Below are 58755 nucleotides of genomic sequence, written 5' to 3'. Positions count from 1 at the left end.
TGGCGTGCTCATCCGCAGATGATGTGTTGTTACGTTTTTCTTTCCTCTTGTCCCAATTTTCAAACCAAATACAAAAACATATTTATTGTACTGGGCAAAGAATGGGTTAAAAATCCTACTTTGCTAGGGTTAAATCAGTTTAACCTTAATAACAGCTCAGAGTATTCATATTTTATCAGCATATACATATTTTATTGAGGCTCTAATTATGCTGAATGATGGCTTGGATGGAGATTTAATCAGGTCTTCCTTCAGCTTGTGTTCATAATGACCCAGTTCACTTGACATGGAGCCAAAGGTAGAAATGCTTGTTTAAATATATGCCAGTGTCAGGAGGAACGCCCTTCATCAATTTCAGCCTGGCAAACAAGTCATAAAAAGACAGAAGTACGAATTGTTCTCTGTTTAACCATAGCTGGAAAAAAAAACCGACTGTGACTGAAAAGAGATAATTGGCTTCTGAGGTGAAGAATATCAACCTGTCCTGGTTGGATTTTATTTTTTATCTTATTGTTTCTGTACCATGTAATCACAAATGAGAAGCATTCATGTTGCTTTTGTTGAATTTATTAGTGCTGATGATTTACGAGAGCATAAAAATAAAAGAATGCAAAATATATTGATTTTTTTACCGACTCTCTAAACAGTACAATTACTGAATGCAAGCAAAAATTTATTTAATTTGCACATTTAATAAACTTAAAATCCTAAAAAATAATAATAATTTGAAGAGAAAGTTAAATAAAAAAAATTCTTCTTAATAATTGCATAAATGTAAAAATAAAGTTTATAGCTGGTGGCATCAGTGCCACACAGCTAAAAGTTTGGGGTCTGTGCAGAGTTTGCATGTCCCCCCATGAGCGTGCATGTGTGTTTCCAGTGTACTTTTGTCTAAAACCATTAATGTCAATTGGAGCCTTGATTAAAAAGTCATTGTGTGACTGGTTTTGTCTGTTTGCCTCAGTGATCAATATTCCATCTGTCCAGGGTGTCTCACATGTTCTGCCCTGAGTCATCTCATTTCACCATATAACTAACTATAACTAAAATCATAAAGGATACGGATGTCTATATCAACTCAAAATAAAATTATTGACTTGTTTATTGCACTATGTGTCAAAGAAATTCTGCGATTTGGAAACATAGATCTTTTTGTGCACAACTCTGTGTGCAACCTTGTTGAACTGAACTCGCATAGCAAAATAAATAAATAAATAAATAAAATTGTTAGGCAGAAGATTTGTGTTGCAAAGCTCTTTACCCCTGTGCAAAATGCTAATCTGAATGATGGACGTGTGCAGTCACAACGTGGCATGATGTGCTGTTTAAACTGCCTGAGCTGTAAAGTGATTAGTCAGAGTTAAACATTACATAACCCAAAGCACCCGCATGATAAATGAGAGGTTTCATCCCAGTGTACGTGCGTGTGTGCGCGTGCGTGCGTGTGTGTACTAGCCCTCTATATGGAGATGATGGTGTCTTAAAATAGTTTGATAAAGTGACACCCTAGGTAACCATGGTTACCAGGAAGAGATGTTGACCCCTGCAATAAAAGTGGGAGTTATCTGGGTTATAGTGGTGGTAATGTGCAAAAGATATTGTTCTATCAATATGCCATGTGTGTTCTTTTTTTTTTTTTCCACTTTATTGTATTATACCGTATGTCCCAGTGTTTGCATAGGACAAAGTTTAATTTTGTTTCATGAGTGAATTTTATTAAATTAAAATACATTGGTGCTGGTGAAGGCTTAATATGCAGACTTGTATTCCAAGATGCACTGGTAAATAAATGTAAAAAGCAGGAAGTTGGAGTATTTTATTGCATCCTGACATTAAATATTAGATATGTCTAACTGCCTTAAGTGAAAAAAAAAAAAAACTTCAAAGCAGAGGAAATACAGCACACGTGAAAACAAGAAACAATCGGCTGGACAGAATCAATATTTCTCAGCGCGTTTGGAAATAGCAACACCCACTCTAACCAAGCAACACCTTAGAGGAACAACAGAAGATGATAAAAATTACACAACAACAACCTATTTTCAAAAGATTTTTTTCATATTATTTCTACTCTTTATCCAGAGCACGGAGCTCTGTATTGCAGGGATTTCCAACCACCAAGAATATCCTAACAGCTTTATTTCATGGTATTTTATTTTCAAATTATGTTTAATCAGATCATTAAATATTTTCTGTTAAAACAATGTTCAATATTTTTGGCTTGTAAACCACCAACATGGATTATGGTGAAACAAACAAGATGTAAATGTGAAGTAGGAATTACAACACATTTTATATATGCTGCTTTAAGGTTTGAAAGTAATTGGGCAAACCAACATATCTTTATTCAGTCGTCATATTGAAATATTAATCTTCTATAGTAGCTCTAACCATTAAGAGCTTCAAGACCAGCTGCAGACTGCAGATGAAGACAGTGGAGAAAAACATTAATGACTTCTTCTCTTCCTTCGATCAAAGGCCTGGGGTTCAGACACAGAGCCAATAACATCACCAGGGATGACACACATCGCCAACAGGGACTGTTTTATCTGCTGGCATCTGGTATAAGAAGTACATTAGCCCGAGGACCAGATTCAGACTCAACAACCGCTTCATCCCCGACAATAAGACAACTGAACCCAACGTCAATTTAAAACATCGCCCCATCAGACACACTGCCTTCCACGTGACATATACACAACATCTGAGAACAGCTTTTTATTTTTATTTTAAACACATCCCACACTCGCTTTCACGTCTTTTTTTCCCCCCTTTTGTTTATTCATTTGTAAGCCTATAACTTCAATCAAAGAAATAGAACTGATTCATAGTGAATCTGCACTATGTTACCTTGGATACTCAAATCCAAGTTCTTTCCTACCGACATGATGACTCTGCTCTTGAAGTACATTAACCCATCCACAGTTGATATAGAACGATTGTTATGGAACTGGATTAAGGCCAATCTTGATGGAGAAAATGGGCAAATCAAGAATAAAGTCGACGTGTTGACATTAGAGTTGAAAGGTTTACTAATAAAGTCAAATCTTTCTCTTTAACTCATAAACACGCCGTTGTAATCTCTTTAAAGACTTTGAAGAGATATTGCCAAAAAGTTGATCTGTTCAGAAGGAAAAAACAGTCAAGTTCCTATCTGTGGCTTTTGAGGAGCGACGGAAACAGATTATGGCCAGTTTTGATGGAGACTGTTGTCGTATATAGTGAATTGGCCCTAGTTAGCTTCCATAAATTTGACTTTATAAGCAAACCTTCAACTTTTATAACAATATTGTAATTTGAGTTTATTTTTCAAAATTTAGACTTCAATCTTATCTTTTCAACTTTATTGTCGACATTTTGATTTTATTCTTGATTTGCCCAAAATTATTTTCTCAATCAAAATTGGCGCTAATCCACTTCCTTAGATTGTAATGTGTCACTGTCTAAATATTTGTAAACCTAGTGAAGGTAGTGACTGGCAGAGCACTTTATTTAGTCATCCTGGTTAGTAGGTGGCAGTAGATTGCAGAAATAGGTGATTGTGTGGCATTTCTTTTAGAATGTATCTTTGCGATGGAATACTTTTCATTTCATTAAGTGGATTGTGGCTCACAAACTGTTAAAACATAAGCACTGATCAAATCCCACATTAACTTCTTAATAGTCTCCCAGAGAACACGTGTGAATTCTTGCCAGGAAATATAATAAGTCGTCCAGTAGGAAATACAAATTAGAGAGAGTTTTTGGTTTAAAAATTAAGTCATTGTAAGTAAAGATAGTTTTAATTTCTACTGTTCAGTGTTCACAGCATTGCAGCCCCTTTCTTAAGTTTATTTGTTGAACCCCCTTATGTATTACATGCTTTTTGTTTTCCTACTTCGCAGTGTTGACGCATATTGGAAATGTTTTATCACGTGTATATGCCAGTAGTCACTGCTTCTTTGTGGTGTGTTAACAATTCAAATGTTTCTAGGCAGTTAAAACTAAGTCGTTTAAATATCATCTATTGGACAGATGAAACATGAGCCCATCACTGCTTGTGTTTTTTTGCTGGTCACTCCATCTTTTTTATAAAAAAAAAAAAACCCTCTAGAGACAGTCATTCTTCCATCCTACCATCTTTATTTGAAGGAAAAGTCTCCTGTGCTAATGGTCAGTGTCTGGAGGAAATCCACTGGGAAAATCACATCAAACCACATTACTCTGAACATCTGGCCGCTCCCCATGGACAGACAGCTCGCAGATGGCTGAGAATTGAGAGTGATGTGTTTAAGTACCTTCAAGTCGACCCAAATCAATTTGGAAGCATGTTTTCAGAACACAATTTTTTTGTTTACCTTTAGCACAAAGAAAATATCAAACAGTATAATTTTTCTTACAGCCACACCGCGGACTTTGTGACCTAAAGAGTTGACACATATCAGTTATTTTAAATGATTCCTCAGGCCAATATACAGTACTTGACAGCATCAATGCTCCAAGCGGGGCTGCCCTCTTGAAAAACCGCTGGTCACTTCTTTTCCTTCTTCTCCAGCCGTATGTTTAGAGCACTTATCATAGACAACTCAATTTTTACGGTTTAAATTATCAACTCATGGAGTTACTAAAGGATGAGTTCACTCAGAATGTAGGTTTATTCAAGAAGTTAACCGCTTTCATTTTCCCTGGATAAATTGAGGAAGTGTAGTACAGCCCTCCGCTGCAGCCATCTGCACAGTAGCGGGAGGGAACAGGAAGGGGCTGCTGCCTCGGCTCTACAGACAGGAAGGACAGGAGCGATGTCGCTTGAAGTCGCTTAAAATGTTCACATTTTTCAACTTTGAGTGACGAGGTAGACCTAGTCGCTCAAATCACGCACGTCACGTCACTTGAGGGGGGATAATTTGAGGTTGTGTCGTTTACATTGATTTGAATGTAATCTAATCGCTTCAGTCACTTCTGTCGCGTTCGATGTGAACGCACCCTGAGTCAGGCATTTCGCGCAAGTGACAGATTCTTACTTACATAAAACTAACTTTCCTTTTCTTGAAGAGTGAGTCGATCATCTCTCTTCAACCAACAGCTCAACTCCTGTCTGCATACACAATCAAAAGACAAGGGAGGCCAGCCTGACTGACTGATTGATGATTTTTGCGACAGTGCTGCGGCGCTTGTGGCCACTAGGAGAGGTTTGACGTGAAAGTTACAGGTTTAGGGCCCCTAGTGGCCAAAAGTTACACGGTTTTGCTTTGAGTTTCTGACATGAAAAAGCAGCTTTCAAAACCCTGTTATTATTTTTTTTTTTGCAACGATGAGACCTTCAAAGACAATACCAGGGTGACGTAAGCTAAGAATAATAGGAGCATCTCTATTTTTGACCTTTGAAAGATGCATTGCCACTTACCAGAAAGTGATACCAATGGGCTTGTGTCATTGTGATAAAGCGTGCACATATGTCATAGCATACAGCCACCATTAAAGGCAGACTGGGCCATTTATTTTAAAACCTGTTCTTATGTCTGCTGTCAGTGAAAGTAATGACTGGCAGTTCACCAGTAATGTTCAAACATTAGTGTGTTGGTCTTTAATGGCAAGACGTTTGGACATGGACAGAATCTGTTGCACATCTATATTATCTGCTATTCATTTTGGTTGCCCCTACTGGGTGTCTGAGAGGGTTTTAATAATACATATATTTAAATGTAATTATTTTTTTAATGGATGAAAGAGCAATTTGAACAGAATAACAATCTTGTGAATTATAATCACAATTGTAACCAATCACATTGTGTTCTTCTGTGTCATCAACATTTCTTCTAAATATTTACTTTGATTTACTATTTTGGCCCAAGGATCATGATTTGGATGTCACCACATCAATATATTCTGTTACTTTCAGTGGGAATATATTTAAGTTTGTTTGTTTTATAGGTTTGACTTGTTTTACCTTTTAATTTAACTTAATTTAACTATATCTTCATATAAATTTGGGATTTCTTAATTAAATTTAACGGACTTCAAAATTATTATTATTATTCAACAGTTTTCTTGACGCACTTGACAAAGTCGTCATGATTTCAAAATCGTAACATGATGTAAAAATAATAATATATATATTTTTTAGCTCAAAGTAGTATTTATTTGCCATTTCAACTGTTATATGGATAGTCAAATTCCTGATGAATGATTTATAATACAACATTTCCACCCCCTAGAATTTATTTAACCTACAATATCAAATAATTTCAAATAACAAATATGGCGGCCATTTTAAAAATGGCCGCCATATTTGTCACAGGTCGAATCTGAGGTGGCCCCATATCTAAAAATAACTACTTAGGCATAGAGGTTAAACAGACTAGTTGACTTTAGTGTTGTCTCGCGACTCTGTCCACGTGACGTCGACTAGCAGTACCTGACTTTTGCCCAAGATGACGCCGCAACACAGCAAGGGGTCCTTTACCCTTCACAACATTAAGCGTTTCTCACTCCTTCCTTGTTTGTGCTCAAACTGCAGCTGGTAGGCAGATACTACGGCTAATATACATGCTAACGTTATCTGTGGTGGTAACATGTCTGTGTATTAAGCAGATCTGGAAAACATCAGCAGCGCAGGACAGAGGCACCGTTTGCGGGGAAAGACCACTGTTGTGCCAAAATCTGTGACCCGAAAAAATCTGTGACCGGAGGTGGCAACAGTTCCAACCCCTGCGGCTTCTCGGCGGACATTTACTCCCCCTTAAACACGTTTGTAATTCTTCTCCAGTCACCATTTACTTCACCCAATGCAGCGTCATGTTTAAGGGGGAGTAAATAGCAACAAAAAGTTGACATACCACTCTTCTCCTCTACTGCCAAGAAGCCGCAACGGTCACAGATTTTTTTGAGTCACAAATTTTGGCACAACACCAGCTTCGGTGAAGGAAGTCAAAGCTACCGTAAAATGTCCCATGTCCCAGGGGCTGTCAAAAATCTGTGACCCAAAAAAACCTCTGCGGCTTCTCAACGGTAAAGAAGAAGAGTGCTACTTCAACTGAGTAAACCTCTTTGTTGCTATTAAGGAGCTATTAAAGGAGACATATCATGCTTTTAAATCCTTCTTTTTTTACATATAAATCACACAGTTGTGATCTATATAAAGCGGAACTGCAATGCTTGGGTCTGAATTCCTCCTTATTTATAGCTCCACAGGCCCCTTTTCTGATGTGCTTCTAAGAGCAACTCGTTTTGGTGCGGTCTCTTTATATGCAAATGAGACACTTCATACCCGGCCCCCTCTCCAGGTTGCAGAGGTGACACTCGGTTAAACTCCACCCTGTTTGGCCATTTTTGTAGTTTGATAGAAGAGATACGATTATGTAGCGGCGCAGAAAATGTTTATTCACACGTTATTTACAAAATGTCATCAACGGAATACTTGTCCATCCAGCCTTACATGTTCGAGCCAGAGTCTGACCTGGTGGAGCGAGATGAAAATGAAGATGATGAACCTGCAGAACCCTAACAAGTGAGCTAACACAAGCACCGAGCTAACGCTAGCGCCAAGCTAACGTCACGAAATGCATTTTAATACAGTCTTTTCAGAGACAAAAACGGCAAAATGAAATGACTAATGAAAACTTTAGACTTAAATTAAATCACGTAGGCCATATCATCAAGGATCTAAAACAAGCACACAGCGCTAACATATGAAGACGGTGCAACTGCTAATGCTAACAAAACAATGACAGGGACGTCTTATCACACTTTTTAGCGTTATTTACAGCTTACTGAAGTGCTCTGTTCGTCATCTCCAAAGACAGAAGGAATTGAACCCTCAATCAGACAAAGTCTTTCGGCAAATCCTTCTTTATACTGGCGAAGCAGTCATCCTTGAAGTGCTCCCACAGATGTGGGTACATTTCTGTGAAAAATAAAACTCAACCAGGCACTTTGAAAAGGTTCTGATGCTGGGAGACGGTGTAATGAAGCGTGTGGGTTACTACATCCAACAACCGAACATTTTGACTTATCCTCTCGTAACTTCGGCATCCTTGAGCTTGGACTACAAAATAAAAGCGAGAAATAAAAATGGTGGTTTGCTCGAAGTGTTGGGCCTGGAGTCGAGGTCCTAATTTGGCAGTTCCGCTGCAAATACTGTGACGTTATTGTTCAAAAAACGTAATAGAGAATCTAAAAATCGAAACAAATTGAAAAATATGACCAAAACAGAATATAAAGATATCTACGGAGCACCTGAAGAGACTAATTTGAACTTTTCTGTACTTCTAAACACTCTAAATATACAACAAAATGCATTTAAGGGCTAAAAAAGTGGATTTAGCATGATATGTCCCCTTTAACACTCCCTTAAACATGACGCTCCGGTGGGTGAAGTAAATACAGACTGGAGAACAATTACAAACGTGTTGAAGGGGGAGTAAATGTACGCCGAGAAGCCGCAGGGGTTGGAACTGTCGCCACCTGAGGTCACAGATTTTTTCGGGTCACAGATTTTGGCACAACACCAATACTCGGCTGCCACTCAGCTTTTGGTGACGTCATCAACCAGTCGACGTCGACTCAACTAGTATGCACATATAGTCGACCTTTAAAATTATAAAGTTGTTCAACCCCTAGGCATAGTCTACCTGGGGGCCAAATTTCACGTTTGTTTGCCCAAACACACAATTTTCCAAATATTTCACCTATCTGCAGTACTGTTGTTAAAGCAAGCATTCTGAGTGATTTTTGGGGTTAGAAATGTAGGCTACCTGCTGTTCAAACCTGGCTGGGTTCATTTGGAACTGCTCAGCTTTTCTAAGCACTTTCCACAGGGGGAAACTTGTCCTCTCCTCCTCACTGCTGCAGCCGTGCTTCACTTCACATCACTTCACTTGTCTTGATGTTAGTGACGAGCTGTTCAGGTAAGTTCTGCAGACTGTCATGGGCATTCTAATCACAGCGGGAGAAAAAAGCTGCATTCTTACACTCTCAACTCTCGTCTCCTCATCTTTTGTTACCGCCTGCCTTCTCTTTTTTTCAGGCTTATTCTAAAATCTGGTTTTGCAGTCTTTGTCTTGTTTAATGGCATACAGCCATTAGTTTTTATTATTATTGCACATTCAAGACAAAAAAAAAAAATACTTCAAGAATATGATTATTTTGGGAAGAGGGAAAAAGACCCCCCCCCCCAAAAAAAAAATGCAATTTCAGTTTCAACTCAATAGGTAAACATAAAACATCGTGCAACCTATCTTTAGCTGTCATCAGCTGTAACAGGGAAATCCAGAAGTATGAAGCAACTTTTCAGCCAATCAGAGATCATTTTACAGAGTGCTCCATGAGCTGTTTCGGGGTGTTACTATTCGCCGCACGACTAAAGTCGATGCGCGTTCACGTCCTCCGTACTAAAGTGCAATGGCCGACATTACAGAATGGTTACATAGCAAAGCAAGAGGAAAAAGGAAGACTAATGTGGTGAACCAACAGTCCAAACTAGGCTCAAACATAACCACGAACCTCTGTGACGCAGCGCAGTCAGCCCCACATACTGGTTTTAGAGGGAAAGCAAAAACAGACAGGATAAATCATGTGTAAACCTAAGAGAAGCATATCCAAGGTGAAGAATATGCACAATTAATATGCAGTCTGGATGCACGAGTGGAGTGGGTCTGACCGGCAGCAGGGATCACTGCCTAATACTTGAAAAATACTTGAAAAATATAATATTCTAAATTTTGAACATTTTAGAAAATTTAAACTGGCTTGTTCGATTAATAAGATTCCGCATGGACTCTCTCCACCATCCTTGAATTAATTCATTAAGTTCAAATCTAGTACAAGTAGTAGAGTGACTATAGCCTCCACCAGAGGCAACTGTGTTGTACCTTATAGACGCACAGCGTTTAGTCAACAACAGGTGCTATCAGTGAAAGGGACCAAGGTTTGCAACAGCATCCCAGCGGACATCAGAGACTGTACCACACTCATAGTATTTAAAACAAAACTTAAAGGTTGGCTTAAGGGGAACCAGACATGTGACCACTATCCTTGTGTTTTATGTCTCAAGTCTAATTGTGTGGATGATCCGTGTGATATTTTTTTTGTCTTTATTGTTGTACATTGGTCTTTGTATTTTCTTGATCTGCCAAGGACTACAGATGGAAAGTAGCCATTGGCTAATTCTGGCATATTTACATTGTTCCTTTGAATGAATGAATAAATAAATAAGTAAATATGCTCATAATATCTACAAGCAGTCCAAAAGGAACACCAAGGTTTCAACCAGATGCTGGACACAGATGTTACCGTCGTGCCTCACACATCAGTCCTATCTGTCGCAGAAGAAACCACTGAGGGTGAGCAGATGGTTTGGATATTTTTTCCTAGATGGTCTACCAGAATGACAGCAAGCCAGTTTGAAACCTAAAATAACATTTCTATTTGAACCAACTGCTCTCTAATCCCACCCAAAGTCAACGTTGTGTTCATCGGTTTCAGCGCAATTATAACTGAAGCTGCTTCTCTTCTCTACAAACCCATTGCTCTCGTCCAAAGAACACCTTGAGGAGCAATAACCGGGAGGGAAAATCAATCGTAAATCATTTTGACAGCTGCACTGGTGAAACGTGTATGAACATAAATCTCACATTACTCCACCGACATGTAACCCAATGCTGGATTCTGTTTCCTTTTTCTCCTGGTGCACATTAAAAAAATAAAAAATCTGTAATAAGCCGCAGGGACACAACACACACACACACACACATACAAACAGAATATCCTAAACAAATGCTGTGTTTTTTCTGCAATTGTGTTTTTCTGTCACGTGCCAAAAATACATCCCAGTGCCAAACCATTGTTTGGCATCCCAGTGGAAAAAATAATAATATGCCACTCTACTGAATACCTGCAGGATATGAGTTTCTCTACCCTTGCATTGTTTTGAGTGTGTGTGAGAGAGTGAGAGAGACTTTTATTGTGTGGAAGACAGAGTGAGAAAGGTAAGCTGGCATTACCTTGTGGGTACTTGCACAGTCAACAATGTAGTCCAGCCCACACATTCATTGCTAAGGATCAGCGTTCCACTTCCCCCTCTCCTCTCCTCTCCTCTCCTCTCCTCTCCATCACGCCTTTTAGGAACTGATCACTATGCTTGGTAGAAAAGAAAAAGCTTTAGAAAAGCTGAAAAAGGGACACAGCAGAATGATTTTGCTTCTCTTTACAGCTCCTCTCACGTTTCCCCTCCTCCACTGTCATCAAGGTTAATTAAAAATCTCACAAGAGCCTCATTTTTTTTTTTTTTTTAGCCTGCTTCAGAGTATTCCTCTCTCTGTTCTTCCACCAGGGTCCTTTGGCTATCATTAGAACTTAATGAACTCTGTTTGAAAACCAGGGGATTCAGAAGACTTGAGTCTGACCATAAGTGTTGCTGCTACCCTGCAGGTAAGCTTTTTTTGGTGGTTTAAATGAGCCACTGGCATGTTGTGTTTAATGTTCTTGTTCCTGATGTCCTGCTCCTGCTATCATCAGAGGGATGTAATGGGTTGTTCCACATTTCCCCCTAATTCGTTTTGCAGTGTGTTCATTAGACTTAGCTGATTTTGTAAACTTCTGAGTGCTGCACAATGGCCTAATTTTCTGCAAGTACTCAGATGATTTATGACCCAGACATCATTCTGTGTGTCTGTTGTAATTAAGGTGAGTTTTCAAGTGTTGATTTGTGCAAGCACTGCAATAGGAGAGTGGAAGCACGCTCTATCTCACGTGTCAAACTTAAAGCTGCAGTTTGTAAATTTTTTTGCCATCATTTGGTCAAAAATTCATAATCATTTTTGAGTATATTGTAATCCTCTTCTCCTGGCATGTAAATGAGCTTTAAAAATCCAGGAACATGACACTGCACTTCAGCCAATCAGAGATATTTTTTACCAACAGGGCAATCCATGAGCTGTTTTGGGTGTTATTATTGGCTGCTTGAGCTGCTTGTCAAAAGTCTATGCGCGTTCACGATCTGAGAGTACAGAAAGTGCAATAGCAGATTTTCCAGCAGAAGTCTCTAACGTGGCTTTTGACACAGCGGTTACACAGCAAAGCAAGAGGAAAAACGCACAGAGGTGAGCGGGAGAAACAGACTGACTCAGTATGTGGGGGACTGCGTGCAATCTGCTTTCAGTCCATGCGCAGTCTGCCCCACATACCGAGTCAGAGAGAGAAAGTGATAACAGATGGGATAAATCGCTTGTAAACCAAAGAGAAACATTATCCATTTCAAAGAACTCAATTTTCTTGAAATTATTTCACATCATTTCCACAAAATCAATGAAATTTTAAAGAGAAAATCCTGCAGGGATCTGTCACTTGTTGCTTGCTTATTGTGCGCCTTACATATTTTATGTATGATTTATAAATTGTGTAAAGTACAAACTTGGGGACATTAATGTTGAAATTGCTAATTTCCTCACCTGAAATCTGCAGCCGTTTGACACCCCTGCTCTATCTGCTTAAAAAAAAAACTTCTATCTAACCTTAATTTATAATAACCAATTACACTTTAAGTTCTGTCTTTGGCTTGTGCATGGGTTTTACTCTTCACATTTATCTTTGTAATGACAAATCAGCACATGCAGCAGAAGCATGCATTTCTTCCTGTCACATTCACTTGCCCAGCCACGATATTGGAAATGATTCAACATTAGTGTGCCTTACTCCCCAGCAGCTGGGTGTCACATTTAAATGGAAGTAAATTAGCTGTCATTGAAGTTTAGCTCAGAAGCTCCTGCTTTGCCTCAGAAGCTTCTCCTGTTACACCCAGTGTGCAAAACCCAACACAAGACAACACAGTTCAATCAGTCCTGAAAAAACAAACACATTCAAATGGCTTCTTTTTAGCAAAGTGTTACATTTGTAGAATTAGCACTTAGCAATTGGCTAATATGTTCTGTGGCTTCATCACTTGAAGGATGAAGGAGATTAGCACAGAAACAGAACATCAACAGCATGACAAGCCTCTCAAAATATAATCAATATAAGGTTCAATGACATGACACCTAAATATTCTGTCCAACTGCATTTCTTTGAGTTTAAAAAAAAAAATTAATTAAAATATGAGTAAATCAGTTTATATGAGCTCACTTTTGATTGATGGATTTTTTTTCTTCCTTTCTTTTTTAAATATGACTTACTAAATTACTTCTGTAGTTTATTCTGCTATTCAAAGTGTCAAATTATCATGTGACTGTGTGGCTATGACGGGTGTTTTGAAAAAACCTTTAAAATTAAACTAAATTCATTAAAATGTATTTTTTTTGCCCTATTTTAGTTATATTATAGTCCAGTATAATATTTCAAAGCATTTCTATATTTATTTTAATCATATATTTCATGCAAAACTTGCCCGATGATGCCCATTTTATAAAATATCATGCGGTGAAATCCTTAAATGTATAAACACGTTATATTTGATACAAAATAAGCAAATAGAGAAACACCTTGAAAGCTTTGAAAATCTAAGGCTGATCGTCACGAGACACCGATGACCCCTGGTGGCAATACAAAAGAGGTGCACGAGAATATTTCATATAAAATATACATAATTTATTGGAACAATACTGAGAGGAGAACCTTTGACACCACTGAAATGGCACTGTGTGTTATTACGAACACTATTAGGACAGCTCGATTCTCTCGCGTTCACAGTAGGACATGGCCACAGCGGATCACACAACAAAAGAGAGGGAAAAATATCACAAGGTTAAAAAAAACAAATTAGTACAAAGAAAACACAGGTATAGATGAAAAGATAAATAACCCAGTGAAAGCACTACTATACTGCACAGAATGCTCAGGTTTGTCCTTCTTTAGGCGAGATACAGTGTAGTGCTTTGAACAATAAATATTAGCAGGAGCAATAATAACACATTGTGGAGCTTTGTAATGAAAGCAACTACTGGAGGAAAATATCAGCCTCCAATTCAGCTTATGCAACTAACAGTAACAACAGAAACACATTTACTCACTCATCAGATATGGTTTAAAATCAGCTGCAGAGGATTTTCTTATGAAACATCTTTTGTATCTAAACTCATTAGTGGACGGTAAAGTAATTAAAAGAAACTTTAATCCAGTGGTTCTCAACCTTTTCAGCCAACGACCCCCAAAATAAAGGTGCCAGAAATCGGGAACCCCCAATGAACATTCAAGAACAGTCATGTGGAGACAGGGCCATCTATAAGGGGGAATAAAGGGGAGAGCTTTTTGGGGCAAATGCATAAAGTCAGCAAAATTATGGCCCATTGTTCTATGAATCTGTGATAACCACATTTATTTATCCTTATTATTTGCGCCATAGTATATAGTCATCATAAAGATGTAAATCCTTGTTTCAATCAGAAATAAAATGGGTTAAAAGTGACTGAAAAAATGGAGAAAGGTAATGAAATCAAATTTTAAAAACCAGAGAAATTGCAAATGTGGCCAAAAACAAAGAAGAAAAAGTGGTAAAAAGGGTTCAAAGTGTCAATATTGGCTTAAAATGGCAGAAATTGAGGTAGAGGGGTTAGGGTAATGTAATTTAAAAAGTAGGAACAATAAAATTAAACTGGCAAATAATGAGCATGACCGTAAATGTGGTTAAATTGGCAAAAAATGTGCAGAAAAGGCTTTGACATTTGTTGGAGAAGTGGTAGAAATGGAAATAATGTAGCAAAAATGCATTAAAAGAAAAAAATATGGCAAGAAAAAGTGATGAAAATAGCTTCAAATGTGGCAAGTTTGGTGTAGTTACAGTAAAAGGGTAAAAAATAAGCAAAAACGGGCTCAAATTGTTAAAAAAATATTCCTTGCTTCTTGAAGGCATCCGGCGACCCACTCCCATTGTCTCGCGATCCCAAAGTTGAGAACCCCTGCTTTAATCTACTGCACTCCAGTGTCCCATCAGTGTCCTACATACTTTTACCTTCAGCTGTTCATTCAACGTCTACACCTTCTTGTCTTACTTAGGATTTCCATTGAAGCGAGCTGAATTGTTTTTGGACTGACTTGGACAAAGCCTTTGTCTCCTAAGGGAGAACATAACATGTAAAACCTGTACATACCTTTCATTGAAACAAGAAAAGAAAAATCAAATAAAAAATGAATATTAAATTAATTCAAAGTGGTGGAGCCGTGTCTTCCTCCTTAGCTAAGATATTAATACCTGCTTTACAATCCAGCTTCAGTGCACTTACTTATCCAACGTTCATTCACCTTCTTCATCCCACTTTGGGAACCTCTGTGTCCCTCCATGAAATACTTCAAGGTTTTGTGACCAACTAAGATATTTTTCTTTACAAGCTGCCTCTGGTGTGTGAGTGACTCTATGAAGAGGAGTCCTCCTCTACAGGGTGGAGCGCGTGCCTCCTCAGCAGCGTCTTCAGCACCTCCACCTCACGCTCGGCTTCTTTCAGTTTTCTCGACAGTGTCTCGTTGGCTTTCCTCAGCCTCAGGTTGTCCTGTGGAGGAGATGGTGGTTAATAACAGGCTGCAGGTTGATGTGTTTGGGAATCCATTCACTGCTTCAGCCTTCACGGTACTCACGGACTCTGTTGACTCATAGCTGGGTTCACTGTTCAACTCTGACTCTTTAGATCTCTGAAGGATTGACGTTCTGTTCTCCCACTTGGCACAGGGTCGCTGTTTTCTCTGTGGCAGTGGGCTGGGACACGAAGGGAGGGAGGGAGTTACTGGGACTAAGAGAGAAGGCTGAAGTCGACCAGCTTCCACACTGATGGAGGACAGCTGGGGTCCATCAGTCTGGGTCCCACACTGAACTCTGCCTGGTCTCGACCGTGAGGCGACTGGAGAGTCATGGGTCCAGTCTTTGCACTCACCCAAAGGGTGAGGGAACGGGCATTCTTCGGAACCTAAAAAAAACAATGATTTGGGTGAATTTTTTTCCGTCCTTCAAATGTGTAACTCAGCGCTTTGAGATTACTTTGTTGTAATTTGCGCTATATAAATATAAAGTTGAATTGAATTGAAGACAAGGTGACACTTTCATAAAAACGTTTATCCACATTTGTCAAATGCACGAGCTACGGTACTTTCATCCAAGAGAACACAGCCTTTGCCACGTGCCAAATACATCTTTGCCAGATATTTGCAGTTATCTGGATCAGTGATCCTGATCATTCTACTATGATCAATCACCGTTTAAAGGCTTGGAATAAATGTCTATTGTCAGTATTAATGATACAATTGGTCCAAATGTATGGACACAATCATTTTTTGGGAAGAATTGCAATGAAATACATAATCTGGATCTGATCCAGATGAAACTCCGTGGGGTAATTGAGGAACCAACCTGGCCAAAGATCAGTCAATTGCACTCTAAGATATGAATTTTTAAAATGTCACCAATGATGTGAGATATGGATTTTTTTTTTTTTTTTTTCTGAAACTGATCCAGAATCAGTATATTGATCCAGATCCCCACCAAAATATAATGGAATCTTTCATGACATAAGATCTATCTTTGGTTAAACTTTTGTCAAAATCAGTTAAGTAGTTTTGACGTAATCCTGCTAACAAACCAAAAAACTAATGCCTGTGAAAATATGACCTCTTTGGTAGAGCTAATAAAGGCAAAGTGGCTTCAGACACAGTAATGAAACAAATGTGATAAAACACACACACACACACACACACACACACACACACACACAGTCCTTACTCTCCGAAATCATATATCAGAAAAGCATGATTGATTTGATTGACTGGATCTATTGATCATGATGGAATAGGCAGCAGTGCATCAAGACCACAACATTGTAAACATGTGACTATATAGCAGTGCAATACAAAGTGTGTGGCTCGCCCCCTGGTGGAAATTGGAGATATGAGCGGTGGGGCGTGACAAAAAGGAAGACGTCTAAAAGTGTAAAAACAGCGAAACAGTAAACAAACTTTTAATATCTGACTTAAAAAATTATTCTCTTTTTATTCTCTTTTTAGCACAGATTGCAATGTTTCGATGCATCTGATCAGTTTAAATTAGTTTTTGATTTATGATGAAATATGATGTTACTTGTTCCCTGGTCTTTCATGAAATTTAAAAACATGTTATTTGTCAGGATTATTTGGGGGGCAATGGGCGCAGGTGGGGCTTTAAAATCCACCTTCGATCAAAGTAGGAAAAACCCCAAAAAGTTTGTGAACTCATGCTTTATAGTGACGTATATTTCTAAGCAGAGTTCTAAGCAGCACTACTGCCCATGTTTAGACACAGAAACAAACACAAAGTCAATACAAAGAGTCAATTGGAAATCACAAACAAATGCATCACAATAACAGTGAGGAGAACATGCAAACTTTACACAAAATGACAAGAGTGAGAACCCAGAGCTCTCTATCTAAGAATTAGCATTAGTAAACTCTGTAAAATACTGAAGCTGAATGCTGTCACAGTGGATTATTATGGGAGTGACTTATGTTGTAAAATAAGGAGGATCAGAATGAAATAGTATAATTCACTCTAGAACAGTGTTGTTCAACCTTGGGGTCGTGATCCCATGTGGGGTCACCTGAAATTTAAATGGGGTCACCTGGAATGTGCTAAAAATAAATACTGAATTGGTAAATTATTTCTTTCAAAATGTAAACACAACACGATTTTATGAAAACTATATTCTCTACTTTTACTTTCTCAAATATGAATCTAGTTGAAATAAAATGCAGTATGAAAAAAACAAGAAAAGAGAAAAAGTAAAAAAAAAAAGAAGAAAAAAAAAACAGTATACAAATATCTGAGCTTGTGTATCTTGTCACTTTGTGCACGAATCCTGGCTGCTCTGTATTTCTTACACAGTGTCACAAACATGATCAAAATCTAACTCTAGAAAGAAAAGAATACCACTACCCTAGAAGCAAAATGTATAGCATGAATACAGGAAATGACTGAAACCTCAGCAAACTGAAGCATCTTGCTTCTAGAATAAATAGAATACTTTCTGCCAGCAGAGGGCAGACATATCAAGTGTAACCATTGGGACGCAGTAATGACATGTAATGCTGTAATGAGTAGAAATGTTTCAAAAATTGTGAACAAACCCCTACTCACCCTCTGACATTGCCATGGCAACAGGCGTGGAGCTTGGCGTCGGGCTGTCCACGCTGTTGGTCATTTTGCTGTTCTTTTTGCACTCAAATGCCACCTGGTCTTTGCACAGCTTATGACAGTTCATCCCGCAATCTGCACAAAAAAAAAAAAAAAAAAATAGACACCACATGAGTGTAGGGACCAAGTGACTTCTTACCACTTTTCTTTGAACACTCGTTCTGCACATGCAACTCTCAGATCTTTGCAAGCTTACAGTCAAAGTAAAAACCAATGGTTGGTTGAGAGAGGAGGAAGACGGCAGCTTTAGGTTTGCTGCAGGTTTTACTTGCAAAATGCAACCGACAAAAGGCACACTTGTTTTTAACCCTACATTATATTTGCTAGATAACTAATGTCCGAGTCAAATGCAACAAATGGAAAGTGTATTAATTACCCCTGCATCTGTAGCCTTGCTTGATCACACCCCACAACTGTGTGGAAAAAAAAACCACAAATAAAAAAGCACATTATGCAACAAGCGGAGGTAAAAATGTCTTTAGGTTAAGTTGAGTTTCATAAAAGGAAAAGGAAGTGTTTAATTGACTTACAAATCCTGAGCAATTGTCACAAAAGGTGGGTTTCATGTATGTGGTCTCCTGGAAGTTGTGGACGAAGCCAAGGCCAAGTTTAGAGCAGATGACACTGGCTCGCAGGAAATAGGCTGTTATCTCTTCTCTGTTGATTAGGCCCTCCCTGGTCACAATAACACAAGATTAACTTCTTCAGCTGAAGAAGTTCAGTCTGCCAACAAAGATGATGGTGAACTTCTACAGCTCCATCATCCAGTCCATCCTCTGCTCCTCCATCACCATCTGGTACGCTGCAGCTACGGCCAAGGACAAGGCCAGACTGCAGCGTATCATCCACTCTGCAGAGAAGGTCATCGGCTGCAATCTGCCCTCCCTCCAGGACCTGTACGCCTCCAGGATTTTGAGGCGTGCAGGAAAGATTGTGGCCGACCCCTCCCACCCCGGTCATAAACTGTTTCAATCTCTCCCTTCTGGTAGGAGGTTTCGGTCCATCAGGACCAGAACCTCCAGACACAAAAACAGCTTCTTTCCCTCTGCCACCATCCACATGAACACACCCCAAGTCACCCACTGAACCCCCCCCCCCCCCCCCCCACCCGATCACCACCTCCGCCAGCTTGATACCTGCTGCACTGTATATATATATTTATATTTATCCTATTTATCATTTATTCTCTATCTATCCTTTATTTATCCCTCATCCTTTATATTTATCATTATTATTATTATTATTGTTGCTGGGTTGTTCTTTGTTGTGTTGTTTTTATTTCTTTTGTTTCTTTTTGTTGCTTGTTTTGTGCACCAACCACCAAGTCAAATTCCTTGTACTGTCCTCAAAACTGTACATGGCAAATAAAACATTTCTGATTCTGATTCTGATTCTGATTATTGTGTGCTCCAAATTAAAAAACATCAAAAAGTACATTTTCTTCCAGTTTAAAGCTAGGGTAGGCGATTTTCTCCAGATAAACTTTTTAGGTTTTTGGTTGAAATCGTCGTTATGTCCGGACAGAAATTAAGATCTTGTGTACTCTGAAAAAGGAATGAAGAAAATCTGTCAACTGTAGCAGCTTTAAACCTGTAAAAACTTCAACCAATGGAAAAAAACAAACCTTTTTTTTTTTTAACCAACCACGTCTACTTGTCTCTGTGCTCGTTCTCGACCCCTCACATGCACGAGCGCACACTGAAAGCATGTCACCGCTGACAGAGTTAAAACAGAGTTTTTGGTCATGTTTTTTAACATATATAATGGTAAAGTTTTTTGTTTACTTACTGCTGAATGAGACAACAGAGTTTCTACACAATACAAGCAATGAACTGAGCTCCTCTTCTGCAGCAGCTGTGCGCATGCATGTGAGTGAGACAGAGCACAGAGGGGAGGGGCGAGGGGGGTAAAGGCGGAGCCATTGGTGAAGCTACATTCAAAATCATGCTAGCTTTTGAAAATCGCCTACCCTGCCTTTAATGTTGAATTTCATTCATAATGTCTGAACTACATTTTCATTGATTGCTCAGTGGTAGCTATTTGATGCTTCCTGTGGGCTCTTCATCGCAGTTCACCACTTTTGTTTTCTCTTCTGCAAATTAATTCAGTCATGAACTTAAAGTGATTGTGTGTGTGACCCCGCCAGAAACTCACTTCTCTTTATCCATGACGCAGAAGGAGAAGGGGAAGCTAGCAGCAATTTTCTCAAAGTCCTCTTGTGAAACAAAACCTTTCCCGTCGTGATCGTAGTTTTTGAACACCGACTGGACAAAAGATCAAACAAAAGGTGATTGTTGTTTTGAAGAAAACAGACAACGTCTGCATATACAGTACACACAGATCAGACATATCAATAGGTCAAGTTGTAGAGTAGAAGAAAGTCATTATTAAATATATTAATTTGAAACTTGAATTTTACATTTACAAATAGAATACAGGTAACCCTAAACTGCTGGTATAACTACAGAAATGTGTACCAAATATGATCAAATGTGGGAGTTATGACAAAATTAAGTGACAATGTATTTATTTAAGTCATTGCATAATGTCAAAAAATATCCTGCAGCTATTAGTATTGAGAGAATAGTTAGTTCCTTTTATTTATTTACAAATGATCGTATTTAATGACTGTAGGCAAAGATGGGCAGTTTTTATCACAGCGAGCGGCGCAACAATGTGATTGAAACATCTGTGGGGTTTGTTTGGTTGTTGTCATGTTGTGAATTTTTTTAATCATTTCATGTATTGTTGTTGTGGTTTTACGTGTTTTTTTTCTAATAAATTTGTGTATTTCGTTGTCATTTGTTGAGTCAATTGTGTATTTCTGGGCAAGTTTGATTGTTTTTGTTGTTATTTTGTGCATTCGTAAAGTAATGTATAGTTTGTTTTTGGTATCCATTTGAACATTTTTGTTTCAGTTTTGAGTATTTTTACAGTCAATTTTTGGATTCTTGTTTCTTATTCTTTATGAATATTCTCTGTCTTGTTTTGCCGATTCATTATCCACCTAATTGGCTGGAGGAAATGTGGCCAATTAGCAATAAATTGCAATGCACTGTAACTTCTGATTATTTTTGTAATCATTTCTGTCTTCCTGGTCCCCATGAATAAAAGGATACAAGAATTCCATGCAGAACATTTCTCAAACCATTGCTCTACTTTTCCAGCTGATGGGGAATTCTGGTTTCATCCACAGGATGTAAACAAAGGCAGGACTAATATCAAACCAGGTCAAATCCTTCTACTGTTGTGTGTGCGTGTGTGTGTGTGTGTTGTGGTCCATTTCTAACATTCACCTTCCCAACATGGATCCAGATTGGGCAATCTGTGTGTCTAAGCCCATGAAACTATAGACAGAAAAACTGTAATGTAATTTACAGTGCTTTTTGTTTTCTTCTTTTCTTCTTTTATTTAGTTTTTTTAGTGAAACCAATGCTATTTTCTAATGGAGCTCAACTGTACATTTTACATATGTAGGTTAGTCTATGCTACCCATGTGTTTCAATGAGCCTGAACCAGTCATGACCCAGTTACAGATCGACTGTTGTTCCTTCCTTGGACCGGTTTTTCAAATTAGGTTAAAACGTGTTGCCACAAGTAATGACTCGACAATTCAATGACTCACTGTAAAGTTACTCACAGGGATGCATTCAGGCGTGCATCAACACATTAAGAGAACAATATGCATGGATGTCAAATTAAACTGCTAAACACCAGTTTCTACTCACAGTAATGTGACTTAGCAGCTTCAATACAATACAAATGATCAAAAACAAAAGCACTTACATCAACCATTCTCTGCACGTGTTTGCTGATGGTTCGAGGATCTGGTTTAGGAGCCACTCCTGAGACCCAGTCCACACACACTGGAGGTCTAGAGGGGGTGGCTGGCTGATAGAAGGGAAAATAAACAGAATAAGTCATTAAAATAAGCCTGAGATGACAGTTTTGCATGTATGAGTAAATGTGCACATTCATGTCTATTTTACTAAGCTTATCTTAAAAACAACAGATTACCTATAATGGCTGCACCAATGTTTATTCTCTAAATGCTGTTACAAGTTATTGGTAATAGATATTATTAAATAAAATATTCTGATTTTGATCAGACCCACAAAACCCTTTTGCATAGTTTAGCTTAAGCTTTAAGGCAACTACCTCAAGCTTCATCTGTTCACGTTGCAAAGACAATTGCTTGACTGCACTGTACTGTACCATATCTAGCAAGTCCTCCAGTGAATTAATATAGCAGGGATGTGCATTACCATGAATCTGACGATACCATTCACAATACGATATATCCTGATACTAAACAATACAATATCATTTGCAATATCAACAATTACAAATTCCACAAGTTCAAGACGGTATGAAATACAATTTATTTCATCTTTGCAAGAAGAAGTAAATGGTAACTAATTCTAATTCAAGTGCAAAGATCAAAAACAAGTTTAACTTTTGCTTCTGCAACAGATTCTGATTCTGTTAAGTTCTTCAGTTCTTAAAAAAAGTAACCACGTATATCTATAAAAGTGCCCAGTATGTTTTATGAAAATAAAATGTAATCAATTTCCAAACAAAAATGCATTGAGGAGTGAGGTAGTTCAACAAGGTCTGACGTGGTTCACTGACACCTAGTGACTGGGGGTTTATGTGCTACGCATATGTTAGCGCAATTAAAGAGTTTTTTCATTAAAAAACATGATCTAAAAAAATCAATTTTGGACATTTTTTGGAAGGATACGATTATTGCGCGGTGAAATATTGCGATATATCGCTGCATCGATTTTTTTCTTACACCCTTACAAAAAACCAAGCCATTTTGAACAATTTCATGTAACTTTCTTTGTGCTAACAATTTGAATTTAAGGCGGGCTACAATGACTGGACACTAGCTGTAATAGTACAGTTCCATTTTTCTTCCCCTCTTTCTCTCTTTTTTTCATTAGCCTTGACTCCAGTCTGATAGAGCAGCTTGAGCATTAAAAATGCCTGATTTGATAAACACTGAAACTTAAAGCCTAAAACTTGTGGAAAGCTTTGCAACAATAGCTGAAGCTGTTAGAGTGGTAATGGGACTGGATTCCGATAGTTACTAATGTTAATAAAATTAGTGTAACAGCATTTTTGTTACTACTGTGTCTGTGTAAAAACCAGAAGGAAAACAATAATCAGAACATAAATCAGTTGGTTCAATGAATGTCAAGACATATTTTTAATTAAAGCTGGTAAATATAATCACTTTTAGCGTCTACATTAAAGAAAAGAAAAAACTCACAGGTGCTTTACAGTTCTTGGGTTCTCGAGCGTAAGACAACTCGTAAATTTCATCCTCGGTGTAGTAAAGATCCAAGGACAGCTGAATGGAAAAAGACATAAGAAAAGCCATTAGTGGATGGATGTAAAGACGAGAAGACAACTTCATCTGTGTCAAGATTTCACCTTGAAATGCAGTTGGATGAGAGCAAATGAAGATTGCAGGGATACCATTATCCCTTCATGTGCAATCTGTCATTCAATATATGATTAAAACACCACGCGCTAACTACACGGACAATGCAGCAGCTTGAACTTGCTCTCTATCACTTTGGGTTTCATCACCCACACACTCATAGATCATAAACCCTCATCACACCCACACGAGTGTAGACAATCCACACTCTTCAACATGGTCATTTGCATCTCTGCGTGCATTTAATAAAACTCGTGGAATTACATAAGGCTTCATGACAGGTTTCAAATTGATGAGGTTTGCTATACCGTCAGGAGATGAACCAGGTCTTTGTTGGCCTCCAGCCTGGGGGGGATCTCCTGGAGTTGGATCAGCTCGTTGATATGGGTGTAGAGAGCCTGGAGCTTCTGGACGTTCACCTTGTTGTCCTCCACGTAGTCCGACATGGCCTCGTTGACTGAAATCAGGTCTTTGAGGTGGACGCCGAGGATGGGGATTTTGAAGCCTATGCGCTTGTTATAGGCTTGTCTGTAGTTGTCAAAGTTTCTGCAGGATGACAGCAGGTCAGTCATCTCATTTAGTACCTGTGGAAAGGAAAAGAATACTTTAAACCAGGGGTCACCAACCTTTCTGAAACTGCGAGCTACTTCAAACGTACTGAATAATCCAAAGGGCTAACGGTTTGATATACATCTCTTACATACTAAATTTTCACGGTTTCACTTTAATTAAAGGGTAAGATAATAAGGAAAACTAGCAGCAACTTAAAACAGTAGGAAACGTATCAACATGCAACACTTTTTTTTTTTGTTAATTCATTAAATTGTTTCATTTTAATTAGATTTCATAAGAAACCTTTATGTTCCTATTTTACGAGCCATTTACCAACTTTTTAACTAATCTTAAAACATGTAACATTTGGACAATTTAACTACTTTGTAATATTTTTACAAAAATCCACTTTGCAATTTTTTAAAACACAAACAAAATCCTATCTGCAACACTTAAACTCATTTTTCCCAATGTTTCATTCAAAATAAACATTTAAAGATGGTTAATTTAATACAAAAACTTCCGCAGCGGTATGTAACTCTACTAAGGCTCTGACAACTGGTCTATTTATATTCTAGTTTTCAATGTTGTCACGAATGTATCTAACTTCTATTCACGTACGTCCTATGACAGTTTGCGTACCCCTGGTGGTACCCGTACCCCACTTTGGGTACCTAGGCATTAGACTAAATGTTAGAGCTTTTACATGTAATACTAAAACCAAAAAAATATACTATTTTTACAAACCCAAGTGTGCATTTTGTGAGAAAAATCAAAGAAATGTAATGAATGAAAACACGTTTACCTTAGTAACCTCACTTGGTACGTGTGAGGTGGTGTCTTTCAATCTGGAGATGGAGCTGTGACACAGACCTCCAACCACTGCCATTAGTGTGTTGTAGTTGTGCATGAGGTGTAGACGCTAATGGGGAAAAAAGTGGTGGAAAAAAAACAACACGTATGAAAACCAACCCAGGGTAACAAACACGCACAATTAAATTTGTTCCATATATTCCTGGTTCTAAAATCCACAACACTGAGATTATACAATATAGGGCACTTTTCTTAATTTTCCTACAATGATCTGATGTATTTCTTTCTTTCTGAAGGTTTTCCATTTCTCTCTTTTTTAGTTAAAGATGTTGGCCGTTACTGGAGCATTATGGTGTGAAATCTGTTGCCACCCCATGGGGTTTTTCAGGTTGACAGCAGTGGAAAAGCAGCAGAGTTGTGCATTAGAGTGACAGTGCAAAAGGTCCTTCAGAGAAGAAGACGGGGCTGCCGGAGCAGCTTCCTGAAATAATGTGTCACTTCTCAGAAAGCTTTGACTGGCAGTAACCTCAACAAACAAACATTAATACATCAAATGTATTATATAGTGTGATGGTTGTTTCCATGACTGTGTATCCAATGTGGAAAAATTGTAAGTTGTTTGTGCAGAGTGCGACCATATTCTCACACAGTCAGTGCGTAGATGAGGGGAGTTAACGTGCAAGCAAACAGGAAATGTGGTGAATATTTCGGGAAACTGAAAGTATAAAAAGTGATACATGAGGAAGGGGGGGGGCTTTGTGAACCGCTACCTGTGCCACGTGGATAAACTTAGTGAAAACCTCAGCTCTCAGCTGAGCCGTCGGCCGACTCAAAACCATTAGCTGAACCCACTGGGAGATACCATTGCACAGTGCGATGGAACGCTCCATTACAGGGATGTCCTTCATGCAACAGCTGCGAATGTACTTCTGATAGTCTCCAAACTGAAAAAAAAAAAAAAAAGAAAAAGGAGAAAGCAGAAATGAGTGTTGAAGAGAATCTGCAAAGCACTCTTCACAGGAAGCGAGTGCTGAAGGTAGAAAAGGAGTGAAACGCGTGAAGAGAAACGCACGGCCTTGAAAGATACACGTGTGCACTCACCGATATCCTGCAGAAGGACTTAAACTCCAGGAAGGTCAGATGCTCCGCCAATTCAAAAGGCTCCAAGTGATCGAAGAGAAGAGAGACTTTTCTCTTTTTACTGCTGTTAGCTTTAATCTTCTGGCTGGCTTTCCACGACCAGTCCCTCTCATTTCTAAAAAAAAAAGAAACGCACCACAAACAAACCAACTCAAAAGAGATGTAAAGAGAACACAAGTTTATAAGAAGCATTAAATGTTTTCATTCCTTTCTTTTCAGAGAGTCAAAAATATTCAAATAATAATCTTATGTTATTATTACTACTTGCATTAAACCAGGGGTGTCAAACTCATTTTTGCTCAGGGATTACATACAGTGCAGTTTGAGCTAGAGCTGGGCAATATAGACCAAAAATTACAGGTGTCCCGATCCAATATCGATATCCGATATCAGATTAAAATTTCCAAATTTTTTAATTTTTTTTTTTCCAATTAATTTTTTTATTTATTGTATTCAATTATAGAATACTGTAGATATTATGTTGAAGGTTAAAATTCATGTAACCAATTGGTTAATAATAAATGGGTCCGTTTTTTCATACCTATTGATCTTTGTTTGAGTAACATCACTTGATGAAGCCTTTTCTAACATTCCACACGACACAATTAAAAAAAAAAACAACTAATAAAAGTATGTATGATTTATGCTGAAATCGGATCAATATCGGTATCGGCCGGTATGCAAGGCAGCAATATCGGTATTAGAAGTGTGACGATATCTCAATACGGTGATATATCGCAATATTTTTTCGCACAAACGATTATCGATATGCTCGCGCTAGGTATAACCTTTTCGGCTTTTTCACTAAAATGTGCAGGTAGGTCTTCACAGGAATTTTGTCACTGTTTGTTGAAGGAACCAATAAATTGTTTACTGGAATATTACACTATAATGATGTCACTGGTAAGAAAGGCCCTATTTTTTGTTTACAGAAATCACTATTGAAGATACTTATTCGTTTACATTGGTATGTAGACACTTATTTACAGAAATGTTGCACTAAAATAGTCACTGTTCATAGGACACTTTTTCTATTTATTGCCTTTCAGAGATATAAAATAAAAATTGTATTTTTTCACTTAATCTTTTTTTTTTATTATGTCATAGATTATCGTAGATTGATTTCTGACCAATATATCGATAATCGCAGTATCGCCATATCGTGAGATAATCGTTATCGTGAGCGGTGTATTGCGTATCGTATCGTGAGGTACCCAGAGGTTCCCACCCCTAAACAGTATCATATCGGAAATTTTCTGATGCAAAATGCCACACAGGCACATTTCTTAACAGCTGCGCAATATGTGCCACTTTTGGCTTTTTCCTCTTATAAAGGGACAGCACGTGTGAGTGAGTTCTGTACTTTGGCTTGTTTAGGGGAAGGTCTGAGACGCACTCAGAAATCCATCTAACTGTCCTTTTCATGGTGTTCTGAGAAGTAATAAAAGCAGCAACTCCTAAAATGCTTGATACAAAATAAGCTGAGAAAATATGTAATCGATATATGCCGATATTGTAATTGTCTATAATGCCAAAATGGAAAACTCGATATATCTATATATCATCCAGCCATAGTTTGAACTCAAGTGGGTTGCAGATTAGTTAGAAATAAAGTGCAATTTTAACACTAATGTGCCCTAGTTTTCATTTCCATGTATAACTGATATACACCGTTTAAAGGCAATAAGTGACGGATATCAGTCCTTGCAAGATCAATACTTAAAAAATCCTTGATTTTGTGTCCAATTTGTTGGAATTTAGAAATGGTTTGGAGAGAAAATGCTTAGAATTCAGAAAAATGTAGTTATTTCCACAATTTGCAATAAAATAAGAGTGCAGTAGTGTGATATAGGCACAAAAGCTCCTGTGTCATTTTATCAAATTTGTGTATTTGGAGGAGTAAATATAGTTACAATTTAAATATTTGGTCATTTTTGCAATGATTCTGGTTTTCTTTGTCATTTTGACTTTTTTCCTGCCAAATTGAATTATCCAAAGGGCCGGATTGGGCCCCCAGGCCTCGAGTTTGACATATGAATTACACACTAGTTAAACTGTTCAGCCTGCTACAACCGGGACTTGCACCCTGGACTCCTGGGTACAACTCAACCACGTTATACCTATTCAACTGAGGAGCGTAGCTGGTGAAAACTAAGTTTATATACATTTATAGTCTAAAGTGTATTTATTTATTGAACATCCTGACAAAGCTGCAGCTGTGTTGTAGGTCCTGGTGTGATATCAGGATATGCTTCCTTCTCACTACACTTGGGCAAGGCAGTTCTCATAACAATAGCAGACAAAACAACAATAACAGAGGACAGGGTGTGCTGCTCTCACGGTCCAAAAGCCAAAAATAGACGACAACAAGGTTATATCACGGAATGATTATGGTTTAGTCACTGAAGTAATTATGTTTTAAAAATGCCAAACCAAAAATGTGAAAATGTCAAATTATAGCCAATTATTTTAACTCCGGGTGTGCGGAAGTTAAAAGTTTGAAGATATGATCTCTGTGCCGAGTTATTCTGAGCATGTGTCGGTTTTGTGGTTTATTAGTCGTTTACTGAAGTTTCGAAAAGGACTTTTACTAAATGTGTATGCCTGATTGGCTCTCTGTGTGGTACTCTGTGCTTGATTAATGACTGGTCAAAGCAGTATCCTGCATTCCAGCTCCAACTTTCTGTGAAAACCAACAGGACATACCAGTATGGGTTTATGGTTAAACGTTTGAATGGAAGTCAAGGATAGCTTCACATTTTATGTAATGATTTCCTCTTAAAATGCAATTTACACTCAACTTTTTCTTTTTTCTATTTACATGTATAACAACTGGCTTATTTGAACGCATTATTTAACGTTCGTGAGCCTATTATGACGTGGATTTTTGCAGAGGCAATTTTTCGCCAAATTATTATAAGAACTTTCCCTAAATTCACCAAATAAGGGAGTTTTAAGTTTAGATCCTGCAGGGACTAATTTACTCGCATACTTTACCACTTATATGTGTAAGTGCAAACCAGGGCACATTAATGTTGAATTTGCTCAGTTTTCCACCAACGATCTGTGGCTCACTTAAGCTCAAATTGCTCCGTATTTTGCCCCGAACAAAAATTAGTCATCCTGCCCAAACAAAGGCAGGATGACTAAAAATATGCTGAAACTGAAAAAAAACAAAAAACAAAAAGGCTCTTGAGGGCTAAATCCAATCAGAACTAAATGTGTTATTTCTTTTTAATCAACGGCAGGCTAGGGTGATAACTACTAGGGTGGTCCATCAAAAAAGTTTCAGAACCTCGATTAGAACCCTGCATTAGGTTTTGGTATCAAGAAGATGATTTAAAAAGAAATTTGGAAGAAAGGCAATGTTTTAGTGGATGCACCCACTGTACAAAGTTTCCTGGAGATTGACTTATTATAGATACAAAACATTATAGAAAATGAAGGTTCAGAGATTCCACCAAAGCGTTGTGATGCAAAAATGAAGCAGATAATGAAGGGAAGCAGATCAACAATTTTGTCACCAATAGCCCGATACGTTTCTTTGAAACTCTGAATCTGCAGCACAATTTTTCAAAGGGATCCTCCACTGTTTTTACAAATGTGGCCTAAAACCTTTGAAATGTCCTTATTAGAATGGACTAAAAGGGGCTAATCACGTCACCAATGATGCCATTTCAACATGGCGGCGCACAGGGTAAAGTAGTCCCAGTTTTAAAAGTCAATAAAACAAATATGGTGCAAAATAATGTGTTTCGTTAGGCATATATCTTCTAATAAGGACATTTCAAAGGTTTAAGGCCACATTTTTAAAAACAGTGGAGGATCCCTTTAAGAATTCCTCAAGCATATGTATGCCAACAAAGCCATATGCAAGTTTCAGTTCGTTTTTGCAGAACAAAACCACAAATCATTCCAATAAGTTATTTTTTATTTGGGTTGCTATGTTATAGTATGGAGCAATTTTCAAGTGTCTTGTGCAACCTCTAAATACAAAATCACTTGCATAAAATTTGGAAGTTTTGGAATCAAATGCAAGGTTCTAATGTACAGAATCTATCTATCTATATATATATATATATATATATATATATATATATATATATATATATATATATATATATATATATATATAAAAATGATAACACTAGGTAATAATTGTAGATCCAATTCCTCTAGTCCTCTAGATTTTGTACAGATTGAGCTGACAACTATTTATGAATTCATATCACTGAAACAGAGAGAAAAAAAAAAAAATCAAGACTTTTAAACCTAATTAGCAAACAAAGTTTATCCTATTACCAGAACAGCCATGAAGTGATTTTTGTCTCGATCGTGACTTGATTTGAGTAACTTCTAATGACTGCCTGGTGTAAACAAGTGAGAGCAGTGTAGGCCTCTTGTCTCAGTTGGCCAGCTGGTCAGAGATTAACACTTACATCCATTTGGTTTCAAGAAGGGAGCAAAGATGCTCCTGTCCTTGCTCTCTGATGAGATCCCGGAACTCGTCCAGGCTGTCTGACAAGCTGTGGTGCAATCGGAACATCATCCAGAACTCCTGAATCCAATGTCTGAAGGTCAGGGATGAAACAAATGTGAGTGAGAGTGAACACAAAGTGACGTTGATGGTGTTGGTGTGACAGTCACCTGATGAGGTAGCATATCCTCTGGCACTCTGTGGGCTGCTCCCTGTCCATTGCTGCTTTAAACGTAAGAGGCTTCGTTAAGGAGAAGATTAAAAGTGGTTTATTAACATCAGAGATGTAAAGAGTTTTGAACCAAAGTCAGCTTTATTGTCAAATCCACTACATGTACAAGACATTACTGTTCCCTCCGCCCCAAACATTTACAAACACAACAATGTAGATTATATTAATCATAAACACAGGACAACAACCACACAAGTATAAACAATATTCACTGTAAGAGCGCAGACATGAATATGAAAATAAATATATATCTATAAATATAACTATGATATATTACAGTAGTGCAGAGCAGTCTGATGCTGCATAAATTGATATATCCTACTCATGTAATGTATGTGAACTTGTACACAAGTACAAGTACAAGTAAGTCACACATAAAATACTCAAGTAAAAAGTCCCACATGTTTATTTTTGGTAATACATCTTGCCACGGTTCCTTTGCATACAGTAAACATCTCACGTAAAAACATAAAAGGGAAGAGATCAAATCTTGCACAACTGGAACTTAATTTATTTTCCACAAAGGCATGTGTATAAAATAAAATAAAAATTCAAAATGTACAATTCTTTTTAAAAAAATAAAAAACACCAATGCATTCAGCTCAAAATAAATAAAAATCGAAACCTGTGCCATGTAGGTGCCAACATAATAGGTAGAAACCCCAACATGAACCATAGAAAGTGGCTAAATGTTGATCAGAAATAACACGAGTAAGAACACATGGATTATGTTCAATGTGACATGAAACCGAAATAAAAAGTAATCACAGAAATAATAATTTACTCAGTAATTGTTGGGTGTAAAAATGTAATGAATTTCTTTATTTCTTTTAAAACCTACTTGAGTACAAGTTAAAGGTAGGGTAGGATGATTTTGAATGTAGCCTCCCCGACGGCTCCGCCTTTACCCCCCTTGCCCCTCCCCTCTGTGCTCCGTCTCACTCACATGCGTGCGCACAGCTGCTGCAGAAGAGGAGCTCAGTTCATCGCTTGTATTGTGTAGAAACTCTGTTGTCTCATGTCTCATTCAGCAGTAAGTAAACAATAAACTTTACCATCATACATGTTAAAAAACATGACCAAAAACTGTTTTAACTCTGTCAGCGGTGACGCGCTATCAGTGTGAGCTTGTGCATATGAGGGATTGAGAACGAGCAGGGAGACAGGGAGACGTGATTGGTTAAAAAAACGGTTTGTTTTTTTAACCAATAGTCGAAGTTATTACAGATTTACAGCTGCTACAGATGATGGATTTTCTTCGTTTATTTTTCAGAGTATAAAAGATCTTAATTTCTGTCAGGACATAAAGAAAATTTCAACCAAAAACTTAAAAAGTGTATCTGGAGAAAATGCCAACCCTATCTTTAAATGACCAATTTAGAAATATACTCAAAAAAGTACAAGTCCTAATAAAAGCAGCTCAATTAAAGTAACTGAGTACTTTCACCTCTGATTAACGTGAATCATTTCCAATTTATTTCTCAAACATTCCTTGATCTTTGACACTGTTTAAAACAAGTTGTTTCCGAGTGAATAACAAGCATATGGTTATCCTTACTGCACACACCTCTCCCCCAACAAACAACTCATTAATAAAAAATTTAAAAAAAATCTACAACTAAACTAAAAGGCAAACACAAGTGACATTTGGTAATGTGGGAGGAGGCGAGTGCATGAGGCAAAACTCTGATGAGCATCACCGAGTGAATCATCTGGCATAAAGAGGTAGCTGAAAAACAACATGCACAAAGAAAACACACAATCAATGCCTCTGCCGCTGCAGAACAACTGTCTGTGTGCATTGTTTGGTGGCGGCGAGATGCTGAATGTGTTTCAATCTGTGCTGTCAGGCCACAAGGGATTTTTTCACGTGACGACCAAACACAAAAAAACACTTTTCTGTAAATTTTAAAAGATTTATTAGCCTACTAACAGTATGGCTCCTGATTGACAGGAAATAGCTTGAAGTGATACAAATAAAAAAAAAGGCTGATTACGTCACCAGCAGCAGCAGAAGAAGAAGAAGAACTACCCACGCAATCCTAGGGCCAGACTGTGAGAAAAGGTTGTTAATGGCCCCAAAGTCTCTTTCCTGATCCGAACCCACACACTGAATAAATTTAATGCTCTTATTTCTTTTCGGGTTTTGGATTTGAAAGAGTTAAAAATACCAAAGTGTCCCTTCAGCAGAGTGGTGGGTGATGTGGGTTTCCAGCAGCAGCAGAGACCTCTTTAAATAGTCCAGGGTCAGTCTTTATATATAGTTGAAGAGGACATGTATGTCAAAGAGGTAGAGGTAATTAACACCTGAAACCACAAGGCTGCTCGACGGAGAGAAGCGCTCCTTTGAGGGGACTTTGTGACGCCACTGAAGCAGCATGAATAAAAGCAGAGATTATGGGCCATCCACTCAAATCTCATAACATGACAATAACCCATGGCTTTTTAAAAACTGGAATGTAGCCAAAACACAAAACAGTGATGCATTCAACAGGTTTTAATGCATTCCAAGCAAGACTCGCAAACTGTGTGTGATGCTCAAGACAGACAGGATGAGCCGACAAAAACTGCCACTTGCCGATCATGTTTTACACCAACAGTTACAGGCTGCATTGTGTGCCAAGTGCAAGCTTGACCATGCGTTGCTGTTGACAACCAAAGGAAAGCAGCACAAGGCTGAGCTACCAATTTGATCCCTTGTGTGCTAAAGTGTGCATTGTTTGAATGGCGCGGCCCCTTTTTCAATGCAGAAGAGAGCCGTTTGTGTGACATATCACAGAAAGGATATAGCATGATGAGTTTGTCCAGCAGATCATTGGAGGAAATGAGCAGACGGTGCATGGTCAGGGTGATGTTTAACAGGTGGTGGCTCCCACGAACGCACCCGTCTGCGTCTGCAACACAAGAGGAGAAATCGTTGTTGTGTGTGTGTGAATTTTGTTGAAAAAACACTATCAGGAAGAATATGTCTTTATTGTTGTATCTTAAGTTGTTGCAAACAAATTCCACATGTAAGTCAGATACAACACAATCTTCCTTCAAAATATCATAAAGTTAAGATCTATTAGGGTTGGAAAAATATTCAAGATTCAAAGCGTTTTGTTGTCATGTAAGGAAACTTTGCTGTCCACACTGAATACCACAAATATTAATAACAAAGAAAAGAAAAGTATAATAATAGTAATGATAATAATTTAAAGTCATTTCGAAAATATATATAATACATGTGCATACAGTAACTGTAGGTACTGTACATACAGTAACTGTAGATACTGTACATACAGTAACTATTCATTTGGGATATATTACAATTTTCTATTCTGACATTATGTCTGCATATTCATTATAGCTACATGCACTACATGTAGCGTACTGCAATTTCATGCAATAAATGTCAGCCCGACTGACCTACTTGTGATGTGCGTTGTTTTTTGGAACTCTGACTCATATTCTTCCTAGAATTGTATGATTCAAGAAAATGCTGTAATTTAAAGTGGGATAAACGTTTCTAATCGCAATACCTAATTCATCAGAATGGCAATATAAATAAAACTGGCAACCAAGTGCTGTGATACAATAAAATCGGAACAAAAGAATATCGTCCCTGTTTTAGAATCTATCTCTGTATCTTCTATAAAAAATTCTCCTGTTTCTGGTCCTTATAACTGCTATCCTGGCTTACCGTACGCTAGTCTGGATATATCATGGAAAACCTCGTGAGGCATGCACACACATGCCTGCAGGCTACCTCAATTTAAAAAAACTTTCAAACAATCAAAAATACATGACAAACAGTGAAACAACCAAAAGAAAAAATAGGAAAAAAACATGTTTGTGAAGGACAAGCGACGTCCATAACAAAGAAAACACCATAAGACAAGGATTTTAAAGCATTGCCAGGGAATTTATTCACTTAGTGAAAAACATTGATGGATAAAAGCTGAATTCATGTCAAAACTAGGCCTAGGTAATATATCGAGATTTAAGATACAGCATATCAAGGTTTTTATTTTGACGATATAGAAAATTACACCTGGCTAAAACTATATGTTTTTTTTATTTATTTTATAGCTTATTTTGTATTAAAATACGTGTTTTAGGAGTCGCTGGTTTTGCTAATTCTCAGAACAGCATGTAAAGCCATTCGATAGATTTCTGAGGGTGTTCTAACCCAGACCTTCCCCTAAACAAGCCACACTACAGAACTCACTCACACTTGCTGTCCCTTAAAAGAGAAAAAGCCAAAAGTGGCACATAATGTGCCTCTGTTTGTTTATAAATGTGTCTGTGTGGCATTCTGCATCAGCACATTTTACCCAGAATTGCCTTTCAGTAAGACTTTATCAAGTTAAAAATATTAAGATTGTATATTTCCATTTTGGGAAATATGTTCTATATTTAATCATTTTGGTCTATATCGCCCAGTCCCAGTCAAAAGTCTAAAAGTTACTCAGCCTAAGCACAGACTCCCGCTGGCAAAGACAGACTGGTTTCAAAATATTATGTTGTGTTCATTTTGGAGAAACTCAAACTAAAAAAACAATCATTATCAATTTGCTGAATAAAAAAAATATGGATACAGAAAATAGAATATTTGCTGAATTTCTTGACTTCTCTTTTGAGTAACACCTCACAGCATCTTCAATATTGTAAAGTATCATTAAAATATCCAATATAAAAAAACTTCCCTGATGTGTTACAATTTAAAAAATGCAAATAGTCTTTGGAAATGTAAGAATTGCTTTATAATCGTCAAAAATAACATTTTAATTAATCAATTAGTGATTTATTTCTTTTTCATCCCAAACAGAAGCTTACGTTCAAAAACTAGACCTTCATTTACCCATTGCTAACCATTTGGACTATAGGAGATAAATAGGCACAAAAGGTGAATCTCTGCTGTCAAAACCAGAGTAAGTGACTAAATACAGTGGAAGATAAATAGCAGCCAAAGATTTGATCTAAAATAAATGAATAAATAAATTAAATTAAATGAAAGTGCTTTCAAAAACGCCCAATTTCGCATGTATCAAAAGCTGCAGATGGCATGACAAACACTTGAACTTTCGTTGTAGGTTAATGTCGGAACTCTTCTCAAACCAGATTTGACAGCCATTAATCCACAAACGACAGCAGAAATGACTTTCAACGATGGTGGACATTCAACATGGTTTTTTAACTCTCAAACGTGGATCAGGATCCAGATCTTGACCAAACTGTATCTCGTGATAGACTTTAGTGGAATGACGATACCCTATTGATATAACCCGACATCAATCCACCAAATTTGAATGAAATTAAAACTTATTTAAACTGTATAGGAATTTTTGAAAGTCGTAAATGGGCTTTCCAATGTTAACTTCAAAAAATCGCTGAGTCAGCAATCTGAATCGGATCCGGTGTCACGCACCGAGTTCACCTCCGTACTGAGATTATAACCCTAAACATAATTTAATAAACAAATAAAACACGTGCCTGTTCAAAAATAAACAAAAATTATTACTATTATTATTTATTTTTTTTAAGCAAAAATTAATTTTTCGCATTCGCATATACAATCTCAGTATGAGGTGAACTCAGTACATGACACCAGATCATGTTTGGTCAGATGTTGCATGTCATAGCCGTACATCATCGCCATAGAAATTTTGCTAAAGATAAGAAATTTTGCAATTTTTGATATTTTTTTGTGACCTTGATCTTGAACCTGCCTTCACCAAAATTAAATGGTCTCATCTGTGCCCAAAAACCAATTCACAAATAAAAATTGAAGTGAATTCGTCAAAAATTGAGGACACTATCATGTACACAACAAACAGACACACAAACATACAAACATGACAACCAATATATCTAACTTTAATTATTCATACAGAAAAGGTGAACAATAATAAGCCTCGACATTCAGATTAAAGTTTGGTGGAGGTGCAGATCTGGGAGTTTATTTACCAAACATTGACTTTTGGCAGACAAGTAGCAATAAATACAAAAAGATCAATGGTGTGTGTACAAAACACATAACTATTATTAACAGATGACATTGCGGTGGCTAATGTGGCACTCTATGGACGGATAGACATTGCTGTTAAATATAAAGCTGCAAATCATTCTAAATTTAAAGCTACATTTTTGTAAAACTACTTTTGTATGCACATACAGTACATTTGGTAAAAAAAAAAAAAGATTTGGAAAATGTTAAGATAGGCTTTATATCAGTTTAATCAAAAGTATAAACTTTGATATGATAAAACTCTGCATTGAGTCGACTGTGAATGAGTAAGAATATGTAACACTTCTAGTAACTGGCAAATACATGTAGGAAAAAGCTGTGGTTTAAAAACTGTAGGGCATATACTGTATGCTTAATAAACAGTGAAGTGTTGGGTTACACAGAAAAAAGCATGAAGACAGATTTATTTTCCCCTGGTTGTTAGATGTCTGTGGTTTGCGTGTCTCACTACCTATTTTTCTACCTTTTTTTATTGCATGTATCCGGCTTCCTCTCTTCATGACCACAACACTTAATTTTCACTGGCACGCTGAGACTCACACAAAGGGAGAGGATTTTTTTTTTTTTTACTTATTTTTGCCAAAATAGGATTGTTTATAAGGGGAAATTGTCACTTTTTGGTCAAAATTTGAACATATATGGCAGTAATCTTCTCCAAAACATCAAATGACTGAAACTGGGGGTGAATTAGTGGTTGACGTAAAGAGAAACAGCTGTGAATCGCACCTTTGACTAAATGCTTTTTACCCTTTGTGACATTTCATGAAATGTCCATCTTGCTGTGCTAAAAACAGAAGCTATGGTCTTGTTTTGCCTTAAAGCTCAACCAGTATCTCAACACCATCAAGGACATCAGGCGTCTGAGGGCTCTGTTTTAAACACAATCACCTTGGAAATACCTTGGACGCCATGGTAACGTGTTTTCTAATCTTTGTTATCTGTAAGCAACTTGCCACTCCTGCTGCAGCTGACTAATCTGGCCTTCATATCCTGCATGGGCTGTGTTTGTGTTTGGAACTTGCAGGCAGCTCCATCTAAACCAAATGAACGTTGACGAAAGAGTCACGCGAACAATGGGAACAATGGATGGTTTTCACCATACGGTTGCATTAAGACAAACATGAAGTTAACCATTAAAAAGGCTTTTGTTGCTTAGAAAGATTCAATCCCGTGATGTTACAGATGTGAATAAGAGTCAGACAGCACAACAGGACGTCAGAACTCTCCATCAGGTAAACAGTTGCTTCATCCTTCTTTCTTCACAACTTTCCAACCACTAACCCTCCCAGTGCAGGGGTAATTACTAAAGGAAATCCCCTCCGGACTGTTTGTTAGTGGCTGGAAAATGAGGAAAGCTGCCACCCCAACACACTAGATCTTCACAACAGCAGAAGGTAATAAACACTGCAGCAGCTGGATCACTTCTAAGGTTATCTCAGCCACTCATCACGCAGCAATTCCAACATTGTTTTCCCTTGTTTTGAAGTCAGCGATCAGATTGGATGGTGCTTTTGTTTTACTGGGATCAACTTCAACAGTAGGAATTGGGATTAACTGTTGTTTCCATTAGCAAAACTCTTCATAACAACTTGGACCCATAGAGAACTATTACACGGATTATATTGAAATGTAATTTATTCCTCGCATCTCAATATTTCCAATTATGGGAATAAAAATACGGAATGAGACGCACACACACAAAAATAATTTAAAAATAAGTAAACTACTGCACTATTATCCTATTATTATTATTATTATTATTATTATTATTATTATTATTATTATTATTATTATCTTGTTATATTATTTTATTTAGTTTTGCACATATTAGTCTTTAACTACTGTTTATATTGATGTTTATATTTTTTTCTAGCTGATTGTTATCATTTAATGTTACATTGTTAGAGAAAGCACAGTTCACTAAGTCAAATTCCTCGTGTGTATAACATACATTACATGGCCAATAAAGTTGATTATAAAACTAAAAAAAAAAAGAGCATATGCAAAATAACTCACAAACAAGTTTAAAGTACATAAAAATCTCGAATAGACCAGTGGTTCCCAAACTGGGGTACTTGAACACCTCTCAGGAGGTACACAGAAACATCTGACAATTATTTTTTAACATTATAAATTTTTTTTTTTTTTTTACATGCACACAGACTTTTTTGTCATCCATCAATAATAATTGGTGAGACAACTCTTTAAAATACACCAAAAGGTGATGTTCAAAATATAAAATGAGCAAAACATCAGAAATAAATTAATAAAGTACATGAGCTAAGGGGTACTTGTGATAAGAAATAATAGCTAAGGGGTACATGGGGCAATACAGTTTGGGAAACACTGGTTTAGACTAAACAACCTATTTTTATTTACAACTTTAAAAAAAAAAACATTTCAAACTCATATTTGAGTCACGACTTGTTATAGTTGCATAAGCTTTGTTCATAGAAATCAAACACTTATACAGTAGGTCTCTAATCGGTTTTCAGGTTGTTAAATCACTGATGTTTACGTGATGGAACCAACCCAGCCCACAGCAGACTGAAAAAACCAAAGATAACAAACATCCCAATACTATTAAAAATTCAGATTCCAGAAGAATGGCTTTGAAGCGGAAATAATGACACATTGAATGAGTTCGAAAGGAGAAAATAATAGCATTTTTATTCTTAACTGAAGTAAAATGTCATAGATGATTTTAGCTCTGTTTGAGTGCAATCAATGAATGTGGGGAATTGGGAAAGTGTTTCTTTTGTATTTCCTCAGAATTTGGTCTTCTTTAAAGCTGTTAGCCAAAATCATTTTCTATTAAATGAAAACAATGTTTATGTCTTATAGATCAATGAATGAAACACAATTTACTCCAAAAAGAATAAAAAAAGGTCAAATTTGTTGCATGAAAGTTGTTTTTTTTTTTTTTTATCTCCACTGTAAAAACTCTCTTATTGACATTTTTTTTGCATTTTTGTGTCGTATAGAAGTTTTTTTCCTTCATTCTTCCCGGTATTCCCCGTAATATCAGAATAAAGTAAAAACACTTCTATGCACCCTTCTCCGTGACTCCACATCCCACAATGCAATGCGGCAAAATGTCAACAAACTTTCAATTGCAAGTTTCACGTTTTCTATCGTTTTTTTGAGCGATTTATCTTCGATTTATTGATCATTGAGGCCCATGATATGAATTTATCGATAACAACTTTAGTGTCCTGCAGCTTTGTTTTTTCTCTCAATATTATGAAGCAGTGTGAGAAAAGGGGTGATATTCTCTGTGTCTTCTGGTTATCAGCTGCTTCCTTGTACATGTAGTAAGTAAGTAAGTAAGCTCAGATAGGCTGATTTATACATTATTGGACCTTGATCTACATTAACAGTGGTTATCAAACTTTTTTGGCTCAAGTACCCCCTTTCTCTTATTTCTGAATCCCCCTTATGTCCGACTACAAAATTTTACTCAGAATTTTATGACAAAACAACTACAGCATAATGATGGAATGAATAAGTGATAACACACATTTTAAATAACCTCATTTTGTAAATAAGTGGAATGAAACAGTATCTAGAGGCTCCTGAATTGATTTATTTCTATAGTTTTATCATTTCTATCATGACTTATGACTTATGGTATTATTTTGCATATTTTGTTGTTGTTTGTCTATTCTTTTTATTATATGGTACATTTTTCTGCTATTTTGTGTGATTTTGTTGTCATTTTTGTGTGTTTTTGGTATTTTTTGAATTATTCTCTCTCAGTGTGTGTGTATTTGGTGTCGTTTTGGTTGTTTCTTATGCCGTTTTGTTTGTTTCTCTGTTATTTTGTAGTGATCTTGTGTATTTTTCTCTCATTTAGTGTGTCTTTGATGTCGTTTTGTGTGTTGCTGGTAATATTAAGTATTTTTCTCTCTCGGTGTGCGTGTTTTTGGTGTCATTTTGTGTATTTTGTTGTTGTTTGTATGTTCTTTTTATTAGTCAGTATATTTTTCTCATTATTTGTGTGTTTTTGTTGTTCTATTTTTGAGTTGCTGGTAATATTCAGTGTGATTATCATTTTTAACTAAAAATAAACATTATAAAACCCCACATTTTTAATGCTTTCATTTGTTAATTTTCCTCAAGTACCCCCTGTCGCGCCATCGCGCATCCCTAGGGGTACACGTACCATCATTTTAGAAACCTGATCTAGAATATTTAACCTAGGAAACAGGTGATTACATTTAATCAAAGGAATCTACTCACAGATGAGTAAATAGTTTTGGATCAGTCACGTGTAACTTGTCTTCCACAGTTCAGTCAGAAAAGCAATGATGTCAACAGCTATTGATCTACACCTTATAGCGCTCTGCATTTCAAAGGCTGGTCAGCATCTGAGAGGGACTGTTTGGGAATCTGACCTTTCAGCGCAGGCAGGATAGAAGCTGCCTTCAGGTAATCCTTCAAATGGCTCTTACGTGCACACACACATTGGAAAAAAAAAAAAAAAAAAGGGTCGCAGCCCTGTCAGACCTTAGGGGTTCATCTGTGATGTGCAGAACTGGGGCTCCATTTTATCTACAGAGGCTGCTCCAGCTATCAATACACTCCTATTGACGAGTGTTCATGTAATAACTCCTAAAGAGGATTATCAGTGTATGAATCAGCACAGGAAATCTGTTCATTTCTGAACCCTTCATTGTCTTTGTGGCTCATAAATATGAAGAGTGTTGGCTGTTATTAGCGACTGCTTCTGTCTCTCCTTTGGTAAATGTAGTTATGGGATGTCATTTTATGTGCTGCCCATTGTAACACTTCTCCATTGCTCTTGCTGCATTTGCGTATCCAGGCAACGGCGATTTGAAAGCTTCTCTTTCACAGACGCAATCACCATAACTCTGAGAGCACTCCAGGCAACTTGATGGAGCCAATGGTCTTTACTTGATTGATCCAACAACAGCATACATAACCACTATTCCACCTTTTTAAATTCAAATAAATCTTTAAGCTACACCTAGAACAGGGGTGTCAAACTCATTAGTTCAGGGGCCAAATGCACAGCAGTTTAATCTCAAGTAGGCCAAAGATTCTATGCAGGAAAACGAGTAATTTCAACATTGTTGTGCCCTATAGTTTTCACTTTTACATATACATAACAACAAAAATTGTAAGAAACCGACAATATCCAAGCAATAGGTGATAAATATGAGTCCCAATTGGATCTTCACTTTAAATTTCCTAGATTTTGTGACCAATTTCTATTTAATTAAGGGAGATATGTCATATTTTGAGGAACATTTAAGGATTTTGTAAGAATTTTAAGTTTTTCAACTGCAATCATGCTATATAAGCACCGGGAAAACTGCGAGCCCCTGCAAATATTGTTAATTCCATTTACACAATGATTGTTGTTTTCTCTGTCATTTTCTCCAGTGGGCCAAATTGGATGCTTCAAAGGACCAGATTTGGTCCCCAGGCCATGAGTTTGACACATGTGACCTACAATATTACACTATACACATGCTGCACTACTAATCAGTGTTTTTTAAACTTGCAAAAACAATAGTGATCGTATCCTTGTTTGGTTTAGATCAAACATGTTCAAACATTTATGCAGAAAAGTGCTCAAGAAAGACTTTCAGAAAATCAACATCATAATGAAATTCTGGACTAAATATAATAGAAATCAGCACCGACTTACTGAAAGTGTTCAGACAAGCCTGGATAAGCTCCTCCCAGTTTGCTCCTTTGGCGAGGGGTCCCAGAAACATCCCTGGTTTGCCTGTGGGGGTGTGTGAGGTGTGTTTGTGAAATCGGTGAGGCCGGCCAGGAGGAGAAATCCGAGGCCTGGAGGGGCATCCTGTTGTCGTTCCACTTAAAAAAAACACAGATATATTAGATGGAGGAAATCCTTTGTTGTTATTCATTGATTCAACAACAACAACAACAAAAAAAAAAAAGATGCACGCACAACAAATGTTCAATAAACTCCTCAAGAATATTGATGCCTAAATAAGTATAAAATAAGGAATTAGTGGTTCTTCAACTGGGAGGTCTGTGGAATTATATATATATTCAAGTAGTATCATTACAAAAGTGAATAACTGCATACAGGGACCAATGCACCAATAAAACAAACATACTTTACATGTACAGTATACACTGGACACAATACACTTCTGCAGCGATATGCAGTGCGATGGCTCTCAATGACTATAAAATCATACAAAAAAGTATTTGAATTTAATTTGAAACAAATGTGCACATATTATGTTTAATGATAACACATTAAAACGTTTTATGCAATTTGCAGTAAATTGTGTGTCTGATGTGAGGATTATAAAAAGGGTCCTTGAAAAATGTTCTCCCCAGTAAAGAGTCCCTGGATCCAAAAAGTTTAAGAACCCCTGAAATAAGTGATCCAAAAAGATCTTTCAAATTGTCAAAATACAAATACTGTACTTCCACCAATGAATATGGTTAGTTAGTCCATCTACAATTTACATCATTGAAAATTTTTTTTAAAAAAAAATCTGTTTTAGAAATACATAAAAGGAGTTGAATAATAGCACAGATCCAACCCCAAATCCTGATATATTTGGAAAACTACTTTTTTCCCCTAATAATGAAACATGGATTCACTAATATGTTGAGCACCTCCCTGTGATTAGACTATTGTTGTTCCCATTTCCTTCTTTAAAAGGAAGGAAATGCCTGTTGATTACGTAAAACCTACTTTTAAACTATGAAGTAAAAAAAAAAAAAAAAAAACAGCTTCACGCATGCCAAAGTGTGGTAAAACGTACTTAACATGTGGGGGAAAAAATGGTTTATGACTTTAAAAAAAAGAGCCTTCCTGCATAACTCCAATAGCTAAGAATAAGCAACACTACAAATCCACAAGTTTGATCCGACTTACGCGTCATCTTTCCCCTTTTCATCTGCTGTTATCCTCTCGTTTTGGTTTTCTTTGGATTGGCATCCCATGGCGAGGTACTGGGCGACGAGCGGCTGAACTAAGCTGTCCATCTGCGTCCTTTTTGCTGGGAGCATTTCATCGCTCAGCTCCTCGCCTCGCTGCGCCTCCGCGCTCTCAGCAGCATTATGAGCCCAGTCCTCAACCAGTGGTACACAATTAACATTCACACCGCCTGTGAGAGTGGGCGGCCCCGCGCAGTTGTCACTCACACACACACACACACACACACACACACACACACACACACACACACACGCACACACACGCACACACACACACACACACACACACACACACACACACACACACACACACACACACACACACACACACACACAGGGCTCTGTGCCTCAGTAGTCATAAGGATTTGCGTCAAAAGTCGTGATCCTACAAGATTTGCACTTTCCCCTCCAACTTTTATTCAATTTAAAGGAGGTGGTCAACGAAATCTCGCGAGAATTATTCCATCTTTAGCATTGTAGTTTTAAAGTTTATTTACCAGAGTGTTTATCAAAGAAGGGAATGTAAAGAGATTATTATGCTATATATATATATATATATATATATATATATATATATATATATATATATATATATATATATAATGTTAAATGTTCTTAAAGTTTGAATTGAATAAGTGTAGATTACATTTCATAGGAATATAAATATACAATTGTATATACAGTAAACATGTATTTTTAATTATTTCTTAACAAAATTTTCTTTTAAATACTTAAATAATTCTTTTTTTAATACTGAAAATTATGGAAAAACAAAAACAAAACAAAAAATAGGAAAAGTAAAATAATTATTTATTCTTAAGTGATGATTCATTTCATTTATTTTTTTATTTTTATTTTTTCGAGCAGGGAAAAGAAAACAAAAAAAAAATAAACAAAAGGAACAAAAAAATTTGTGTACAAGGAAACTCCCAACAGAGAAAAAACAATTTGAGATGTTCAAAATATCAGATACTAAGAGATACTATCTCATAATTATGAGATAGTATCTCTTAATTATGAGATGCTATCTCATTATGACTTAGTATCTTATATTCAGGGCCCTATTGTAATGCACCGTTTTTATTATTGTTTTTATTATTATAGAGGAAAGATCGCATTTTTGAGGGCTGAAACACAAAAACTTGTGAAAGCAAAAAAAATTATATTTTGGTGGAATTGCACATGTGAATGGAAAAATGACTGAATAGCTTCCCCTTGAAAATTGTATTGGCTCCCAGCTTGGACTGATGACATCATCACTGTAGAGAGTGATGATGTCAGAATTCAGTGTACTGAAGAACTATTACTTCAGTACACTGAGGATTTCCCTGATCTGGGTAAGTAATGCTTTTTTCTTTCTACCACAACAGGGTTCTCACCAGGAATTTTTCACAGCTGGTAGTTATTAAGATTTTGCCAAAAAAAATTTGTTATGGTTAAACCCAACCGTCATTCATAGTCATAGCGCCACCTATTGGCAAAAGGAAATCATAGGCATTATATTTGCACAGAACATTGCAGGAAAGTTTGTGATACAATCCTTAAAAATGGACAGCTACGTCTCAACACTTTAAAATTTCTGCCACACCCCGACATGCAACATACCTCAATGTGCGCCACGTCCCGACATGCAACATACCTCAATGTGCGCCACGTCCCGACATGCGTGTGGTTGCGAGGGCCCGTTTAACGCTGCTTGCAGCTTTAATTATTTATTATTCTTCATTGTTCCTAGTTTTTTGGTGTTGTTTTTTTTTTTTTATTGATGGAAATGGGCTGCCATAGAAAGTTCCTTGTGCATAAAGGAGTCGCCAATAGGATAGGAAACAGTCCAATCGACTTATGAAAGGTTGTCCCAAAAAACAACAATTAACTTTGCTAAAACAGTTCAGTATGCTGAACCAGTCCTAACTGATTACCAATATTTACCTTTTTTTATTGTCAGTATCTCTCCATGTGGTGAAAAATGTCCTGCAGACTAAGCTGTAGAGAAAAGATAGGCAAATTTTATCCCAGTGGGAGACACAAAAATGTGATTCTCTGATCTGAAGGGCCACATTATCAACATCCATGTCAGCATTTAGAATAATGACCAATCTGAGCATAATAAACGACATAAAGGGTTTTGGGTCTTTTGGTTATTGAATATTTTTGTTATTTTGTGTGTTTTTTATTTGTAATGTGGTTTTAGGAGTCATTTGTGTGTATTTTTGTTGTCTTTTTGTACATTTTTCTGTCATTTTGTATGTTTTTGGAGTCCTTATTGTGCATTTAATTTGGGGGCCACACAAAGTTAGACCAAGGGACGCATGTTGCCCCCGGGCCACCAGTTTCCCATTTTGGCTTTAGACTGTGTTAGCTGGTTTGCCCTCTTTCCAAAGGATATCCTGTTGCCACGTGTAAAAAAAACACAAAATGACATCGCATTGGGTCACCATTTCTTTCCATGGGCTTCTCTTTTGCCTTCATTAACATAAAATTTAAGAACAAATTGACAAATATTCCCAACACTTCTGAACTATACTGATGGTGCCATGTAACACAAAGGAACTCTTAATTTTGCTCATCTCTTAGTGGTCATAATGTTTTGTTGTTCAGTGTAACCAGTCCTCAGGTAAACTATACCATTTCCCCCACATGTGAAAGGAGTAGCTTCAATCAAAAAAAGGCATTATGATTGATCAGATCAAAGATTGGTTTTTAATTTTGTCATCTCTGATGTGAAATAATCTGAAAAATGTATGCTACTATTTTGTTTTGCTCAAATCTTTTGTTTTTCATGAAGCCCAGCAGGAAAGGGTGGTACTTCCCGTCAAAGATAACATTGGTTGTAGGTCAGATTAGGGATGAAGTCATTGTTGTTTATTTGTTTTCCCAGTCTTTCAGTCATTTTAAAATAGTAGTAAGTCACTTAATTAGACAGTCTTAATAGGCTAATAAAACAAAGCTCTTCTTTGGTGGTTGTGCTTCACGCCACGGTTTATAAAGTGTGGCTTTGAAGAATTTAAATTGAGTGGAAATTAGTTTATTAATCAGGTTATGTTTACAGTCGAGTTTGCAAATGTATAGCCACGTGCATGTAAATGTTAATCCAGCAAGTTCATTTTGTCTTCTTTTTTTAAAAAATATGTTACGGTTTCGTTTATTCAGACAGGTATTTTTCAGGCAATGTAATCTCCTGACATGTTTTGATTGTCAACTGCCAGTCTTCCTCAGAGGTGACTGCTTTGATGTAAATGGTAAATGGACTTGATTTATATAGCGCTTTATCACCACACTGAAGCAGTCTCAAAGCACTTTACATATCAGCTCATTCACCCAATCACTCTCACATTAACACACCAGTGGGACAGGACTGCCATGCAAGGCGCTAGTCGACCACTGGGAGCAACTTAGGGTTCAGTGTCTTGCCCAAGGACACTTTGACACATAGTCAGGTACTGGGATCGAACCCCCAACCTCTCGATCAGAAGACGACCCACTACCACCTGAGCCACGGTCAGGTGGTAGTTTTCTCATAAGGAAAGCATCATCAAAGCAATCACCTCTGAGGAAGACTGGCAGTTGACAGTCGAAACCTGTCAGGAGATAAAATTTCTTGAAAAAAACTTTGTCTGAATAAACTAAACCTTAACATACTGCATATATTTTTAAGAGTAGCTACTTCTTCTGCCTCTGATTGTTTCTCACAGCTGTAAAACACATCTGTGTACCAGGTCACTGTATTGGACTACGGCAGGGGTCTGCAAACTGCGGCTTTGGAGCCTCATGTGGCTCCTTGACTCTTTTGCAATGGCTCCCTAAGGCTTTAAAAAATATATTGAAATAAAGAGTTGTCATTTTCTTACAGAGGCTATTAATGATTAATGACAAATAAATTCATGATATAACAATTTGTTAAGCTAAAAATAAATCATGTTGTGCAATGACTCAGCCATCTTCCTACTTCACCTCCTGCAACATCTACAAACCATCAACTTTCCTTACACCTGCGGCTAACCTTAAGTTTTAAATCACTGGTAAGATAACTGAACCAACGAAAACACTATTGTGGAAGAAAATATAGATTTTAATTGTGTGGGGACAGATTCATTTAACCGCCAATGTGCTGGGTAAATATGCATGCTTTATGTGTGGCAAGAAATTAGCAATTAGCATGTGTTGACCGACATGATCATGCGTTATCAAATTGAAAGTGTCTATTTGTACTGTTGCCGTACGGACAGCCCCCGGTGCTATTGGTACGGTTACCGAAGTACAAGTACGTAGCATCTTAGGGTTAGGTTTAGGTTATAACCCAATATTGCAACAATTTTTAGGGGTTAGGGTTAAGTTTAATCTTAGTCACGCGACCTAAACTGGCCAATGACTGACCTATCACGTGACCTAAACTGGCCAAATAGGGGCGCTGCGTACGAATACAATGTCGGTATATTGATACGGCAACCATACAGATAGCCACTGCCTATCACTTCTTTATATAACATTGTGTTCATGTAAACTGAGATGCGTAAGAATTTGAAGATGCAAGATACTGTTTTGTTGTTATTTCTTGATGTTAATTTATTTTATTTCATTTTAAACTGGTTTTAAGTTGTCATTTACATGATCAATAGAAATTAAATCAAACATCATTCTATATAATTTTAACTGTATAGAATTCAATACTATTGTTTTCATTAAGAATGTATTTTTTTCGGGTTCGGAAGGACTTTAAAACCAGGTGAGATGAGGCAAAACGGCTCCTTTAAGGTTGGATACCCTGCACTGAGTCTGTAAAGAGCAAACTCTGGATCTTGATAGCTGGATCATGGGTGTGTGGACTTCAGAAGAGGAGAAGTTCAAAAGGTCTCACTTTCAAAGAAAACATTACAAGTTTTTGCCTTGTGTCACCTCTACCATACCCTCTGCTTTGCTGCATTATCCACGTTTTGTTACTATACTATACTATTGGCATATTGTTGGCATATTGTTATTGATCATACCTCCTATTTGTTGTGTATCTTTTTATTCAAATTAATAACATTATTTATTTAACTTTTTGGAGAAAGGGTGAAAGACTGGATTAAGAAAAGATCCGTAGTCACCCTCTAGTGGATGTATTTAGGTATTGCCAGAATTTCCCACAACGTAAACCCATTTATGTCTGTTTTTGATCATTAGAAGGATGAATATACAGATGTTTCACCTCTTTCTTTTGTTGTCCTCAGGGAGCCACACTATAAACTAGACAGGGTTTGGGAAAAACTCAATATCAAAAAAACAAAACAAGGGTTTCGAACTGGATTAATGGATTGTTATGGATAAATTGATTGTCAAATGTTAATAGTGTTGTACTCAAGACCACACTATCTGACACCAAGAAAAGATATTTGGGAGTCGATATCGTGTCAAGACCAACACCTTAAAAATCTATTTTTAAAACCATGACATGGTCAGTTTTCTATCAAATACATTTGACAGGAAAAAAAAGGGAGGAGAGACTCAAGGTAGGAAATAGAAAGGGTGGGGAAGAATAGATTGTTATACAGTGAGGGTGAGATGTGAAGTTGTAGAATATATTGTGCTTATTATGTTGTGTAATCAAGCCAGTAAGTGTGAAGCTCAGCTATAATGGTGGTGGCTGTGGACAGGGGGAATGAGTGAGTGGTAGTACCTAAAGGTATTTGGGATTAACGTGTCTAAAGTTAAGTCCAGTATGAGTTTAATCCTACATCCCAAGGCGTGCCAGTGCATCGTATACCAGTATATGTGCAAAAACCGTTACCACAAACCCAGGAACTGCCCCGGGCCCGCAGATGCAGCCAGGCCAGCAGAAAGAATGGGGGCCAGGGAGCCCCAGGCCACCCCCCAACGGCCGAGCAACCCCCCAGACACCCCTAAGATCCCAGGCCGAGAGGCAGCCACCGCCCCCCACACACACATTCGAGGAAGCCCCAAGCAGCCAAGCACCCAGCGCATCCCGCCACCGACCCCAACCCCCAACTCCAAGGCCCCCTGCCAGCATCCCGCCCCCCCGCCCACCCACATCCAAGCATCCCACCCCCGAGGGGAGGGCCCAGAGGACCTAGCAGAGAAGCCAAGGCCCATGGCCAGCAGACGGCCAGAGCCGTGCCGAATGGGCAGCCAGCGGGCGCCGGCGGGGCCCAGAGCCAGCAGGGACCGGACCCCAGGCCAGAAGGACCCGGAACGGAAGCAGCACCTAGAGCAGCGCCCCCAGGGACGGCGACCACGCCCACAGTCGCCAAGGGCACCAAGGGGATGCTGCAAGTTGCCCCGCCGGCCCCCAGACGCACCGACCAAGCACCCCAGAGCGCACCAGATCGCCTTTCCTTGATGCCGCCCACGCAATGAGCCCTAGACAGCCCCCCCCCCACCAAAGGGCCCAGCCACACCGCAGAGCCCGGCTCACAGGGTGCCGCCCAAGCCGGGGCCACCCGGCGCCGCACCCAGAGGCATGGCAGGGCGCGGCCCGCACCACCCGCCCCAGAAAACCCCCGCCAGGACCGGCCCAGTCAGCCGGCCAGGCCCGCCAGACCCCAGGGGTACTACTGCAGAACAGGGAACCCCCAAGGGCGAGCCCCCGGGCCAAACCCAGCCCACAAACAGGCCACAACCCAGCAAAACCGCACAGCATCCGACGGTTCAAGAACAGCAGCCCAGACCCCGCCCCCCACCGGACAGCGCAAGCCATGGGGGCAATGCCCCCCCGGCGACCGGCGGCCGCCACCGCGGAAGAGAGGCACCCCAACAGCACACAACCGATGCGGAGAAGCAGCCCCCAGCCAAAGGCGCAGAACCCACCCACCCGCCAGTCCGCAGATAGCAGGACAGACCAACCAAGCGACCGATGCCGACCTCAACCACCGGAACAGCTAGAGCCGCCCCCCAGCAAAGAGCACCACCCCGGAGCGCCAAGCAACCCCGCCCCAACCCCGGCGCAGACGCCAGCACCCCCCAGTGCGCCCACCCCCCACACCGGCGCAGCAGGCCGCCCCGGACCCACACGCCGCGAGGCGCGCCCCCAAGGCAACCAGGAGACTGGACAAGCACCAAGCCCCACCTGTAGAGGAGGGGCACCCCCACGCCCCACCAGGCCGGCACCGCCCGGAGAGACCCCGCAAAGAGAGCCCCCAGCAACACCCCTCCATGCCCCCCAGAGACCCACCGCCCCGCCACGCTCGACCGCACCCTCATGATCCCCACACGGCGGCCCAGCCATCAACAGAGGGGCCGGGACCCCACCCGACAGGCCCAAATGTGTGAAGTTACCCACCACCCTGTTATGGTGCCTCTCCATTCCCCAATGGAGAGGCACTTCCCTATCCCCTGAGTTAATGTATGTGTTTAGTGAATGTATGAAGTGCTATTAAATAAGGGTGGATGGAGGGGAGCGGTGCTCCCCATCCAGCCTATGTGTATATATGTGTATGTGGTGCAGGTCCCACCCTCCGGGGGGTGGTGTGTTGAGGTGTAATTAAAATTGGAGGGATTAGTAGGGCAGCCAGAGGTGGGAGTGCCGCCCCCGTGCCACTACTTAGGAGCACAGGTGGCGGCCCCCTCCATCCCCAGCCCCACCATCCAGCCCCCCAAGGGTTGGGTATGTGAGTGTGGTGCAACAAGTGGGTGAGCCAGACCAGCTGGGAGTGTGTGATGTGAAGTGTCCATGTCGGAGGCCTGTCCGGTAGGAGCCCGGCCCGTCCGCATTGGCGGGCCACCGGAGAGGGTAGATGGCGCAGACGGGCACGCAGCACTGCGGGCCAAAGGGACACGCCGAGCAGCACAACTGGAGATATGTATTTAAAAGCCACTGATAAGTCCAGAATTAATTGACATAACTTAAAATAAGATGCTTATTTGTCAGGTGAATGAGGCCTAAAACAAGAGTTGAGAAGCATTTCTGGCTAGAAGTTTTTGCTGGTATCTGACACATCCGGCACTCAAAAATATCTCCAAAGAGGCAGAACAATCATACAGGAAATGTCAAATTACAGCATTATTAATCAATCAAGAACAGTTACAAGTGCTTCACCTTTTTATCACAAGAATGAAGTTGAAGAATAGCAGATCATGAGGTCTCGACTGGTCTTGACGGAGAATCCCAAATCCCACCAGTCTGAGAAAAAAAGGTCTGCAACACTATTTACTGTAGTACTAATAACAACACTAAATGTTAGCATTTTATAATGTGCTTATTCAATTGTAAAAAAAAAACCAACTTACAATTGTAAGTAAAAACGTGATTGATAAACAACTATAATCATAGGTTGTAATTGACATGGCGGCGTTACCTGTTTCTCTGCAGGATTTGGCCGCCAATTTCCTATGACATCTCTTACCCGCCATTTATAATCATAATACAAGAGTAACATGTACGGCGGACCAAACCTGCCAAAAATGAATGAATATCTAAATAAACGTGAAAAGTCACAAAATTAAAATACAATGGAAATAAAACAATATACTTATACAATTGTACAAACAATATAATTATATTGTTCACACAATATAATAACATGTTTGTACAATATATTTATATTGTTCGTACAATATAGTGATCCAAAATATATTTTCCCTCGTGGCAGCTCTACGCTTTCGTAAGGAATAACGTTAGTGGACGTAAATTAAAGTTTTATAGGATTCCAGCGGACGCTCGTGCTCAGAAAAACGAAGACAGTTGAGGTTTTGCCTCCACGCTAAGCCACGCCCAAAAAATAACGTCACAATGTTTACAAACAATCAAAGGGTCTATTGGCGCCTTTGGTCAAATGTTTTTTTTTTTTGTTTTTTTTTTGGGGGGGGGGGGTTAAGTTAATGGCATCCTCCATTCTGTCTATGTGACGTTTCCACAACGACAAATTAATTAATGTAAGACTTGTGAAAATTTCAGATGAAGCTGTGAATTCCCATATTACGTGAAGCAAGCAAACGCAACACATACCAATCCGCCATAAAGCGATATAAATATTATTAATGTTGTACGTAATCAGGAAGCAGTTGTTACATTCCTCGTGCCAACGGGGTTAATAAATATAATATAGGATTTAATAATTACTCTTTGATCGGCACTGCCGAGCAATAGTGGGCGGTAATGCTCCTTGGCCTGGTTGCCAACCGCCGTAAATACACACAGAAGAAGACGAAGAACACACACACACCCATCAGCCATATTTAATTACGTTAACCTGAGCTTGACAATTATTCTCCTCCTATCTTTTACCAAAGCCTTTAAACATCACCGGAAACGAGCAAAATGTCTTTGGACGAAGTTCACTTAACCAACATATTCAATGGAAAACGCATAAAACTTACTTTAACGTCGGGTACTACTTACTCAGGCTTCGTGCTGCGTATTAATTCGAACAAAACGCTGGTTCTGGACGACGGTAAGATGCTTTAATTAATGAAGTATTCACTGTATGTTTTCTTTAAATTCAGTTTTGGCTCTTATTAATTATTTACTTTTTTTTTTTAGTTCGTAACAGTAATGGCGGAAAGTTTCCTGGAGCCAAAATGTTTTTCCGCCATGAGATTGTAAACGGTGAGGTTGTCTGTTTTAACTCATAATTAAAGCTTTTTGTAGTTTTTTTTTTAATTTTTTTTATACACACATTTTAAGCTAAACAGTGAGCTTTGAATTCCAACAGTGGAGTTTGATTTTGATGAAAATGGCAAGCTGGGGTAAGTGATCACTTTTCGTTGACGAAATTTAAATTTAGTGTTTCATGAAGTACTTAACTCAAGTTTTATGGTATGTTACACAGGAATCCATTCAAAGAGACTGAAACCAACATAAAGTGCCTCTCATGGTGTGAGTTTCACTCTTTATTTTTTATTATGTAGTTTTTCTTGTCTTTTATTTATCTGCTGCTGGAAATGTGCTAATTTCCCCATGTGGGACGAATAAAGGTTATTTGTTATTTTCTACTCCTGCGTAATCATGTGATTAGTGTGAACTTACAACACGTGTTTTCATTAATGCAGCACACCTGGTTTTCTCAGGTTCATGGGGCGTTCAAGCGCGGCACATATATATATATATATATATATATATATATATATATATATATATATATATATATGTATGTATGTTCCCCTCAGTAGGGCAGCAGGTCATAATGCACAATTTAGATTTTTTTGTGTGTGAAATGTGTTTTTTTTTTTTTTTCGTGTGCTCGTTCATATGACATTTTAAATGCGACCCTCAAAAACTAAAATTTTTCAAAATCCCACAATTTTTTTCAAACTATGAAAAACAATTCTCCCCGTATTACATAAAAAGTGGTCACAAAATCAAGGAAATGTCAAGGGAATGTCCTGTAGGGACTAATATCTGTTATTTAATGCTTAAATAATGTTGATGATTTTGTTATTTAAATTTTAACATGTCATTAATACGTAGAAGTGCAAACAAGAGCACGATAATGTTAAAATTACTCATTTTCTTGACCTATAATATGTGGCTCACTTCAGATCATAATGCTTTGTAATTGGCCCCTGAACTAAAAAAAAGTTTGACACCCCTGCTTTAAAATTTTCTAGAGTTGTAGGCCTACACTGGACTATCTAGTTAAAGATTTAAATCCATTTGAACAGTTTTTAAATCAATTACTCCTTAGACTTCATATGAATCACTATCAGTCACACCTATTATTAGCAGTATTGCATTTGAAAAATACCTTTTAGATTTGGTTTAATTACAATGTTTTGATTATACATGTACTATTAAAATATCTCGTCATTTACAGCATAAAATATTAGGGGTGTGTAATGCCTGGCATCTGGCGATACGATTCATATCCCGATACATAGGTCACAATAAAATATGATATATCCCAATATGAAAGTACAAGGCAATTATTGCAATTTAAAACAAAAATGACTTAAACAACTAATCTGTAAATGTGTACCCCTTCATGAGAACATTATGTATGAAGTATATTTTATAGGCATATTTTACACTCAAAACATTGGCTTTAACATACCATGTGCCAACAACTTGAAATAAAAAAAATAACATACAATCTGCCTGTGGCTTTTAAACCAACTTTGACTTTAGTGCAACTTAACTGAGGTATATGCCCTAGAACAACCAATAAATGTAGACAGTATTTTCTTTTTGGATTTTGTTGAAAAAACACAAGCTGGTCAACATGCCCAGGATTCAGTGCACTTCTTTGTGCTGTTACAATGTCTCCTGCAATGGAAAAGACTTTCCTGGTTAAGTAAAGGTTAAAAAAAAAAAAAAAAAAAAAAATCTTTTTAGATGCATTTTGAATCGATCCGATAATCGCTCGCTGTAATATCGAGGTATATTGCCAAATCGATTTTTTTCAACACCCCTATAAAATACTGTATAATACTGAAACAAAAAAGAGGTTTTTATAAAGGTAAATAGAATCATTTCCCACCAATTTTATTGAAGCTACATTTGAATGAATGGCAAAAAAATTGCTCACTTGGTTCAGAAAATAGATTTTCCTCTTTCTTCCAGATGATGGCGATGACGGTGGCGAGGAGGAGTTCATCAACTACGTAGTCATTGATGAGTTTCATGAGAAGTTTGGCCCAGCTGTAAGTTGATTTCACTTTTAAACAAGTGGTCCATGTTAACTGTGAAAACTGACAGTATCAGTTGGTAAATGACAGTTGATGCACATCAAGAAGCAGCACGTGATTGGTGTTGGAGTTGAAGGCTTGGAGATTTTTAAGAATGGAAGGCTGTGTTGGCTTCAGGTGGGGATTTTTTTGATTTTTGTTCAGCAAGTCTTTTATTCTGCCAAAGATGAAAAGGAAAGTGCCTTTGCTTTGTGTAGATCGCCACTAAAAAGATGGTGTACTTGTTTGATATTCTGCGACTTGGAGCTCGGGCTTTTAAGAATGGACTCTCCATGATTCTGGCAAGTAAAGACATTTTGAAGGTGAGTTCAGTGAATCGATTCTAGAAGTCTGTTCCTCAGAGTCATTATTATTACTGTGAGTTCATCTTCTTTCAAAGGTCATTCATGACTGCAGAGCCCTTGCTGGGTGTCTGACTGCCCAATTCGGAGTCAACTTAACCAATGTCTTTGATACTCAGGTACAGTAAACACCAGTCTTGATCTTTTTTTTTTTTTTTTTTTTTTCAATCGTCTTCTCTCGATTCCCTTTGACAATTTTCTCTTCTCCATTGGATGACACTTAGGTGGCAGATGTCATGTGTTTCCACTCAAAAACAGGAGGTTTTCTTCCCAGCAGAGTCATTTCTCTACAGAAAGCGTTGAGCATCCATCTGAAGATGCCGATATCGCAGCTCTCCTCCCTTCAGATCGAGTCACAGCTCCCAAAGGTAACAAAAAAAAAACATAAGCAGTGCAGTCAATAAAAGCTCAGATTCCTATTCTAAACAAATTGATTTGTTTGAAAATATTATTTATGAATGTAATTGAATTTAATAACATTTCATTTAAAATGTGCAGGTTTGGGTTCAGTCAGGGTCCCCACGGTCATAAAATATCTGGAAAAGTTGTGGAATTTGAAAAAACAATTTTCCAGTCTTGAAAAGTCTTGGAATAATTTAACTGTTTTAGAAAAGTTTTGGAAATACAGCGTATTTTATTTTAATGTTTAAAATCCAACCTTCGTTATTACTCTGGGATGTTCCTTGAACCCTAACACCTTGTGTTGTGCATCACTTTTAATAAATGTCTGCAAATTGAAATTGTAATCTTGTAATTAAACATGGTAGCACTTTGTTAGTTGTTGTTTAAAGTTGCATTCAATAGCTGATGCATCGTTATTTAAAAAAATATTGCTAAATGGGTGTCAAGGGCAATTGCGCCATTGTACGACATATGACAGATAAGTGATGGACACAACTTGCATTCCCTGTGTCACATGTTTGCTACTATACCTCTGTTACATTACTGGAATAGATCTCATCTGTTCAAAACTAAGTGATGGAAATTTGGTCAAATATCTTAGAAAAATCTTGAAAAAGTCATTGTGGAAAAAAAAAGTGTGGGAACCCTGTTCAATGGACACTTCCAACATCATGAAGAAATATAATAGGGTAAAGATATGAACCATCATTTATAAGCACATGGCCTAAAATACATATGTATGCTTACAGGAAGAAAAAGACATTTGGTACCTGAGGCCAACTCCTCTTCCTCTGCTGAAGGCGATGGCTCTGTCAGTGATCCACCTGCAGCCTCTAAGGCTGGTGCTGCTGGACTCTCTCATGACAGACTACGTTGCTCTGGTGGATCTTTACCTCCACAGCAGCCATTACCAACCGGATGAGCTGGAGCATGTCAACATGGTTAGTTTAACGTCATTCATGTGACTCACTAGTTCATTTAGATCAACCAAATCGTCTTACATGATATGAAATTACCGTATTTAAAGACAATACATTGTTATATTTCAATTTTTATAAGCTGAGCATGTTGCCCTTTTTTCTTAGGATCAACAATTTAACAACCTTTTCCAGAGAGGTTAAAGCATGGATTTTAGAAAACCAGAAATAGACACACCCCTGATTGTATGTATAATACTGTATGTTGTATTAATGGTTTTTACTGTGTTAAATTCCAACTGGAAGTTTTATTTGATCCGTTAATGATCTTCAAATGGCATTTATAATGATCGTAATTTATAAAAAAATAAATTTAACCAGTAGAATGTTAGAATGTACATAACTTAACCCTTCCCGCCGAGGATTACAAATGGAAATGAGCTTTAAGCGAGAGTCTGGCACAAACATCTCTGTTTACAACTTAATGTATTTGTACGCTGTCGTAATAAATTAAATGCTAATAACTACATTAAACAAAGACTGGGCTAAATCAAATTCAAAATCAACTTTTTAAAAATTGTATTTATATTCTTAAAGGTTTCATTTTGAAGTTTAATAAATAAATACATATTTACTGAGAAAAGCTCTCTCATATTCAAAAGTACAAGTTTTGTCTGCTTTATTTGAGCTGAGCATTGGCACAATTAGGGAAAATCCATCAGTTTGATGAAAATTAAAAGTACATTACTAAAGTATGTTTAGTTTTTGTTCGACCTAAAAGTTTAAAGGTAAGCATTTAGACAATTGTGATAAGATTCAATAATGCATGTTTTCCACTGACCTTCTTTCATTTACAATGTGCAATGTCCTTTCTTGCACCAGTGTCTTCCCTGTATATATTTTTGTTACACTATCATCCTCTGCTGCACATTTCCCCTTTGTGGGACTAATAAAGGTTACCTTTATCTTTTCCAGGAAAGTGTGTTTGAGTTGCCAGACGAGCTCAAGCAGCTGCAGCAGATGCACCATGAGCGTCATGAATGGGCAGCCGGCCACTACCCAGTCACAGAACAAGGTCTGCTGGATCGCTTCACCGTCCAACCCCAGCCTCCATCCAACAGTTCACCTGCTGTGGAAGACAAAAGCAAAACACACCCGACTTCTTTTGAATGTAAACTCGAGAAACTGTCATCTCCATCATCACATCAGAGTAACATTTCTGTCACCCAACCCACCGACATCCCCTCCTGGGACACTGATGTTTCCTCTTGGGATTTTCCTGCTCCTCTGAACCTGGCAGCCCAGGATTCTGTCCTTGGAGCTCAAGCTGGCCCAGAGAAGGGCGGAGACCAAAAACTCTCCTTACATCTCAGTTCATCAACTCCCCAAGTGCACCTGCCACAGAAGACCCTCTGGGATGATTACCCGCCCATAGATTTGTGTGGTAAGAGAGAAGACATCATACCTAACTTACAAAGGTTTCCACTGTCGCTGGTTCCCTCATTCAGAGCGTAAAGCCTTTAAAAAAAAAATCCCAAATGCTGGTAATCTTATTAAGTTTTTTGCCGGTGTTTTCAAGGACGACCAGTAGATGGTAGTAAATACCCTTCTTTTCCAATGGTTTATTTTGGTATTTTGAATAATAAAAGGATATGTTCCCCCAAGATCCTGAAAAAAGGAGCAAGCGAGTCAGAAAATAAATGGTTTGAAGGTTGTGTTCAAACTAGT

General features: G+C 38.1%; 2 protein-coding genes and 1 long non-coding RNA gene across 4 annotated transcripts in view; 1 reads left to right on the top strand and 2 right to left on the bottom strand.

Annotated features, from left to right (window-relative positions):
* Positions 1 to 14680: 14680 nt before the first annotated feature.
* On the bottom strand, positions 14681 to 43980 carry LOC114456343 (RAS guanyl-releasing protein 1-like). Its single transcript, XM_028438040.1, has 17 exons — positions 43687 to 43980; positions 42469 to 42641; positions 33570 to 33675; positions 30720 to 30782; positions 30512 to 30643; positions 26034 to 26187; positions 25703 to 25876; positions 24925 to 25041; positions 23876 to 24151; positions 23394 to 23474; positions 21902 to 22006; positions 20270 to 20379; positions 18646 to 18790; positions 18492 to 18528; positions 18059 to 18190; positions 15538 to 15863; positions 14681 to 15452 (listed from the first exon to the last, which is right to left on the bottom strand). The coding sequence occupies exons 1-17, from the start codon at positions 43818 to 43820 to the stop codon at positions 15318 to 15320; spliced, it is 2400 nt and encodes a 799-aa protein (XP_028293841.1). The 5' UTR covers positions 43821 to 43980; the 3' UTR covers positions 14681 to 15317.
* An 8603-nt stretch (positions 43981 to 52583) lies between these two features.
* Positions 52584 to 58755, top strand: part of exd1 (exonuclease 3'-5' domain containing 1) — a 6253-nt gene continuing 81 nt past the window's right edge. Inside the window, exons 1-11 of the mRNA XM_028438062.1 lie at positions 52584 to 53134; positions 53224 to 53289; positions 53396 to 53429; positions 53513 to 53559; positions 55243 to 55322; positions 55398 to 55484; positions 55565 to 55669; positions 55747 to 55827; positions 55933 to 56076; positions 56860 to 57051; positions 58003 to 58755. The exon at positions 58003 to 58755 is cut by the window's right edge and continues 81 nt beyond it. Coding sequence (XP_028293863.1) covers positions 53002 to 53134; positions 53224 to 53289; positions 53396 to 53429; positions 53513 to 53559; positions 55243 to 55322; positions 55398 to 55484; positions 55565 to 55669; positions 55747 to 55827; positions 55933 to 56076; positions 56860 to 57051; positions 58003 to 58542 — 1509 coding nt within the window. The 5' untranslated portion in view covers positions 52584 to 53001 and the 3' untranslated portion in view covers positions 58543 to 58755. The remainder of the gene's footprint in view (positions 53135 to 53223; positions 53290 to 53395; positions 53430 to 53512; positions 53560 to 55242; positions 55323 to 55397; positions 55485 to 55564; positions 55670 to 55746; positions 55828 to 55932; positions 56077 to 56859; positions 57052 to 58002) is intronic.
* Positions 58592 to 58755, bottom strand: part of LOC114456378 (uncharacterized) — a 2230-nt gene continuing 2066 nt past the window's right edge. For both annotated transcript variants that reach the window (XR_003672822.1, XR_003672821.1), the window contains exon 3: positions 58592 to 58695. This is a non-coding gene — a long non-coding RNA (uncharacterized LOC114456378). The remainder of the gene's footprint in view (positions 58696 to 58755) is intronic.

This window comes from Gouania willdenowi, chromosome 22 (genome assembly GCF_900634775.1).
Source record: "Gouania willdenowi chromosome 22, fGouWil2.1, whole genome shotgun sequence".
NCBI lineage: Eukaryota > Metazoa > Chordata > Actinopteri > Blenniiformes > Gobiesocidae > Gouania > Gouania willdenowi.
This window is presented reverse-complemented; position numbering and strand designations above follow the sequence as displayed.

Excerpts from the sequence above, each read along its gene's own strand:
- LOC114456343 (XM_028438040.1), bottom strand. The coding sequence starts at position 43,820 with ATGCTCCCAGCAAAAAGGACGCAGATGGACAGCTTAGTTCAGCCGCTC. Across the intron at positions 33,676-42,468 it reads GGCTTGTCTGAACACTTTCA|ACGCAGACGGGTGCGTTCGT; the intron begins GTAAGTCGGTGC and ends CTTGTGTTGCAG. Across the intron at positions 22,007-23,393 it reads CCAAGAACTGTAAAGCACCT|CCAGCCACCCCCTCTAGACC; the intron begins GTGAGTTTTTTC and ends CCCTTCTATCAG.